The sequence below is a fragment of the Aulostomus chinensis genome, chromosome 13 (genome assembly GCF_037954235.1).
Source record: "Aulostomus chinensis isolate RoL2024-O1b breed Wild chromosome 13, RoL_Achi_v1.0, whole genome shotgun sequence".
In the NCBI taxonomy this organism is placed as follows: domain Eukaryota; kingdom Metazoa; phylum Chordata; class Actinopteri; order Syngnathiformes; family Aulostomidae; genus Aulostomus; species Aulostomus chinensis.
Window position 1 is genome coordinate 10,661,498 of NC_141332.1, and position 60,948 is coordinate 10,722,445.

The window sequence follows — 60,948 nt, forward strand, 5'->3', positions numbered from 1 at the left end:
GAGAGAGAGAGAGATCATCCAGGGTTTGCTTTGAAACATTAAACCAGGACAGTTTAACAACATCAACAAAGATGACATGGCAAAGAATAAAAATAAAACCATAGTGGAACTTGTGCTCTGAATAGATTCTAAAAAAAACCACCCAAAAACCTCAAATTGAAAGCCCAAACAAACAGCAAACAATATGGCTCCTAGGTCATGCAACCGTTGCTTCGCATGCGGCGAAGCGGGTCACAGAGCTGTAGAATGCTTCAGGTGGGGGAAAGCTAGGAACGCCAACTCACTTAGCAGCAGCAGCGGCAGCGGCGGCGGCAGCAGTGCTCCACACAGCCAGAGATGTATACAGAACAACTCACCCATGTAAAACCGAAATGTGTGACTGCAGCAAACAAAAACACAACTCTGCTCATGGGGAGGAAATGCTAAGCTACGCATTGGACTTCTTATTAGACACAGGTGGCCAAGTGGATCTCCTAAATCACCAAGACAACCTGAAAGACAACAGAGACCCAAACCTAGCAGTGTCCTTCCTGGTGAGTAATGTGTTCATGGACTGGCCCTGATTGGTTTCAATAAACTGAGCATACAAAGCTCCCACTGATCTTTCTGTGACTGGAGGTGACAGCAGCATGTGGTCAGTCCAGCTGGTGTGAAAAAGTATCCACACTTGAATTATCAAACTCACTCATGCTCTTAGAACCCAGTGAGAGCAACCCACATCTATGACGGATGAATTAGCAATCTGTGAGGCAAAAATACTCATCGCATAGCCATCACGGAGCACCATGTGACAGTGGTCTGCAGATCTGAGTCAACATCCAGACTTGACTGCTGTGATGAACGTGATTAAGCCAGATGTCGCTCTGGAAGTCCACAGGGATGAATAACAGCAGTCGTGTGACACAGAAATCGGACTGAATAGATGATGCTCGCCACTTGAGAGAAGGATCAGCTGGTGAACGTGGAGAAAACGCAAGAGTCAGAGGCATTAGCACAAGACACCAACGATATTGGGGGTACAGTGTACCCAAATGGGAATGGCCATCACTCTCAAGACCAGGTCTCCTTTTCAGAGATCACACACTCACAAAGGACTTGCCCTACATCTCTGGAAAGAAAATGAAGTCCCCTCCCAACTATCTTTCTACCAAATTTGATCAGAATCCATCCATCAGTTTTTTTGGGTTTTTTTAACACACGCTGGAGATCAAATGACCTCTGCAGAAATAAAACCCCTGGAGACTTATGTTCACACAGAGCTCTTTAATATACCACCACACATTTATCCTGTTATTATGAACTGTCGCACAATCTCTGCTCCTCATGGAACGGCCTGCAGCACAAGCCCCTGTCTCGTTTTTTTTTCCTGTAGAAAACAGGTCAGAAGCTATTGTACGTTGTCTCAAAACACCTTGATAAGGTCTTGCTGACACTGCAATCGTGTGACACACACGAGATACAACCTGGTTCACCCAAAACCTCCTCAAACTAAACAGCAATAAAACCGAGGTTCTCCCCAGTGGCACCAAATCCACTTTTTCCAAATCCGACAGTTTTTCTCTCAGTATTGACAACTCCACTGTCTCACCTTCCCCCCAAGTTAAGAGCCTCGGTGTCATCCCGGACAGCACACTATCCTATCAACAACGTTACCCGGTCTGCCTGTTCCCACCTACATACATCCGACCCTCCCTCACCCCCCACACTGCCACCACCCTTGTTCACAGCCTCATCACCTCCCGCCTGGACTACTGTAGCTCTCTCCGCTTCGGTCTCCCTCACAAATCCCTTCATAAACTCCAACTGGTCCAGAATTCTGCTCCTCGCATCATTACTCCAACCCCCTCCATCCACCATATCACTCCAGTCCTCCAAAAGCTCCACTGGCTCCCGGTTCAGGTCCGCATTCAATTCAAAATCCTCCTGCTTACATTCAAAGCCATTCACAACCTTGCCCCCCCCCCCCCCCCCATATCTGTCCGACCTCCTCCATCTTCCCAGTCCCTCCTGTGCCTAAGATCCTCTTACACACCTGTCTGTCCCCTCCGCCCGTCTCACCACCACGGGGAGCAGGGCATTCAGCCGCTCTGCTCCCCGCTTCTTGAATTCATTACCACCCCAACTCAGAAACATTGACTCACTCGCCCACTTCAAATCACAACTCAAAACTCATCTGTTCAAGTCTTTGTATCCAACTTAATGGAAATCTCTGTTCCTTTTTCTGTTACTTTTATCCTTTATTGTTGTTTTGATGTTTGTTTTGATGTTTTTAGATGTGTTTTTTTTCCTTTCAAAAAATGTGCTCTGTACGGCCCTTGAGAGCCAAGAAAGGCGCCTTTGAATAAAATGTATTATTATTCTTATTATTAGATACAAATGAGCATAGAGCTTCACTTTGCAAATTAAAATCTGTTGAGAACATATACAAAGGCATATGAGGTTTATGTTTGGGTACTATGCCAGTAATTTAAAAGTTTCCCTCGGTGTTTTGATTCCACAGGGTGCCATTAATAAATGAATCCAGTTCAATGACAATGTGTGTCTCCGTTCCTCTCTGTCTCCCTCTGTCTGATAAAGGATCAGTGGTCCTGGACTCAGGAGGGAGTAGCTTTATTGTGACATATCCTGTGAAGGCAGAGCTGATTTAGGGGATTATTATAATCTGTTCACAAACAGAGATATTGTTTAACCAAGAGATGAGGAAGCCTGTAACCCTGTTACAGTGCAGAAATAAGAATGCACTGATGTCAGGAGGAAAGAGAGATGAACAGATCATAGGAGACAGGCACCAAACTTGGATGTCCTGCCTTTATATACTCATCTCCACACAGGTTTACCCTTTATCCCTGCTGTCTGCTGGCTAAAAGGAAGTCTGTATGCCATATATAATGCATTAATTTTACATTCTACAACAAATCATTTTGGAAAAATCCACATTTCTGCTAGCATAAGCCACCCCCCACCCTGCAAATTATATGTTGTTCCAGAGCATTTTCTTCTTGTGAGTATATTGCAGTAAACATGGACTGACAGCCACCATTGTGCACAGTAACAATCCACAGACCAGCAAAAGTCTGACTCCAGAATTTCCTACTAACATGCTATTACAAACACTTAAATAGTATGTGAGATTTTTATTGTGTCCGAAATGTTAGTATGCGAGATGACATATTCCCAATGTGTAGAGTATGCAAGCACTGGAAACTCAACCAGTGGAAATATCCCACAATGCAACGCAGTAGTGCAGAGCTGACAGCAGAGGTGACAGGTAAAGCCAGCAGTGAACAGAAACTCGACCTTGGAGATTGTCTTTGTTTTTCTTGGGAAGACTCAGAGTAATGAGACGAACCAAAAATGCAGAAAGGTTTTTTTTTTTTTTTTCCTAATGAAAAGCATTCAGCCAACTCCATCTGCAGAGCGGCACAACTAATGCACCTAATGCTTTGCACATCATTACAAGGAGAATGTTTGGAATCTAACATACACATAACACATAAACAGACAGAGCTATATTTGTATATTCAGTGAATAACTGTGTCTCTGAAAAATGTAAATAATCCAAAAAGACAAACTAAATCTGCACAGGGGATATAAACCATGAGAAAGTAAGACAGTGAGGGGGTGGGGGTGGGGGGGTTGGACAATGAGGTATAATGATGGAAGATGGCCTCGGGCACAGAAACTGGTGAACACACCATGTGCACCACTATGTGTCCTGCATGCATGCCTTTACCACACACACACACACACACACACACACACACACACACACGGTACAAAGTGCATCCCATCCACCAACCCAGCAGGAGGAATGCGGGTCCAGTAAATATCTAGATGGGGAGAGTTGACAGATGGCAGTCCTGAACACAATAATTACCACATACTTCCTACCACTGTGCATGTCTGCTTCATCCTTAGCTCCTCAGGCCAATTAGTCCCTCTCACCCAACCCAACAGTGCACATGCAACCAGAGAGGAGCCCATGTAGCAACGTCACCTACCTCACGTGGCTCTCAGACTGACTTGGGGTCAGAGGTGAAATCTAATACACACCACACTCAAGACAGCTAGCTGTTAACCCAAGTCATTAGTCCACAGTCATATTGGTTTAAGATAACTTGAATTATGTGATATTGCAGCCTAGATCTGCTCCGACCACAGAGGCCCTTAACCACAGACTCACAGGGGGAGTCTGCCTCTCCCACCAAACCTACCGTGACAGGCTCCACTAAGACCACTTATAGCCCTTGGGCCGCCTCTCACACCAGAAACGCTCAACTTCAATCCACGAGCTGTCTGCAGTTCCCATCCAACCCACAGGTATGACTACAAATGCTGGAATGGCCAAGACAGTGCAATCATCAGATTGGAGGTTGGAATCCGCAACCATGAAGATGAGTGGCGCCCGCCATAGCAGTGCAATGTCATGAAAACTAAGCTGCACCTCCCTACACTGATCTTCTCTGGACCTTAAAAATGTCTTGCTCAGCCATGTGGTCTCGCTCGCTAGAGCCAAACATGAGGATCAGGCCAGAGGAAGACTACAACATTACAGCAGGTACTTATGGGTCCAGTTTATGTCAACTTGTTGCACAAGAGCCGCAGTGCTTTAAATGTTTACACAATAGTTCTCAACCTTGGGGTCGAGATGCTATTGGTGGTTGCTTATTATGCAAACAGGGTCAGAGGAGATTTGTCAAAATCATCCTTGATAGTTTGTGATAAAAATTACAAGCTTTACATAAAATAAGCTTGAGAATTTTCACTTACTCAAATACACTGTGGCAACTTGATAGCTCTCAAATTCATGTAGTTATTAACATTTGGGTCAGAGTGATTGAGAAACTCTGGTTTGAATATATTTGAGCCTCTTTTCCTGAAATTTAACCGGCCCCACAAAGATTTTATACATGACTCAATGAAAGTTACACGGGGGCGATTGGATAAGTACATCTTTAGGACATAGATAAGGGACTGTGAGCTGCATAAACGTGTGTGTTGTGCGTGGATAAATAACAGAAGTCAGTGTGTTCTCTGTGGCCTTTCAACACAAGGTAATGATGAAAGCCTTCCAGGGTTCACTGAGTTGGTCTACGAGCACTCTGGTGACCCCCCTCTGTGCACTCAGCTCGGATGCTTGGCCATGCTAGGAATGTTCACACATATACAGATACAAACACAAACACTGGCCTGAAAACTGGTAGCAGGTTATCTAACATTCCTGACCTGGAAGACATTGGCTAAAATTGGAACCAGGACTTGTTGTTTTTTTCAGATGCCTAAATGCTTATGATTTCCTGAAAGACCCCTGTTGTACATGTGAATTATAACTGTTGTCTGTTACAAGCATAGCTGGAAGCAGCATGATATTGTTAATGCCACAAAACGTCACAAGGGAAGAAGCCTGGGTGGAAGTTTGGGTAATTTTGATGCCAGAAACCACTGTTTGTATCCCTTTACTGCGTTGTTTTATTTTAACCACAGCCATAATCTTTCCAAAAGCTTTGCCAAGCTGTTTCTTTGGCCCAAACCAAAGACTTGTTCAACCGAAACCACGACGTTCTTAGCTATCTTAGTGACAGGGCTCTTAAGGCAATGTCAGTCCGTTGGTCAGTTGCTTCACCACTTTGGTCCAGGAATTGTCAACAAACACTGGATGAAATGTAAAAAATGTTGTACAGATATTTGCAGACACCAGAGGATGATTCTGACTTTGGTGATATATTAATGTTTTCAGTTATCTAAAGATGTAATCCAAAGAACCCAAGGCTACACTTTCCATTAGCATTCTTAGATTTTTATTATATCCTCTTACACAGAGAATACCATTTCAAGTACGATATTTGAGTCATTTATTATGGAAGACAAGTAACAGATGTGTTCATATGACTTTTTTGATGCCGTAATCTTGAGATAATGAAATAATTAGTACGTTACCACAAAAAAACTGATGATTTATTTTCTTTAAGGCTATTATTATAAAGCCTAGTGTTCATCAGAAATCAATAGTTCCATGTTAGCATACATAAATGGCAGCTGAAGAACAAATTAAATAAGAAAACATAATTGTCTCAGGTTAAATTCAGTTGCTATCTGAAAAAATATTGCATTTGCTTTTGTTTATTTGAAGTTAAACACAGCCATTCTCGTCTTCTGTAGATATTCATTTTTATTCTTTGTGTTTGGTCCTTTTTAACAAACGTGAAATAAGCTAATATGCTACATACAATAATGATCACGGTACTCACTGTCGCTGCTGAGTTCCAGCAGAATAAAACAATTTTTTGCAGAATTATTTGTTTGAACTAATAATTTCAAGATTATTTTTGATGGTAAACTGTTAAAAACAAAAAGAAACAAACCCCAAAGAACCTATAATAACAAAACAGTTAGTTAGTGTCCTGATTGCCTTAGAATTTCAAGTTGATGGAACTTGAGTAGAAAAGTTGAAGTAATTTTGTAGGAAAACTTTATTTGTTTGGAATCATGACAAAATGACCGCAACTTGTCTTCTCAAGTTCAATCAAGTGGAATCAGGGCATTGAACTAAGTTATAAGGTGTGTCGTTGTTGGTTTTTTTACAGTGTACATTGTCTTGACATACAGAATGGTGATTCTATTTTTCTCCTCTGTATGTCTCTGCATTATGAAACATGAGTTAAACTTTGCGCCAAACTCCTCCAATTTTGAAGTGTCTCTTTCAGGTAAAAGCTAACTCTTAATTTTCAGTAAAGAACCAAAAGTCATTTTACATCATGTCTTAGTTTTACGGTCAAGATCAGTTGTTTCACTTAAAATAATTAGACTTCTCTTCAAATCCCATATTTACGGACTTGAATACAGCAGCCTCCTGTATTTTATCGATTGAATCAGCAGAGGCCGCTCCTGCTCAGACAAAAAAACACATCATTGTGCTCATGCTAGCATGCCAACATTACCATTTAGCTCAAAGCCTTTTTTTTTTTTAAACCCAATCCATGATCTTTCCATAAGCGTATCCATGTAATTTTAGTTGTGCTGAAGCTTTTTCCAACCTTGACCACAGAAACAGATCAGAACGTTGCCATGGTTATATGTCTTTTGGAAGCAACTTATAAACAATATTGTTCATTTTAAAACACCAACAACTTATTTTGTCATTTTGTTTGTTGCACATAAGAGCTTTATATAACAAGGTGATAAAGACAGCCAACACCTTGGATGCTTACCAATATTGAAATATTAGTTTCTTTTTTAGCCGAAGCCTCCTCCTACTTTTACACAAAGTTCATGGTGTTTATCTAATTGCTTCTGTGTTTGGACCAGCATCACTACATTTTGCCTTCCTCTTTGGCTCTCCAGTTCTATATTTAATCCATTTCTTTCTCTCGCTCTGTCTTTTTCTTTCTCTCAGTTAAAGGGCAGTTGAGAGAGGAGAGAAAACGGGTGAGTCTTCCAATCCAAGACTGGACTCCATCACCCGCACAGCATCAGAGAAGGAACCACAAACATCGGTACCCACACTCACAAATGCTTATGTCAGATGTGCTCATGTGGACCTTATGAAGGACCCCTGTATGCCATCTCTAATAAAGGGCCCTTTTATCCCCCCGGGCTACTCCAAGAGTGGTCTGGCCATGGGCTTGATCCTAAAAATAAAGAAACATACATATGCATTTTAGGAATTGGTGTACTTGTGCCATAGAGAATCCATGCACACTCACTGATGCAACACTGAAGATTTATTTAGAAATGAAATGAAAGAAAAGAGAGAAGCCACCTTATGAGTTCTGATTAAAATGATTCATTACAGTTTGACAGTTTGACAGCGGCACTAAAAACAGCAGACTATGGACCCTTTTTTTCAGACAGCATTGGGATGAGGTTGGGAACATGTTGGTCAGCAATGCTGTTTACAGAACTGCCAAGCACATAAATTCATCTTCACTCTGTGTGAGTTGACGTATTTTCAAAATAGTAACACTTAATCAGTGAAATTTCCCCAAGGAATAAAATGTACATAGCAAACAGAAACACCCGCGCTTGGAGCCTCCCACAGCTTACACCAGAATTTGTGTCTCAAGTGTCTCTGGCACATGAAGTGAAGAGGCAGACAACACACTTACCCAGTCCTGCATCCTTATGCTTTCTTTCTTCCTTTTTTATTTTTTTTTGGAGGAATTTCGAATAGTTTAAGCTATAGAAATGTAATCAATGTAAAAAGGAATGCTCATGCGACTGATCCCACAGTGAATTAGCAATTTAGAGTGAGTACGCTCAAAATCCCCACTGTGCGATACCTGGCAGGCATCAAAAAGCAGAAAAAGAAGGCAACTAATATTGACAGAGGAACAAAACACCCATTATTGAGAAAGTTGAATACCATGACAGAGGAATCCCTAGTGGAGGTTGGTGCTCTCAGAATAGGACGACGTATACTGGTAAGAATGACCAAAATAAATGGTCGCTGTGACTCAACTTCTCATTCATTTCGCAGAAGTTGAATACCATATATCTGTGCATTTATACATGCATGTCTATGTATATGTACTGTATCTGTACATAAACCATACCTTAAAACCCTGCGTATTGGTGGAGATTTTGCGCTCTGAGTGTATTCTTGTCTTATAATGTAATGAACTGTTTACATCCATACTTACTGATGATCTAAAACAAGTGAATCATTCTTCTTTAAAAAGACAGAAGTGTTAAGGATATTTAAATATTTTTGAGAGTTTTTGGCACGTCCTCTCGTGCAGAGAAACAAAGTGGATGGAAACACAGCAATGGTGTCAAAGTAGGCAGCCAATCATGACAGCCATTCCACGTGCTGACATTATTTGCTGCGAGCAGTGGGTTTTGAGATGATCCCTAAAGCTGATGTGATGTTGTAGTTCTCAGCAGGTTTGAGTCCTATAAAGTTGACCACTGTTTTAGTTGAGTATAACATAGACTTGAAGCTGTAAACAGTTTTGTTACTTCGAACCATATCATTGAAGAGACCAGGCTACTCCCGGCTACATAAACGTAGGAATATAATTTTTGGTGGGCCAATGAAAATAGTGCGCTCAATTTGTTATTATTTTACTCCTCCCTCCTTGAATGTAGTTTACTGAAATATAGATTTTCATCACCTTAAGATAAAGCACATTAAATCATGATGAATGTCCACCCATCCATTTTCTTCCACTTATCATGTTAAGGGTCGCCGGGGGGCTGGAGCCGATCCCAGCACCCTTCAGGTACGAGGCGGGGTTCACCCTGGACAGGTCACCAGTCCATCACAGGACCAACACATAGAGACAGACACCATTCACACTCACAGACACACCTACGGTCAATTTAGACCAGGGGTGGGCAATCATGTGCCATGGAGGGCCATGTGAATGCAGGTTTTCCTTCCAACCAAACACAAGGTGATTCCACTGATAAACACACCTTCAGCCACAGAAGAGTGTTAAGTATCAATCAGCCTCGTCCCCTCTTGATGACTTTGAACTGTGGGAGGAAGCTGGAGTACCAGAGAGAACCCACACAGGAACAGGGAGAACATGCAGATTCCACACAGAAAGATCCTGTGTCTGAACTGGGGCTTGAACCCTGAACCTTCTTTCCGTGAGGCAACAGCGTGAACCACTGCACCACCGTGAAAGTATTGAACTCCCAAACATGCGTTTTTTACTTTGAAGGCAACCTATTAGTTGTGGCTACAGACATTTGGGATCAAGGTCAGCTGATGTACACTCGCCATCCTTACAAAATGCCTGCAGAGACAGAAAGGCAAATAGGAAGGCCTACTTGACATCCTTGTGTGGACTTCGTCTTCCTCCTTCTTTGCCCTCTTATCTTCCTCTCTTGTGTGCTCTATCCTTCCACCCTCCATTTTCCTGTCATTCTCCATCTGTGATGATAATAGTAGACGAGTGTGTTTGTGCTTGCATGCATTTGTTCACACGAGTGTGTGTTTGTAATCGGTGTTGGGTTTGGATGGTCTTGGAAGGCTTTTCATCTGCTGCAGCAGCCCAACCCCCCTCTCAGCCACTGGCGTTACGGAAAAATACAACTTGTTCCAACACACACCATCACAGCAATCAATTACCCCTAACTCTGGAACACACATCGTAAACAACAAATAACCCAAAACATCTTACAATTGTAACCTCATGGCACTGAGGTTCACAAGCATCTGTGACATGTTGGTTTGATCTGGACCCAACCACTAATTCATGAGCTGGCTAATTAACCACAACTATTCTAAATATATCTTGAGCTTTATTTATACCACTATCAGAAGATAACTGTTTCCTTGGCATTTTTTTTTTTTTGCTTCACTAAACAGAAGGAAATACATATGGTACCCCTCAACAGTACAATGAGATACTATATTCTTCACAGAAATGTAATCTTATATAAGACCGTTATATGAACGCCATAAGAGTACAGTGTTGCTTTCTGTAAACACACTGCCAGTACAGAAACAATGCTCTCCAATCAAGTCATGTCAAACAATACGTTGTGAATGAGCTACCTAACAGTGCTATTATCACTCACAACTACAGTCCAAGATGTCTGAGGAGCCCCAGCCTACCACAGACACTTACAAAAGAACATGACTGCTTGTTTCAAAATTACTCCAAACAGACACGAGACAAAGGTGGTGAGAAGGAAATTAATAGTTACTTTTATGTTTGGGTGCTAAACATCATTATTGAGTCTGTTTAGCCTTCTTTAGCTGGTTCAATTGATTGTATTGTGACTTTTATGTTTTTTCCTGGCAGCACGGTGGTGCAGTGGTCAGCACCATTGCCTCACAGCAAGAAGGTTCAGTGTTTGAGTCCCAGCTCCAGCACAGGATCTCTCTGTGTGGAGTCTCCATGTTCTCCCTGTTCCTGTGTGGGTTCTCTCTGGTTCTCCAGCTTCCTCCCACAGTCCAAAGACATCAAGAGGGGACGAGGCTGATTGATACTCTAAATTGACTGTAGGTGTGACTGTGAGTGTGAATGGTTGTCTGTCTCTATGTGTTGGCCCTGGGATGGACTGGTGACCTGTCCAGGGTGAACCCTGCCTCTCGCCCAAGGGATGCTGGGATAGGCACCAGCACCCCCCCCCCCCCCGCGACCCTTGACAGGATAAGCAGAAGAAATTGGATGGATGGATGGATGTTTTTTCCCTTAACATCCCAGTAGTGTCACATTTATCAGTATCAGATCAGTTTTGTCTGAGTAACATTTAGAAATATATGCTTAAATTATTTATTCATATTCAAATTAGCAACGCGCTACCTAGTAACAGCCGGTAGAGCATGAGCAGTATACATCCTCCAAACAGTACAGAGTATTTTGTATTCCCTTTGGTTTGGTTTGTTCATTTATATGAAAATATGATGTACGCTATGCATTAACAAAATGGCTAAACCGGGGTTCCCCAATAGGCGGCCCGCGAGAGGATGTGGACTGGCCCACACCAACTTGTGAGCAAAAAGGATTTTTTGGGGGGGGGGATTGTAAATCTGGCAACTTTCCAAGCAGACTGTAATAACCAAATGTTTATTTTGAGTAAATGGTTGGTTCTCAACTTTTGTCTCCAGAGTGCAATTTGTCTTTGTGTGACCCTCACAAACAGTATTCCTGAATCCCAGGGCACAACTAATAATAATGTTATAACTATAAGTGCAGATTCAACGTTGGTATCTGCACTGTCATTGGAGTGGGGGTGCGATGGCGCCCCCCTCCCTGCCGCCGCGTGCCCCACAGGTGCTGTGGCCCTCGGCTTGGTGCCCAGGTCAGAATTTGGCCCTTGGTGAAATCTAATTGGGGAACCCTGGGTTAAACCATTATAACTCCTACCTGACTGCCTCTATGCATTTCTTATGGTGGTCTACTCTAATATTTACATTTCCTCAAAGTGTTTCCAGTTCTTAAAATTTCCATTTTTTTTTCAATGCAGAAAGGCTACTACAGTATTAGCCGCAAGTTGATGACTCCTAATTAAATCAGATCTTGTGTTTGCACTGGCAGAACAGCATGGCTGCAACCTAAAATAAGTGTCACAATTGGCCACACTTGCTGCATTTTGGTGCCATCTGACCATCCAAACCTACAGTTAGTCAACAGTGTCATGTGACTGTTTGCGTTTTTTAACATTCAGTCCTTTGTGACACTTGTTTTCGGCTCCATTAGGGAAATTTACCTTTTGCTTTGAGAAGCTAAAGGGATGTGTCTGCTCCAAAATTTACTCAGAAAATCATCCTTTTTGTGGATCCCTTTAAACAAATGGATTCCTATTTAGTTCCACCTCCCAGTGCAATGTACGACAGAAATTTAAGGGCACCGCCATATTACATGTAGTTGGCCAGCTTTGAGATGGTGGCTGTTAGTTGTTCACATGCTGGTTTTTATGCATTAGTTTTTATTATGTGTGTTTATCCCAGTGATTATCTCAAAATAAACCCAATTACAACCAAAAAAACAATTTGCAAATTTAATACAAAAACCATAAAAACTTGGGGATTCAGCCAGAAAACTTTAGGATGACAACACACATTTTAACTAGGCTACTGCACTATATTTATTCAAGATGAAGCAGGTGTGTGTGTATGTGTGTGTGTGTGTGTGTGTGTGTGTGTGTGTGTGTGTGTGTGTTCAAGTGAGCGAGTCACTCACTTGTTCTGTCATGGTAGGAGGGCTGCCAGGACAAGTGGTACACTCACTTGGACAGGTAATACGGGTGGAGTTGAAGAACCACACTGTCCAAGAATGCTTGAGAAGCTATATTCAGTCAAAATGAGCTCACCTCGAAGACGTATACATTACACAGTCCATTTATTCGTTTATTTTCCATGCAACGAGTGAATAAATAAATGCATAAATGGATAAACCAGCCCCCCTCAAATACTCACCAGAGCCCACATTTTGGTCTTACAGTGGAAAGAGGTATTGTTCCACTGCAAGAATACTGTGAGCCAGCTTGTCTTCTAACACAGTAATGATGCAGGAACAAATGAGTATCCACTCTAACACTCTTTCTCTACGTGCACTTCTCTGAATATTGTCAATTATCCCCCATGTCTTGGCTGACCTGACTCTAAATGTGGGTCACAGGCTACACAATCACCTGGTAATTACCAGAGAGTAAACAAGCCATGCCAGCGAAGTTTTAATGATTGTCAGGCTGCCACAATGGACCCTTCATCTCTAATGAGGGGTAAGTGTGTCATATTATGTTGCACCATTGTTGGATCAGACCATCACGATAAATATAGCATCCCTAGATGCAATATTATGGGATCAAGGAAAATTTGAGGGATCACGTGTGATCAAATTGAAATGTAAACCAGAAATACCCTCTTTGCCTCGATGATGTTGTCTGCACTGACCTTACATAATAAGCCCTTTGCCCAGTTCTTGAATCAGATGATTAATTGCTCACCGGTCTTTTCAGCAGCTATGACACTATGTGCCACCCACGGAGTGCGCTCCGGCCTCATGTCTCACTCTCATTAAATGGGGCCTTTGTGTCCCGGCTGCTCTCCTTTGTCCCAATATGCCCACCTATCAGAGGGGTCGACCCCTGTGTCTCTAGCCATGATGACATCACCTCTGTCCTCATCGAGGCTGTAGCGGCCAAGGTGAGGGCTCTCATGGGCAGCCCATCTCTTTCCCCCTATCACTCAATCACTCCTTTGTGCTGGCGAGGCCTGTGGGCTTATATGGACAGTAATGAGATGGAGAACTTTGTAATCTGCCAGCACTGTAGCAATATAACCCATACAGAGTAAACTCTATAATAGCACATTGTTTGAGGCGAGTTAAATGAGGGTCTGGGATGTGGCGGAATCAGATCCCAGAGCTGGCGTGCTGAGCTGGACCAATAAAACTTCTCTTTTCACGAGTCAGGTGAGTTAACAGACCAAAGAGTGCACCAATGGGAGAGATTTTGCTGCCCCTAGGTATAAGCAGTGTTAACACTCCCAGTTTAAGATATCAGTTTGGCTTGTTTCATCAGGAATTTAGACCATCTTTTTCTTCACCCTGAAAAGTTTCTTTAAAAAGGGCAAATACACTGTCATCCTGCAAAACCAGCTAAAATTCAGCTGCCAACAACTGGGAGATATTAACCTGATAAAAAGCAGCGTGTGAGCACCCACACCCACCCACACACACACACACACACACACGCACACGCACATTTACACTATAGGACCCTACAATTATTGACGTAAAGAATTTCCAAAACAAATTCTAACTCCAACATATAAAAAAAAATTGGTACGTTTGTAACAAAGTGAGGATGGTCCACAGTTTCCCCCTCCCTCTCTAAGAGTGTGCTCAACCCAAGAGAAGTAAAAGCGCAACGCACGTGCACACAGTCAGAAACTGTGATGCCGCCACTGACCGTTTCCTTGAAGACTTTCTTGGCTTCCCAGCACTGCTGCCGTCACTCAGAGGGGATTTTAAAACGTATGTTTACACTGCAAACTGTAATGCTCAGTTTATATTTTTGTGCCCATATCCAATATCAGTTTGAACTGGTCATCCGTTTGAACTGACCCGCCAATGTGAATAAAATGACAAACTATATGGAAAAAAAAAAACCCTCTTGGCAGACTTAAGTAGAGGCAAAAATAGCAAGTAACAGCTAGATTTGTTGTAATTCCAAGAAGTCAGTGTAGAAATGGTGCATATTTGTGTTAAAGGAATAGTCTTGGGGAATATACTTTGCAGCTGGTGAAGAAGACAACTGGTAGCACTCTCCAAGCCAGCAGCTAATTCGCTTAGCTAAGCAATATCAGAAATACGAAAACTTTCCCTTTAATTTTTAGAGACACTGTTCGGCAGATTTTGTCAGTTGTGTTCCTCTAATTTTCTGTAAAAGAGAATTTTAAAGCTCTGTTGATTGGTCGTCTCTCTCTGACATGGAAATCTTTTTGCTTGGCTGTCTACTTCCATTTTCCTTGTGGCACTTGTGCAAAATTCCGAATAATTATACAGTCAAACACCTCCATTGTCTTCAAATGTTGAACAGGGACTGGCTGTTCATTGGGCCACCTTTTCACATATGAAGAAATAGTGAAATTTAGGTTGCTCCTGTCCTTTAGTCTGAACGATACAAGGATAGCCTACAGTATAAGGTTATATTTGGGCTTCCACTCATTCCCTGCATTATTACTATGTTTGATTGTGAAGGAAGTCGACGCTGTTGGTTTCTGAATAATGCCTCTGAGGAGTCACTCAAGAGTTATTGTCTGTCAGGGTGCTTTCCACAACAACCACAATTACACCCACATCCTTCCAGTAAAGTACTATAAGAAGTCTGTAAACTGGTAATATTAATTGCTGTTACAAAAGCCTCTATCCTATTGAAGAGACCCCCCCAATACACACACACACACATACACACCCGGCCTGGCCTCTCTGTTGTGGTTTCACTCGTTGATCACTTGCCAGGGCCCCAGGGGTCCCAACTCAGAACACATGTCTGCATTCTGTGTGTTTACAATGCAGCACTCTAAGTCAATGAGCGTTACTGCTGTCACAGCATACTTGCCTATCTTCTGGAGAGTGTCAGCAAAAGGAAGCGACGCTTTTCTGCATGAAATAGATTATTACTGCTGACAAAACACATATTTTAAAAATTCAGTCATTCAAGCAGCTGTAGCAACCAGACCTAACCTGTCGTCTCACTGAAGATACATGTTTGTCATCTTGGCCCGTGACGAATTTGTGTCTTTGTGCTTCATGGATGGAGCCAAGCTGTAAGTGAGGTTGAGGTGTTTATATGAAGGAAGGCAAAATTACCCTGACACTTTTACAACTCCATTCAAACTAACCCTGGCGTTTCCACCTACTTAGGGGAGCATATGACGTAAATTTTGTCCCTACTTTCTGTACCAAACCACTCCTTCTGTTCCTTTAAAAACAAGTACATGCCTTCCTATAGATGATGTTCTATTTGGAGTGAACAGAGGAATTACAAATCCTCGGTGCCGACAGCTTTGTGTGTATGTGAAAATATCAATTCTGGAGTGTAATTTGCCACTCTCTGCTCCAGTTGGGTCTCCATAATGACAGGTAAATGTCATTTTCAGTGAGTGCGTGCACATTTTATTGTGACTAGCCCCCGCACAAGGCCATCAACTGTGAAGGCCATGGAAAACCATCACGTCACTTTGTGGGGACACCTATCTAATACCTGTTTAACTCTCACTCCCTGTAATCTTAAACTGATGTTGGTGCCTAAAGCAAACCGGACCAAACCACAGCATTATCAGAACTATCTTGAATTTTTTTTTTTTTTCAAAATAAAGGAATGTCCAGCATTTTTTCTTTGAGGTTCTCACTGCAGGAGATCAACACGAGTTCTTTTAGAGTGTTATAAATTGTGGCTGCTAAAATTATCTCCAGGTTTATATGATCTTTGTTACCTGCCGTGAAAGCCTGGTGAACAAAGTACTCCTTTAGATTTCTGACCATGCAGTGAATCATGTCCTGTCATGCTGCCTGATCAGCAGAATTTCACAAAACCACCTACCAAAACAATGCTGTTGAAACTTTTGTTGCTTACTCTAAACTTTAGGAAGTATGTAACATTAAAAAGTAGCTTAAGAAATAAGAAGAAAAGAAGAGAAATAAGCTGTAATGATAATGGCCCAATTACAGCCATTCATGTACATTGCTGTTTTCTAATGTTAATTCTCAAGGTATATATGTATGGTATAAATTTAGCATATAATAGCAGCTGCAGGCTCCATTATGCCATTAGCTCCATCGTTGCCTGAAGTCTATTATAAATATGTGGACACAAATTGTGTGATAGCGTGCTCCAATTCAAAAATAGCAACACTGGTGTTCATAGTGTTCTTGTGCTGTTTATGTGACAGTAATAATAATTACAAATATCCAGTACATATTTATGCTGCAGTGTCACATCCAAATAGTTCAGCAGAGTCTGCCCTTTTCTACCAGACAGTCTGCAAATGCTATGTGAATGAGGAGACAAGCAAATATCTCATCAGCCAATCAGACGGTAGAAATTTGTGGCAAAGAGGTTCTGCTGAGTTCGAAACCAGGAAGAGAGGTGACATACCTGACTGGTGCCACACTGGATGAGTATTTTGGAACCTGTGGGTCTACTACAGAGACTGATCCAGAAAAACAAAAAACAAAAAAAAACATCCACTGGTTCAACCTGATAAAAATGCATCAGAAAGTCAAATAACTGCTGATTCCAACCAGGGAATGCCGAGGCGACCGTGAAGCAGGTGGACTAGAGCAGCAGGACACGTCACTGGGTGGCACACTTGAAGCTAAAGAAGGCACAGACCCACCATTTATTGAACAACTGGAAGGAAAATGTTGCCTGATCTGATTTCTGCTGCAACATACAAATAAGTGGCTCAGAATTTGGTGTAATCAGCCTGACAGCATGGATCCATTGCGCCATCTATGAAGAGTTCAGGCTGCTGCTGCTGCTGCTGCTGCTGGTGTCACCACGTCATCATTATCCCCATAGCCTACTTGATGACTGCTGCTGACCATGTCCATCCCTGTGTGATCACAGTGTTTCTATCTTCCTAAGGCAATGTGCCACTTAGTATATAATCTCACACAGGTTTCTTGAACATGCCCTGATTTCCCTGGACTCCATTGGCCTGCAGAGATCTCAATCCAGCAGCTTTGACATGTTCTGAAACTCAAGATTCTGCATACTAGATAGCGTTCACAGTCAATTTAATATATATTACATTTAATGGTATCTGTGGTGAGTCATTAAATTCACTGGGATCACTATCTAGTGTGTAGAATCTATTTCATATGTTTGAACTCTCTTGCTTCTCTCCTGCACCTAGCACTGACTTATTTGATGTGCATGCATTTCTACCCTTTTCTGGAACAGGAGATTCACATCATGAATCAAGTTCTACCCACAGAGCTGTGATGCTGTCATGTCAACGTGGACCAAAATTCCTGAGGAATGTTTCCAGCAACTTGTTGAATCTTGACGAATGGAAGCAGTTCTGAGGGCAGAAAGGGGTCCAACCAGGTACTTGCAAGGTGTACCTTGTAAAGTGGACAGTGAGTGGGAAATACAGTTATTTGTCATCCTTCCCAGAGCCAGACAAGACATTAGATACTCTTCTCTCCTCTGTGCTGCATTAAGGAGCTGGGACCCACAGAGACCTGCTGACCACTTGTTAGCTGAGAGCAATGAAAGGTAGCCAATGGGAAATGTTAGCACATCTCAGTTAAAGGTCATCAAATACTATTTTCTCCTAAACAGAGTTTTCCTGCATTAATGTAACTGGGGTTGTACATCATATTTTAAGTTTAAAAAAAAACAAAAACTCAGAATCAGACTCAAAGTCTGGACTATTTTCCTAACTGGGTGCAGTGATTTGGCGCAGCACCTCAAGCACTCCTTTGTAGCTGTGGCCAACAAAACAAAGCATTTGTTGACAACTCAGAGCAACTGATACTAATATGGTTTACTCTGTAAGAAACTCATTTCCATTCATTTTGCGAAGCTAACCTGCAGTCAGCTGATCTCTGAAGGTCTTCAGCCCCCTAACACACACACACACACACACACACACACACACACACACACACACCTTTAACCCTCCAGGCTTTGAGGATTAAATTCTTACTGAATCTGCTCCCAAATCCCCCAAAAGTGGTGTTTTTTGGTTCTAATCAAAGGCTTATTTATGTATCTATATTTATTAAAGTACACAGAAATAGTAATAGCAATATCATTCATGCCTCCAAATGACTATAATACTCAAAAACATCCATATCATTAGTTGGTTTGACCATCTCCTGCATTTTTTCCCATGTGTTGTGAAAGCTGAATCAGTAGGCAGAGGTGACGCTCATTATTAGTGGCCTGTGGTCCACTGCAGCGCACTGATTGGGTCAAATCGAGGGTGTGCTCACAGCGAGGGTAGTGTTTAACAGACATCAATTGAGAAGGAGATTCCAGTTTGTGGTGAGGGCTCTAGTGGAAATGCACCAACCCCATCTCCAGACCAGACGCGTGCCACGGTGCCCTCCTGTGTGAGTTCCTCAAATCCAGAGGAATTTTGCTGCATTGCAATTTCCACTCTGTGCTCGTCAACACTGTGCCAACTTGTGGTGCACAACTCTTTTTTTTTTTAATCTAGAAGTCTGTAGGATGCCATTAACGAACACCACTATGCAGATGACAGTGAGCCAAATGGTATATCACATCAACACTACCTAAGAATGAAATAGATAGAATGGACAAAGACAGGAGCAGGACCAGACACTATACATTCTTGGTAGAATTAGTCTACCACATCCACCGAAAGAATATAATGAGAATATTGAAATGTTGAGGTTTTCTACGCTGCATGAACTCTAATTTCTCAGCTGCGGTAACGTCTATCCGTTCCACAGACTAAAACCCAAATTAAAACAGTAGATACTGCAGTCTCAAGATAATAATTATCTATATTTAGAGCTATAAGGGATTGTCATTTTGGTCATGTTAGAGCTGGAGTCAAGTTCCTGCCATAAGCTCATTTTATGTAATTTCTAAATTTAGATTGTTTTTTTTAAAGTGTTCCTAGCAATCAGAGCTCATGATTTTTTTTTTTTTATGAAAATAAGCCGACATGAAATGTTATAACAGATTTCAAAATCACAGATCTGTCTTCTCATGTTCATTTAACGGGCGCCTGAGTATTATTTGTCTGTCTGCGTATTTGTGAGGTTCTTCCCACCCTATCACACAAACCACCACCTCCTCTGTGCATGTTATTCTGCTATTAAATGATGGTTTTAAATGTGTTGATTTACAAGAATGTTACAAAGAAAGGGCCTTTCAATCCAAAGACATCCAGGTGAAGTGTAATGAATGAAGGTGTGAAACCCTAAGATTGCTCGGTGGCATAGGAAACAGTTTATTAAAGGTTAATTAAAGAAAGGGGTGGACAATTAGTATCAGTGGGCCCTCTAGAGGCTTAGGATCCAAGTGCACTCACTCTCTTGGTCCATTCTTTCCTCATCTCCAGTCCTCAGTCCTGCATGATGCTTGCATCACAAACCTCACCTCCATAGAGGCCTTTACCTGAAGCTTTTAGGTCATTGGTAACATTTTAAAGACAGAGACTCCCTCTGCAGTCATTCCACATCCTCAAGTGTTGCTGCTGAAAAAGATTCCACCCAAACGTGCAGCTGTGCCAATGTTAGTCCTCTAAGCTTTGATCACTGCCTGTAGTAGTGGTTAGTAGACCTCATCTGCAATTACAGCTTTCTAGTCTGTCACAAACAAAAAGCTCAGTCATTGTTTACTGATTAACTATTACAGCATGATATTGTTCAATCTCAAACTGCAGCCTAGTATTAATAGACTCCATCAGGTTCAGATACCCCGATGTTTGTGTGTTACTAGAGCAGTGTAGTTTTATTTATTCTAGCAGACTTTTCACCTACTTTCTGGGAGATATTTATTAGAAGCCATGACTACAGACATTTTGGAATCTGCAAATTGAATTGACACATTGTATTAATGACTTAGTAAGTGGCAGAGCTACAGGCTAAGTCAATTTTATGTAGAGAACTTGAACTTCATGTGCTTCAATTTTCTCCAGTTTTTGGCAAGCATTGTGAGTCTCGATCCTCCCACTCAGTCCTTGCTGCCTAAATGAGTGCTCCACTTTTAGGGTAAAAACATTCTTTTCACTGTTGTAACGGCATTAACAAGCAGAAACTGGAGGATATTTTGCAATATTTGCAAGTCATAAAAGCTATCGAGAGATTATTATAATGCCTCTGTGGGTTATTGGAGGCTCACCTCTGTTCAACATGAAATGTTTGACTTTTGCGGCTTTAGTTTGTGAAATACGGCTTGATCATCCTCGAGCTGCCACAGTCAACTTACTCATGAATAATGCTTTATAGCTCCAGTTTTATGGCAAAAAGGGGAACTTTCACAGGACACTCCCCTAAAACCTTGGACGTGGATGTCTGCGTTTCTGATTGGTTGTGAAGCCCCGACCGACAACACCTGCTTAACTCCTTCATCCAAATTGACACCCGGGACTCTGAGAAATATAGGCAGCATCCCTTCCAGCTCATGCATTCAGTCCTACAGCTGCCTCATAAGACACTGAGTCGCAGCTGCGCTGATCACTGATCCAAAGTGAACCCTCACACACATACACACACTCACACTCAGTGGCGGATCTTTGCGGGGAATCGAAGCGCAATGTTGGTTAAACTGGCCGTGGCGCTGCTGGTTTTGTCAGTCCTGGAGCAAGTAGTGGGCTCGGATAATATCGATATTCATGACACCCCCCCGGAGAAGCCTGCCAGCCAGAAAGGACGCCTCTCCCTGCAGAACACAGGTAAGAAATAAGTGCTCATACTGAAGAATGGTTGGCTCAAATGCTCGCACATCTACGTGGGCTTTGCTCGGACACGTGTTTGTGTGGCTGCAGGAGACACGTCCGGCGATTCCACCAATCTGCTGTTTTAACTTAAATCCAGACGCTGCATGAGTTACCCTATTCGATTTCTAAGAAAGACGATATCTTGTAAATACTCTCAGACAGTAATTCAATATGTTAGTAAACTATTAATAGAAAGGCACAAGGTAAGTAAATGCTAATGTATACGACAGCGCAATTTTGTGCTTGCATGCTGCTGCTGCGTCTTCTTGGTGACAGTTTCTGTGTAGAATAAGAAAAAAATAAATAAAGGGGGGGGGGATGAATGTAAGGTGATAAGCAGTAGAAGTGAAGTAGAAGTTAACTTACGATCCAGCTCTTTAGGATGGGAAACGTTGGAAAATGTGTCATTCTTAAATAAATTGCTGTTCCTGCCCTGTAAATTCTGCTCCCTTCGCCTCAAGCCCAGCACGCCTTGCTATGTGAACATGTGTGAAAATGTTAGTGTTAATTGTCTTCTGTGACACGAAGAAATAGGCACAAACTCCAATGCAGGTTTCGCAGCAGAGCCCCTGATAACACCACTGTGAAATTCAATGCACGTTGCGGGCAGGCTCGTACGATCCAAGCACATTCCCGTGATGCCAAAACAAGCACTGCTGACAGCGGCTCACTTTTCCTGCGCACTTAAGTTCAACTTAGTGCCTACAAACCCCGCATCGGCTCTTGCCTTTACTACTAACAGCCCCCCCCCCCCCAACACCCACCCCCCTTTCCATCCAACCCCCCACCCACCCCAAACCCAACAGAGGCTCTTTGTTGTCAAGAATGATATGTAATAAGATTGAATCCGTCATTTGCTCTTGCTCAAGTCTCAAAGCGGCGTGTTCTTTCCTTTACTTCCGACTGAAATGTTCTCACGTCCATCACATATCAGCTCCCAGGACACGTCACGCGTGTAATAATGTTTTGGGGTTTTCATAGCCAAGCTGGCTCCTAACCTCTCATGCCATAACAACTTAGAATGTATAAATCACTCCAGTGTCACATAAGGTAAGCAGACTTGCGGGTTCAAAAGAGACATTTGTGCTCACATTTGCCCTGTTTTTGTTTATATATATTTTATGTCATGTGTTTAACAGTGCACTGCATTTTTTTTGCAAGTTTATGCATGTTTTCTTTTCCTAAACTACTCATCCACTCTGAATGTTTTGATTTTATCTCCTAAGAATGTCACTGGGAATGAGACTTGTTGATGTGCACTGACTGCATTTCCTCCAGAAGAAGTCAAGGCTGTATCTGCAATGCACCATCCCATCTCAAAGCAGTGCAGATGGGTTGTGGTGCAGAATGACACAGTAATATCTCTGTCACCAAGTGTTCCTCTGCAGGAACCCCTCAGCTTGAGAAATTAGACCTACCCCCCCCACCCAAACCCTCGCCCCAGACCCCCTTCCTCCTGCCCTGCATCCTTTTGTCTCTCCCAAAACAGACTCTATAGGTCATGAACACACAATTAACTGCCTGCGCCCGTGGAAATAGTTATACACCATACTGGCTTTGTGTGATTTGTGTGCAGCAATCAGCGAGAGTTATGCCTTCAAGCTGTGTGGCACTCATTACCAACACGAGTGTAACAATGTGCTGCCGTCTCTGCTGTGAACAGATGATAAGGTCCCTCTCCTAACCTGTTTTCTCTTTCCAGCTGAGATCCAGCATTGCCTAGTGAGTGCAGGGGATGTCGGCTGTGGTGTCTTTGAGTGTTTTGAGAATAACTCCTGCGAGATACGAGGGCTACAGGAAATCTGTATGACGTTCCTGCACAACGCTGGCAAATTTGACTCTCAGGTACTATACTTGTCTGTTTGCAAAAGTGGTTTAACCAGGGGCAACATTCCAGACTCATCCTCCTGGAACAGATTTGTTTGTTGTGCTTATTTCCTACATAGCATACAAACATAGCAGTTTTTCTAAATCAAACTTGGCGTTTCTCCTTTAATAATCTCTTGGGAAATTTGCTTCCTTCTCAGTGGACTGATGCATATATAGTGTGGAGCAAGGGTCATGAGCCAACTGGCCAAGAGTCCGTTTAGATCCTAGCATCGCCAAGTCAAATATGACCGCATTCTTAATATGTCTGGATGGTCATATTCTAATTTTCTGGTTTAAATGTCTAGTTTCACACTCCTACATGTCCACTGACTGCAAGGACAGGTACACACATCTCTGAAGTTCTAAAAATGTTAAGTTATATAGAAGTTTTAGGGAAAAATTCAGGCGTTTAAGGATTTGCTGATACACGAGTCCTATCGTTGCTACAGCATTAACATGAAGCTTTGCCTTGCTTAACAATGTGCATGTGCTTGTGGACACACAGGGGAAGTCCTTCATCAAAGATGCTCTGAAGTGTATGGCACATGGTCTCCGGCACAAGTTCAGCTGTATCAGCAGGAAGTGTGTGTCCATTAAAGAGATGGTGTTCCAGCTCCAGAGAGAGTGCTACATCAAACACAACCTGTGTTCTGCTGCGAAGGAGAATGTGGCTGTCATGGTGGAGATGATCCACTTCCAGGATCTCTTCCCTAAAGGGTGAGCTTCTGCTGTTGCTTGGCGATAATGGCATCCACTTGCCAAACCTTTAATTTAGTTTGGCTTCATATGATATCTCCGCTTCTCTCTGCTCAGCCCATATGTGGAGCTAGTGAATATTCTTCTCAGTTGCGGAGAGGAGGTGAAGGAGGCGCTGACACGAAGCGTCCGACTACAGTGTGAGCAGAACTGGGGAGCTTTGTGTGACAGCCTGAGCCTCTGCTCCTCCCTCACACCATCTGCCGCCGGCTCCACCGTCATTGAACACCGCCGTCCTTTGCCCTTCCAACCCGAGCCGGAGCCTCCTCGTCCACCGCGGCATGGTGACAAGGACAAACCTGGTAAGGCAAGCTTCAATGCCCACCCACGCAATCGCAATCAGGCGCTGCGTCGTCAGACTCCAGAGGCTGGAGTGGTGGCAGAGCAGGAAGACTCCAAGGTGACTGACATTCGGAGGTGAAAATGCAGGAGATTACCACACCGATGACCCCCTACAACATTTAAGAACCACACTTTCAGACTTATATCCACACAAATACACACCCTAACCTATCCACACACACACATACACACACGAACGCACACACATATTCCCATATAGACTGAGCAAAAGGAAATAAGCCCCAAACCTTTTCCTGCCCTTATTTCGCTCTCTCCAGTCATTCCAGCAGTCCCACATGGTAAACTTGCAGGGTAATTGTGGTGTAAGTTATACAGTTATGCCTAACTGTAGGCCACAATTTTTTAAAATTGAATAATGATTGTTATTATCATGATTATTTTAACTGTTAGAACTATTTTGGCTCTAATATAGCATTTCTCTAATCATACTTACTGTAATATTTGATTATATTTGTATTATTTATTTTATTCTTTATGCAATGTTGAAATATCAAAATGTACATAGAAATATACTTATCTATATTTATATAAACATGTATAAATATAGTTACAATATGCAATACTGATCATCTATGTATGAAATAGTATATGGCGTGCTGTCTGTTGTTCCCCTCTCAGTATTGCACCCATCACACATTGGTCTGTAGATATGTAACATACACCATTTGTTGTTTTCAAAGTGGGAATGCGTATTGTGTATGTGTATACTTGATGATTAAATACAAATTGTACAGGTTTCAAGTCCAGTTCTGGCACATAATGAATTGTAGTGCGTAATAATAGCCATGAAGCCAACAAACTTGTGCATTCTTGAAGTGAAAATCCACTCTAAAGAGGATGTAATTCTATGAATATGGATGGCAGGATTCTTAGTGCTACTGTCATGTCATTGGTCGAACAGCACATCAGAAACTGAATCCCTGTGACGTTACACCTTAATGTCATGTTTCTACATTCAGGATTGTTGTTCACAGATAACAATTGAACTGACAAATGTACATTTTCCATTAAACTATCAGTGAAGTGCAGCGTGGAGAGGATGTTCAGTCATAGTTTTGATGCTCTCTCTCGCGTGCGCACGCACACACACACACACACACACACACACATCTAGGTGCCTCAACTTGTTATTGTCCACAGCGACCGCTTCTCTGTGATTCAGGTGAATACATGATGCTGTGTCATGGGGGAGATTTTAAAGCTGTTCACTTGATCTGTTGAGCCAAGGAAGTCTTAACTATTGCACTTTTGTTTGATTGTCAGCGTTTGTTGGACTGCTGAAGGGTGAGAGATGAGACCAGGTGAGCAGCACAATTCTTCCTCGAAACACAATTAAGGCATTTGATTCGAGCTAGCCTGGGTTACCTAAAAGTCCTGCATCCCCCTTTGGTCCTTGCTTAGAGGCTTTTCTGGAGTCCCAGTGAGCAGGACAGAGCCCCTCCAGATCTCTGGCCCCACTAAATTAGCCTCTCTGGTCCCTTACCTAGGTCAGGAAAGACATGAAGGCCTGTTATTTTACCCGTCTGAGCTGCAGGCAACACAGCGAGGACCCAGGAACTGGGTTAAGTCCACACACAGGGGCTCTGGTGCTGTTATTCTAAATGTTATATTTACTGAGGCCACCAGAGAATTCCTCTGGGCCACGGCCAAGAGCCAGCAACGCCGAGAGGCAGAGGAGCGTAGCAAGAAGGAGAGAGACAGGCTCTACTTTTCTTTTTTATGTAATGATTCACTCTCTTTCCTTCTCCCTTCTTCTCGTCCTCCTTAAGATCACAAACAGGCTCTCGATGATTTCAGGCCAGTCACATGCTTTTGCTGTGGAAGTGAAGTCAAGGCAAAACAAAAGCCCACTTCGATTCTGTGGCTCCTTTTTAAAGGGTTTTTCACTTTAGTTCCTGATGTACAGTCGTCTTTCCTCCCAGTCATTTAGAAGCTATTACAAGCTCCATTGGGTGGAATCATCAGTGAGGCTTTTTGGCTTTTCTTTTCTTTTCTTTTTTTTTTTCTTTTTTTTTTTATTCTGTTGTGGAAGTTGGGATTCCTGTGACATCCCAGCACAAGACATAAGCTAATTCTCTTGAGAATGTACTGTATGTGTGTAAAGTGACATTCTGTTCAGCTTTCTATCATTATGTTCGATATGGCTTTTTGTAATACTGTAGTTGCTTGAACGGCTTATGTGTTCAGAGGAGAAGAAACTAACCTGTATTGTCAGTGCTTCATCACCACATCACACGTTTTCCTCTGTTGAGCAAAATGACTCTCCATTGAAAATACAGTTTTTAACTCACCTGTAATACATATGATCCTATGACTATCTTTTGACTCGTGATGCAGATGTATCTTGTTATCATTAAAAAATTTTGTCTGTATTTTGTACATTATGTGTCATTTTTTATGGGGGGGGGGGGAAGTCACGACATAAACACGATGAAGAGAAGATCACATGAAACGAATTCAAGCGGCTCTAAGCAGGTTAACAGAGACGACCTCACCGTCTCAGGTTTGCACACAGGTTATAAGACACCCTATTCTCGACAGTGACAGTGAAATGCAGGCGGTGTGTTAAGTTTCAAGGGCTGGAAATATCCTGCCTATTGAAAGGCCTAAACATTTACGTCAGCGGCCCTGGACTGTATGCTATTCTCGCGATGGGTTCAGGGTGTCAGTTTTTATGAGATGTCCCGACAGTGTACATTGCATCACCAAACATTTAGACAGTGTCCTAATTTGAAAGGAAGACTTTTGTTGGGGTCATTCTAGAGTCAGGTTAGATTTACTGAGGTACATTTGAATGCGGCGTGTATAGGAAATCCTCCTCCTCTTTAATGTGAAGACCGTATGTTACATCTTAATCTACACAAGGAAGTTCAGCACCTCTTCAGTTTGCCACAGTGTCACACCAACGAGTATGTAGTGATGCAAAATGACCACTGGGCGGTGACATCTCTCTGTTTATTGATTTAAAGGCAGATGGTGTTTGCAGGTGTTGTTGATTTATAATAAGCGATTTAAATGTGTTAAAGCTGTGGCTGCTTTTTAAAGTTGAAATGAATATAAATTATCGATAGGTCAGATTTTAATTTGAAATGCTGCTCTGTAATGTCTGCACTTCCTTTTACCCCTCTTTCCCTTGGATAACTTTAGAGACAAACAAAACCATTGTGCAATTTAGATAAATCTGATTCTGTCTTCAATAACGTAGAAGAGAATTAAGAACACAAAGAAAAATCAGCATAATAATGAATGTGCAGAGATTTTGTTTCTGAATCAGTATTAAACATACACTGTATAATGTGGAATAGAGTGGAAAATAAAGCTTTTGTTGAAGATTAATTGAAGTTTTTCATTTTTTAATGTACATTCTTGGATGGGATATAAAAGCTAGAACTGTCTCAGATAGAGCAGTTCCAGTGGTTGGCTGCCAAAAGCCAGACCCTGTGGAAAAAGAGCCTTGCCTGAAGATCTGGAGCAGCTACTCTGCAATATGAAAAGAAGTAAGCCCGTGAAACACTGTGCAGGGCACTGAAATCAATCTATACATTGTCTGGTTGATAAGTACAGCCACATAATGGTGGTGTGCTACAATCACTGGGATTCGAGTATACGGCAGAAATGATGCTGTGTCACACTGATCTCATGTATTGAGTCTGAGATGGATGACCTCTTGACTACTGGTTAGACCAAAATTAATCCAGGTGGCAAGTTGGTATGGCAACGGCGCTCTTATCAATATGGAGACGGCAGTGATCACATCTGAGAGGAGGTTGAGCAACAGAAAGAGTGAGCAGAGAAACCTGAGATGGCCAGTTTCGGATGCTTCGTGAACGTCTCCCTGCGCTCGTGTGTGAACTAATAAATTAATCACTTGGCGCCTAAATTCCACGGATGAATCATTTAAGAACCATCCAGGGTGAGAGGGTGCAATGCCTCTGGACCTTTAAAAATATATGGCACAACAATATGTGATATACAGTGCTGAAAAAGAATTATTGGAACTTAATATCAACTTGTTTAGCTACTTATACTTGTTCTGTTTCATTGAGGGATACAGAGAATGTTGCTGTAAGGGAAGAATGAGTTGACACAACTGGAGTTAATGTTTCCTTCAAAGGCTTCAGAGCAGGCAGAGAAAACATGGTGGGTCCAAACAGACAGTGGACACACACAAAGTATACAATAGGTTCACATGCAAAACAACATGTTGGCTGTGTTGGTATGTACCGAAACTATCAGTCCAGCAACACCTGGACCATCAGTCTGTTATTTCATAAAGGAAACCAGAAGCTCAGGGTAGACTGTTGTGTTGTTAAACCACTCAAAAGGCCCTGCAGTACATTGGAGTGTGTGTGTATGTGCGTGCGTGCGTGCGTGCGTGCGTGCGTGCGTGCGTGCGTGCACGCGCGTGTGTGCGTGTGTGTGTGTGTGTGTGTGTGTGTTGGGGCGGGGGAATTGACGAGTACAGCTACCACCACAGGATACAAATAAAGGGTGGGTCAGCCTTAGGGGGATTGGGACACTGTGTTAAGAAGACTAAAGCAGGCAAGTAAATAATACTGAGAGACTGGGAAAATGCATTCTGAGTGCGTTTGGCAGTCTTTCTTAGTGCATTTTAAACCTGCAAATGTAGGTTTACTCGTGTTGTTTGCAAATTTTGTATCAGTTTGCATAATGTGGGGCTTTACTATTTAATTTAAACCTGCTTCCTTTAGTAATGCAATCTTTGCTAAAGCTGTGACAAAATGAGCACCACCCATAACATCGTTCTTTTATTGCAGATGGATTTGATGTTGCAGATGTGCTCTGGATGCCATATGTGACTTTTACTTGAACTGGTCAGCAGAATCTCTTACTTGAATAGGTTCAATGCCAGTAATTTTACTCCACTTGAATAATGTATAAGTGCAGGTCCAGCAGGAGTCCCTTTGTCGAACAGGATATTCTTTCCTCTCCCCGTGAACAAATCAACTTGAGCAAAGGGAAATGCACATTGAATACCTAAATTCTGACTAGCAGGTAGCTAGCAGGATGGAAAAAAAACAGAGTAGCTTTCAGGAAAAAACATCTGAATCAAAGTTAAGGTATGATTTAATATAGGTTTGACCAAAATGAAATGAATCAAGCCCTGATTCGAGATCTTGGTGAAAATAGTCATCGTGTCCTGGGTGACTGCTGGATGAAAGGCTGAGGTGGAGAAAAAATATTTATTTAGTCGAATGACCTCATCTTAGTTTGATTAATTGACAATATTAAGCTATGAGTTTTAAATAGTCTTTTATTCCTCTGATTATCAGTATACCCTTATTTTAAAATGTGTATATTTTGCATTGGTTAAGTTTCCTTACAATAACTCCTCCCATCGATGTCGAGTCATCCTTATTTGGGAGGAGTACATGTGCCATTCATTGAAAAGCAGTACAGTGGGCGTGGTATCATCATAATAATCCAATCAAATAATGGATGTCTGTATGATTAGGCGGGGCTTTCGGGGAACTCCTGACAGGCATTGGCCCCTGGCTGATGATGAGGCGGGGCTTGTAGACGGAAGTGTCTCCCGACTGGCCCAGCTGTCATCTAGATGAGAGAGGAGACCATTTACACCGGCTGCTTGGGAAATGCAGAAAAAGGAAAAACGATAAACTATGGCAACATCAAACCGATAAGGTCATGTCGCCGAACTGAAGGTAGTTATGTCTCACACGTCATGAAATACACTCATTTACCGATGCGTTTGTAGAGCGGACGGAGCTGCGGTATTTGGAGATGTAGAAATGATGGCTGGGATTGGTAGGCTGTGTGACATTGAACATACAGGACACGAAACAGACGAGGTCGTTTAAAGAGCCATACTCCATTTCCAAGTTGTCATGTCCTGGAAATTTCCGCCGGGCTGTCGTTGATAACGGTTCCGTGTACGTTACTGGAATTTCGAGGGACGTCGTTACCGATGAATGTGTTTATTGTTCCCAGCTGCTTGGCAAATATGCTAACGCTACAGCGTCCCTGCGGTTGTCGGCTATTATCCTAGCCTAGCAGCTCTGAGAAGGGAACTACCCTAGATACAGAACAGACAGTAGACGTCATCAACATTCTCCTGTATTTAAATGGTTGCGTATGAGGAGGTCATTGCACAGAAAGGAAGATAGCTCGGTAGGTGACCACCTCGGTGCTTCACTGATGCAGTGTAATGCATAAACGCACTTTAAAATTGACTACCGGGTCTGCATGATTAATAGGGCACATGGAAGGTGGCGGAGCAGCTGTTAGCTCGCTGCTAGCTGCGTAACGACCTTTGGTGACATCAGCTTCTCTCACCCAGGCTGTTAGCTACCAGCGCTGGTTAGGTTGGTTCCTCCCCGTGGTTGCCTGCCTCTCAGTCGGCTGGTTTTATTTCACCCAGGCCTCCAGTCGCTGGGCGAATAAAGTATTTAATCTCATTGATTACATCACAATCCAGGCAGGGTGCAACCTTCACTGGCGAGGCTTGTTTTATTTATTTTTTTATAGGCCAGCCAGATCAACTTGAGGTGTAACAGCTCTGCTTTATGTCATCTCCATTTTTAACACTCATTTTAGGATAAAGAAGACGGTGAATGCCAAAAGTCAACTGAAGATTTCCTGGGTGTCCTAAATGGGGGACTACGGGTTTGGAGTTCTGGTGAAGAACAGCAGTGGTAACAAATCTGCTTTCCCTGTAAGGATCCCTCCTCACCTTCAACCCCAGCACCCTCACCACCCCTCCAATCCCCCCAGCCCCCCTTCCTTCGTAAACAACACCTGCTCCACCAATGGGGGCAGTGCTTGGCTGTTCCCTGCAGTAGCCCAACACAGTAACATGCAAGATGAGATTCTGGAGTCAGATAAGTCCAAGGCCTTGGACCTTCAGGACATGCAAGAGAAGTCTCAGGTCCAGGCCCAGCCTCAGGCCCTCTCCCCAGGCCAGCAGGAAGCCAGTGCAGCCATAGGAGAGCTTGAGGGAGCTCTACCTGATGACAGTTTACTGGAGAAAGGGTCTTTGGAGAGCAGTGGCGGGAAGGAGAAGCTGAGGATGGAGTCCCCAGTGATTAGTGGCTTCGACTACCAGGACAGCCTTGGAATGGGTACAAGCTGCGCACCATCCACCTCCTCCTCCTCCTCATTGACGAGCTTCAACAACTGGTCCACTGCTGTCCCATCCACCCAGTCTCCAGTGGTCGGGGATGACGTTGGAGGATTTTTTGGCCCTGCTGGCTCCAATGGTAACGGGCCTCCTATGCTGTTCCAGAACTTCTCACACCATGCAGGACCCGGCTTTGGAGCAGGAGGTAGTTTTTCCCCACAGATTGGACCAGTCTCCCAGCACCACCCTCCTACACCTCATCCCCAGCACTACCATCCTCATGGTCAGGGGGTCCCACAGCAGCACCGGCGCTCCCCAGCTAGCCCTCATCCAGCTCAACCCACCTTCCCTCCGCATGCTCATCGCACCGGAGCCTTCCCACAGCTGCCCCACCTCGCTCCTGCTCAGAGTAAACCCCCTTCACCCTGGGGAAGTTACCAGAGCCCCTCTACACCCACATCCACCTCCTGGAGCCCTGGAGCTTATGGTGGCTGGGGAGGCACTCATGGGGTTCGAGAGTACCGGCGGGGGGTAGGTGGAGGAATGACAGGCCTGAACTCCATCTCCCCGTTGAAGAAGTCCTTCCCAAACAACCAGGTAACAGAATAATGGTATTAAAATTCATCAAATAAATCTTTGCATTGTCTGGCATAATGTTATACAATATTTCTGAAGGTTTCTTCCCAGAAGTTTCCCCGAAATAGCTCCAGTTTTAATCACAAGGGCTGGGTGGAGGATAGTATGAGCCGCAGTGATAGCGTCTACCCTTTTCAGGTGAGCAAACTGCACCAGTCACACTGACTTATACTGATAAACAACCAGTCTTCAACTGTGGTCTTTGAAACAATAAATATAAACTGCGGCTTTTGTGACCTCCACAGGCAATTAACGTTAATCTCATTTAACACGCTCATCTGTATCAAATGTAACAAATAAGCCATTGAGCAAAGCAGGATACGTGACGGTTTAGCCGACCAAACGGATGAATTGGGACTTATTGTGTGTGCTTATGTTTGAGGTCTTATCTAGATCATCTGCTCTCATCACATGGTCATTCTCTTGCCCTGATTTGAGAAGTCTTGTGCTCTGCTTTGCATGCTCTCAACCCGTTTAGATACACAGTGAAGCCTCCTCATCCGTGTATTGCTCATCACAACGTCCCTTCTTTTGAATTGTTTTTGAAAAGCTGATTTTATCTAATCGACAGATCTCTCATTTTAGCATATTGTCTCATTTGATGTCATCAGAATGTGTGCAAACAGTCTTTTAATCCACAGAGAAATGCTGATGATTTTTGTGCAACATACTCTGGCCTCCATCTTTGTCTGCTGTGCTCACTGCTGAAAATCTCTGTTGTGATTTTCACTGCATTTTTAGTTTTTTTTTTTTTTTTTTTTAAAGAATCTGCTCTTAGCATCCTATCAAACTATGTCAGGGCTCTTGCAGATAGTGCTGCTTCAGATGGTGATGCGAGCGTCAAGGAGGCTAATTGTTGTCTTCCTCTCTTTCAGCAGGAGAGAACACGGTCCTTTGATGGTTTCAGTATGCATTCTCTGGAGAACTCTCTGATTGACATTATGAGGGCTGAGCAGGATTCCTTGAAAGGTTGGTTCCCACACTAACAATAGTAAGGAGTGGACAGCTTTTCTCTCTGCTGGCAGTGGGTAAATACAGCAAAACGTTCAGTTTCTTGACAGACTGTGATGGCTGTGTGTCTGCAGTGGGTGGACAAAAAAAAAACCCCAGACGTGTCATAAATACCAGTATCGTGATGCTGATATTGTTTCAGAAGACGTCTTCTGTTTTGTCATATTCTTAGTCAGTGTTTCATAATGATACTGGTATTTTGATAATAACACTCAAAGGCTGCTGTGGACACATTCCAGGTATATGACCCCTCGAGTTTTCTTTTTCCTTAATTTTTTTGGATACAGGGAAGATTCTAAATGCATGTCACACTTAGACAAACCTTTAATTTATGTCTAATTCTGCGATCGGACTCTCCCTGATCAGCTCTGCTCTCTCTTAAGAGGAGTCGAGGAAGAGTACAGGCTAGGAAATGACAGAAATTAATGGCAGTATGACCTTCTGTGTTATTTTCACATCGCAGGAATAATTGGTAAACACCACTCTTGTATCAAAATGGCATTTCAAATTAAATGTTGTGCAGCAGAGCATCCTGTGTTTCGTGCACATCACCACTAAAATCTAAACGTAAACATGTGAATCTCTTCTTTTCAAATGACAATGATGACGCAGAAATTGTTATCCCTCTAATATCACATATCATTTTGCAGTATATGTCACAGTATGATCTGAATTAGGTATTTTTCTACATCTTTCAGCCCTATTACAGGCACAAGCTCAGTTGTAGACATTAATGACAGGAAAGCGCAGTAGCAGCAACGCTTATTTATATTATTTATTAATTTCAGCTTAGTGTGAGTGTCACTTCATTTTGCTGTCATTTCCTGGGGATATTTTCTTTTCCTTAATGTACAAAACAAATGGAGCTACCTTCTGTGACCCCCCCCCCCCGCTACCCCCCCCCCCACCCACCAATGCAAATGGAACAATGGGCCTAGTGAATCTCTGCCTCTGAGGTGTCCCTTTCACAGAATTTGACCCGATGAAACCAGTCCAATATACTACAGTCTTAGTTTTCTGCCTGTTTAACACACATAAACAACTTGCCAAAAAAAAAAATAAGATGACTCGCAACAGGGGAATTAAACCGTGGCAAATGTTTTAATAATAATAAAAAAAAATTGTTCCTGGATACTTGCTAACGTCACAAGAGGACGTATTTAGTAATGTCGATAGTTTTTGTTTATTCATTTTCACATGCTTTTATTTAGACAGTATATCACCTTTGACAAGTCTGGCAGCTTCTGTCAGATGTGCTACATGGAAAATGATGTTTGCTGCTTTTATGGTATTATTTTGGCATCAGGCTCTTGTAGCAGAATTAGTGGTCATACAGGTTCCTTCAGCAGCCAGCCGCAGGTCACGTTTCTGTCTTACGTTACAACACGTTTAAACTCTCAAGCCTCTCAACTAAATAGTTAAACAAACGTTTTATTTTATTTTATTTTTTTAAGATTGTCTCTCTCTGTATGAATGAAGTTCCATTGGGGGACCTTTCTGCGATGCCAGTTTGAGAATTCTTATGACTATCTTGGTGTTTTATAAAGCCTTCCTGCCATTTTGTCTTGAGTGTTTTCTATCATTTACAAGTCAGCTTCCTCTAGGGATTCCAAATTTGCATAGTCAAATATAACACACTCCAGTAGTAGTGCGTGTGCATATATTAAGGGTGTACTTGTAAGAATAAACATTTGAAATACCTCTGCCAAGGAGGTAATGTTTTTGGGCTTGTTTGTCCGTCAGCAGGATTACACAAAAACCATGTGGCCAATGTCTACCAACCTTACTTGGAGGGGGGTTAGCATGAGCCAAGGAAGAATCAGTTCGATTTTTGGGGCGGATTTGTTTTAAAAAAAAATTGGCATTTTGTTCGGCTGCGGTGGCCTTGGTGGAGCTATGCCTGCTCGGAATGGCCTAGTTTCCATCTGCAATTATTGTACACAGCATCTCAAACTAATTATTAGGTTGGGCTGCTATTTATACTTCAAGAAAACACATTAATGTTATTGTTACTCCAGTTCAGAATCATGTCATGAGGCTTTGGTCTGTGGCCTTTCCTGTTTTTGTCCTGTAGGACGCTACAGCTTCTCTCACCAGGGTGGAGACGGGCCTCTACCTATGAATGGTATGTAAATTACATGCATACGAATGTGCAGAGCCAAAGCACTGGCCAGCGCTTGGAATTAACACTTGTTGATCTCAAACCTTAATTTCAAGCCCTGTTCAGTATTTTGTTTCCATATTTATTTCTGTCATAATGTTCCCTTTGTTTAAAAAAAAAAGCAATTTCAAGAGTGTTTTGTGTTGTTTTACATGCAGCGAGAAGTTTTGGCAGAAGACGAGGTAAAGTTTGTAAATGTGTCTTAAATGTGTTTCATTTAGAACGCAGCAATGATGATGTTTTGCCACTGAAGTTTTTAAATGTTTTGCATTGAGTGTTGTCATGGGTCCTTGTCGTTACCCTGTATATTTACATGCAGTTCAGACCCTCGCTCATTGTAATGTAAATACCAAATATGTTTTCAGAATTTGACAGTCGCGTTGAGCCACCATATGTAATCAAGATCATTTTCCCCGCTAGGTCATTCCTCTCTGTTCCCCATGGAGGATGAGCGTTCTTTTGGAGAGGATGAGTCAGGTGACCAGGGGCTCGCTGGCCTCGGCTCATCACACTGCTTCCCCCACCTGAATGGTGAGCGCGTGGAGCGTTACTCTCGCAAAGTGTTTGTCGGAGGGCTCCCCCCGGATATAGACGAAGGTAATGATATAGCGTTAACTAGTTGGAGCGCTAATTTAAAGTTTATTGCCACTTTTCAGCTTCACCAGACAAAACGGTCAGCACTCAACTGTCCAGAATACACAATTAACGCAATAGTGACACTGTTGATATTAAAAATAATGACGTTAAAATGGAAATACAAATGTGTGTGTGAGTATTACAAAATCTAGTTTCTAACCGACATGATTGTAGGGTCTAGGCTATATTCATTAGGATTCTTTTCATTTTTTTGGATTACTATGGCATTTTTGATAATTTATCAGATGTGACATCATCGAGGACTCTGTTCCTTGTTTCAGATGAAATCACTGCCAGTTTCCGTCGTTTTGGTCACCTGTTCGTAGACTGGCCTCACAAGGCAGAGAGCAAGTCCTATTTCCCCCCCAAAGGTGGGTCGAACTGCAGTATTATATTCGTGCCAGCATTGTGGTGATGATGCGTCACTCTGTGGTTTGTATTTCTTACCCTCCCAGGATACGCGTTCTTGCTGTTTCAAGACGAGAGCTCTGTTCAGGCTCTGATTGATGCCTGTATCCAAGAGGATGGCAAGCTTTACCTGTGTGTCTCCAGCCCCACCATCAAAGACAAGCCTGTGAGTGTGTTCGTCTGTGTGCCTGCAAACCTGCAGTTTGGAAAGTGTAAATTTTATTTTATCAAAACAAAAGGTGAATTCTGACAAGCAGCAGTGTGAAACATCGCTGCTTTGTTAACTGTCAACGTAAAGGCAAGAATGGAGCTCCAGTGTTTGTCTGGCAGCTGCCTTGAAGCTCCCGGTGTGTCGCCTCATTTTTAAAAAAAAAATTATTTTATGTTGCACATTATGCAAAGGCCAACCTCACTGTTTCACGCTATTTCCCTGTCACTCCAGGGGCATCCTGTGAAAAACGCCACAGGCAACCTAATCCCACAATTCTGACCCAATTGAATGGATGAAATTGGTTAATCCACATTACATAAGCAGCAAAAGCTGCTTTCATTTTCACACTCTGAAGTGAGCTGTCATCATTGTCACAAAGGAAGGAATAGAAGAGTAAAAGAGTCTCAACATCTCGTCTTTCAGGTCCAGATTCGACCTTGGAACCTTAACGACAGCGACTTTGTGATGGACGGCTCTCAACCGTTGGACCCAAGGAAGACCATCTTTGTAGGAGGTGTCCCTCGTCCCCTACGTGCAGGTATGTGTGTCGTGAGATCAAAATGTTTTGAATTCCAATAACAGGAGTCCTTTTGATCACATAAACTTGTCATTTCAGTGGAGCTGGCCATGATCATGGATCGTCTGTATGGGGGAGTGTGTTACGCCGGGATTGACACAGACCCTGAGCTGAAATATCCTAAAGGGGCGGGGCGAGTGGCCTTCTCTAATCAGCAAAGCTACATTGCAGCCATTAGTGCCCGATTTGTTCAACTGCAGCACGGGGAGATTGATAAACGGGTGAGTCACTCTGATGTTCATTACATATTCCTGCTGCTGCTGGTCATGCGTTCTAGTTTGTACCCTCCTGCATCGTGACCCACTTCCTGGCACAAATTCCCTCTCTCCTCTTAGGTGGAAGTGAAGCCATATGTTCTGGACGACCAGCTGTGTGATGAATGCCAGGGCACCCGCTGTGGGGGGAAGTTCGCTCCTTTCTTCTGCGCCAATGTGACCTGTCTGCAGTATTACTGTGAGTACTGCTGGGCAGCCATTCACTCCCGAGCTGGTCGTGAGTTCCACAAGCCCCTGGTGAAGGAGGGCGGTGACCGACCAAGGCACATCTCCTTCCGCTGGAACTAAGGAGGAAGGGCAAGGGAGGGAGAGAACACCGACTTGGGTGGGGAATTGATAGAAAGGGGTCGTTGGGGACGGGGTACGGGCTATGATATGAAAAATGAATGCACTTTTATTTTAAGTTAAAAAAAAAAACAACAACAACTTAATTTATTTTTTTTTAATTGGGCCCTCTAAAAGAAGTAAATGCTAAGAAGAGTGAAATCCCATTTATTTTTTGACTTTACGTGTGCATGAGCATATGGATGCATTATATTTGGATTTAGATGTTTTCTGACTTGACTGTAATTTCTTTTGGTGTTAGCTGGCAAAGCTGCTTACATTTGTTGTCAAGAGTAACATGAAATTTAAGTGAGGTTCACCATACCTAAATCAGTATACTAACTATGGAAGTTGCATTTAAAGGGTGCATTTTCTTACTTTTTGCTTGCAGGATTAGAGAACAACTGTACCATTTACCAAAGGTTGAGTGCAAATGTTTGGATTTAACAGAGACGGAATGCCGTTTTTCGACGGTCAGAGGTTTTTTTTTTAGTTTTTTTTTTTTTACCCCAAGCAGCTTAGTTTGTAGAATCTGGGCCACGTCACAAAACAAAACAAAATCTCCCCTCAGTCCGGCACATGTATTTAGATCGCTGGCAAATGCTGGTGTGTGTGTTTTAGGTCTTGGTTTAAAGTGGACACTTTGTAACCAGAAAGGGCAAACCAAAGATTGGCCTAAAACACATCATCAAAAACAGATGTTGATCTGGGGGTTGTCAGGATAACGGTGTGTCCTCTTGTCACACGGCAGAGGAAGGCTGAAGTTGTTCGGAGTCTCGCTTTGTGGGTTCAAGCTAATAAAGGCACAGCCCTCAGGGCTCAGGTATTGGCAGTAGTATTTGCTCACTTTATATTGTCAGGGATATTAGCACTGGAAGCTAACATGCTAATGTAGTACAAACTAATGGGAATGCACAGTCCAGTCTCCCTGAGCTGTCCTCATGGTGTACCACTGCACGCTCTACCGTGATTGGAGCTTCTATCACAATTGTTGTGGTTGGATATGGTAGTAGCTAGAATTTGCTGTCACAGAGATAAAGATATTATTTTATACATGGCCTGCTGATTTTTGTACAGTGTTTTATAGCTGATTATTTTGTCATGAACATATATACATTTATTATGCACTACTTTTCTAAATATTTTTTTCAATAGTCATTTTAGGCACATTTTTCACAGATGGGAGAACTCCTTTTGCAATACCTCATTTTTTTCACTTGGTGAAAAATAATTTTGTACCTTTGTTACTAAGAGATCTGCATTTATGGTAAACTTAATTTAAAAAAAGAAAATGAATGATATTAATATAATTTTCAATTAGCTTTTATATATTTAAGTGCTGGTAAATCTGAAAATTGTCTGGTGCATTGGTGTGATTCCGTAGATGAAAAAAAAAAAAAAAAAGTTCAGCTAGCATTAGCCACTCATATATGGATTCTCCTGTCCTGATTTAACGTACTTACAGGATCTTAAGGCATGTCAAGACCTTTCTAAAATGATTTTGATAGTCTTGAAAATATATTCTGATATCTCACTCCTAGGTGTAGTCTATATGATTATCAATAAGGTAAATGTTTTGGCTTTGGTGGACGTGAAATCTTCCCTTGTATCACCGGAGTGGATATCAGCTGTTTGAGTATTTAGATCCTCTTTGTAGAACTGCCCGTCAGTTCTGCTTCTTCTCGGCATGCATAATGTAATACAGAAATAACATGGCTAGTGTCAATGCAGGACCTATTGTAATGCACTAGATCTCCTTTTTCCTTTTTAACCTTCTTTTCCTTCTATCTTTGAGATCACCTCTCTTGTAGCCTCTCTTTACATGATGGAGTCTGCCTTCCTCACACAGACATGATGTTTATGCAATCTACACAGTGACAACACTTTGGATGCGTTTTGTAATGTAGAGGACACTCAGTAGGACATAGGTGAGGAGACTTGATCACTTGATTCCCCCCTTTTGTGATGTGGCATGCTTTGGGACATAACCTGAATGTGATTTAATGTTGCAAGTAAACTTTGAGCCATTATGTGCAATACTTATTCTTTCCAGAAACAAGTCTCCGCAGTATAAGTCATTTAATCCATATAAACCATGCAGTCATTTACACATTATTTGTTTCCTATTGTTCATGCTGATGTCTGCAAAAAAAAAAAAAGTAATTTATACCTGAATTTATTTTTAAACATTAGTTTTGTGCTTATTGACTTATTTTGCTACTACCATGCTACTGTGATTGAAAACATTGTATATACTAGGTCGATACTGTATTTAGCATTTGCTATATTTTCAATTGAAATGTATAACTATCATTTTGATGAGATTTTTGTTATATTTTTGGGGTGATGTGTTAAACTCATTAATGTGTCTAGTTTTTCTAATTGCTGTATTGTGCTCCACATTTTCAGATGAAAAGAATATTGATTATGTCTCTTAGTATTACTTGATTGCGAAATTTCAATAGTTTTTAATTGTATGCTGGGAAGGTTATATTTATTAACTTTTTTTTTTTTTTTTTACCTGATATCATTTTGATTTTTTTTTTTAAAGTCATTTCACATTTATATGTAAGTTCAAATTTTTATATTTTCTTCCTGATTAATTTCTGCTACAATACAGACATCAGTTTTTATAGCTGGTTGGTAGTACTGAAGTCAAGCAAAGATCTAACGTCATATTCATTTGCTGCCAACTGTTTGTAACTGTATGCATAACATTTGAAGTATTTGTAATGTGAGATGTTGAACGAATAAAACAGCTGTGAGGAAGAATCATCAGCCTGATTCTGATTCACAAGATTTATTAATTTTCCTTTTTAAGGGCCTGATGGCATTGTTGTGTGACGTACTTCTTTTGAAAAATCAGGTCGGAGCTTTTCAGGTCTTGCCAGCAGCTGTGACAAAAACCTCATGGCTTATGCATTACAAACTCCTTCCTTTTTTTCTTCAAAAACTATATTGCTAAACAAGCAGCAGTAATTTGGACAGATTTTATGTTTAATATACACTCATAAAAAGAAATTTGAAAAAAGAGTGGCTATGTAAGTAGGGAATCATTAACATGTTTCCTACAGGGATTTGCAATTAAGTTTCTTCCATCACAGTTACAATTAAACATTCCATCCATCCATGTTCTTCCGCTTATTCCTGTTAAGGGTCGCAGGAGGCTGGAGCCTATCCCAGTGTCTACAGGCGAGAGGCAGGGTTCACCCTGGACAGGTCACCAGTCCATCTCAGGACCAACACATAGAGACAGACAACCATTCACACTCACAGCCACACCTACGGTCAATTTAGTATCTGGAGAGAACCCATGCATGCACGGGGAGAACATGCTGGCACAACATAGAAAGATCCCGTGCCGGGACTCAAACCTGGAACTTTCTTGCTGTGAGGCAACAGTGCTAACCGCTGCACCACCGTGCCGCCAATTAGGAAATCACAAATTGCAGTTTCATTGAGGCAGGGTTTGAACTATTTTTTTCTTTTTTTTTTAGGCATCAGAACTGTCTGATAGATAAAAAGGTGGTACACAAATTTCTCTTCAGTATTTGGACTTTTCCCTAAAATGTTTGTTTCTGGGGTCATAAATAATTTGTCCATTTCTTTAAAAAATGTGAAGTTTAGAGGGAAAATCCCTTTGTTTGCGCTGTAAAAATTCTTCATTTATCTGAAATATGACACACTGCTTTTCATCAGAGTATTAAAGCTTAATATGTAATTATATTCATATATATTGCCTCATCTTGACTCATATCACTCTTTTTGTGATGAGTTTTTATTCAACCATCATGTTAATCAGCCATCACCAAGTTATATGTATAAATATTTTTTATACAACAGAAGCTGAGGATCTGACCAGCAGAGATTCAAATAGAAATACTCTCGTTTTTCTTCTTTTGAACCTGAAAACTTCTGTCAATGCAATCATGAGGTAGGCTTTTATTCGTGCATTATTAAATTTGACCACTAGGGGGCAGGGCTCACTCTCTTCTGACATATTTGCCCTTTTGCGATGTCCTGCGCTTTTCATGTGGCTATGAATCTAAACCCGAGGGGTGTTTGATTTTTACTTTTTTTTCTCTCCCACAGATTGTTCCTCTTTCCTTGACATATAGATGTGTTGATTAGGCAAAGGATTTTCCGGAGAAAAACAAAAATCAAGGCTTTGAGGCTCATGACATGATCAGATATCAGGGCATGACATGATCACATGACATGAGCTTGGAAAATGGAAAAGACGTTGAGATATTGGGGAAGTGAGAGCAAAGCTGAGTTAGCAGTGACTGTTTCAAATGACTGTGAGAATGGCAAAGGCTTTTAGTTTTATGTTGACTTCTCTGCATGATCCCCACAGGGCAGGCCAGGGTGATGATGCATCACCGGGTCCACAGGTTTTACCTCAGGAGGACAACCTTGACTATACTCGGACATACTTCCCTGATGGTATGACTCCAAGTGACAGATTCTTCTATCTAAAGTCAAGAGGTGGCCAGCTTGGACTATGAGATTGTAAAGTTCTGTCTGACACAGCAAGAGGCAGGAGTGCACCTCAATGCAGACTGGACATTTATATGTAGAATTAGTGATAACAATAAAAAGGGAAGGTAAAATGATCAACTCTTTTTTCTTCTTCAAACAAACCCATTCAGTTTAAGGAAAGACTTTTTATTTTTAAAAACAAAAAAGAAAGGAAAACAATATTCCATCTCAAATAACTGTACTTTAGAAATGTGACTCGTGTGCACCTATGAATTAACTTAAATGAAACCTGTCTGGCTGTCCTGAGGTCAATCAGAGAACCATCAGTTCGCAAATAGGACATAAATATCACCACTAGGTAACTATTTTCCTCTCTTGGGGCACTTTTAATATATCGAAGCATTGATGAATAATAGTCAAGATTCAAGAGATTTATTCATCACGTGCATAATTGTACATGTACAACAGCAGTGAAATGAAAACTGCAACACTCCGGCAACTGTGCAAGTAGCAAACAGCTTATTAAAATTATTAAAATTATTTAAAACTAAAATATACATCTGGCAGCCCCTGACGTCCGGAACTGGGATGTCAAGAGCTGACAAACCTCAAAAATATAATAATAAAAAAGACAATATACAAGGGAAAAAAGAAATGCCGACATATTCACGAAAAATCTATATGTACATAATAAAAAAGGTTAAGAGAGAGACAATAATAGTATAATAATAAGAAGAATTGTTCATATATAATGAGTTTTGAGGGAAAAGACCATGTATTTCATGAAGGGGACATGTGTTGTATTTGAATCGTGAGATTTCAGTCAGGGCTTTGACAGTTACTAGATAGACTGGGTGATACCTACCGCCACCTACTGGCTGACAACAACATAGTAATTGCACAAACAGGACTGCAATGGGAAGAGCATCTAAGGTTTCCTCCAATCGTAGCGCCATTCATTTTGAATTTGGAAAGCACAAAATGCCCCTAAAGACCATCTATGTGCCCGGATTTGGCTCACAGAGCTCAAGTCAAAGAGATAAGCAGGAACAGACCCACCTTTCCCGTTCCAATGCCAGCCTGGGTCATAGGGACAAGCGCGGGAAGAAGCGGGCTAAAGGTGAACAGACTCCGGCCCTGTTGAAAGTCAAATTACCTAAAGTTGGCAAGTCCACACTGAACAAGGAGGGGACAAATGAGAACAGGATGGCCAGAAGATGGATACTTGAGCCCACTACAAATAAAGCCGAGACCAGCCGAGGAGAGCAAGTACACTGTAGGCTAATTTTACAGTATAAATACCTAGCTTAAAGCGTTAGCTAGTGACAAGAATGCTAGCTGGTGTTAGCTAGCAGTTAATATAGCCTTGTTCTTCTTTATCTTTGATGAAAATATAAGTCTTTGCACGTAATGTAACATAGGTACACATATGTAGATGATTTACTTATTACATATTTATTTTGTAAAAGTCAAACACAAACCTTGTTTAATTTTTTTCTGCACAAAGTTTCATTATATGTAGCCTCTACTAATTTATACAGTGTAACAATATCGTGAAATTCAAGCTGGAGATATTCCACTGAGACTACACTCGCTACAGACCTCTTGGGAGAAGTTATGTAGATTGTTGAGGTGACAAGTTACTTTTGCGCTGATGTTGCATCTCTGTAACCATAACAAACTGTTTTCATCAAACTGTTCTGGTGTCCTACAGCTACAGTTGCTCACAGGTATTTCACCCTGCATTTTAAACTGTATTACCCCCCCCCCAGTTTGGCTTCCCGAGGTAATAAAGTGTGAGCAAAACTGTTAACATTACCACAAAGAGCCAAAGATACAAAAACCAAGCATGATTTTGTTTGGTCCTCTTTGTTGCTATGAAACTGTAATTAGCTAGTATGAAAAAAACAAAAACAAAACTTATTCAGTATTTTTTGACAGGTGCGGGAACTGAGTCAGACTCTGTTGGAGGGGATGCTTTCATTTTCTCCCAGAGACCCCAAAGCAAAGAGATGAATGAGAAGGACAAGGTAGGCTCTTTGGAAAGTACTGTATAGTGTGTGTGCTGATCACTACGAAGAGATGACACTGAACAACAACAACAACAACAAAAACTAATTTTGTAATTTAGTTGAACTTTTTAAATTTTGGATTCATGACTCACCCACAAAAATAAAAAAGAGATTTAACCCGAAAACACGGGTAATGATTCCATTAGCCTCACTTTATATTAAAAATATCCCAGAACTCAACCACAGCACAGCTTTGATGACTGTATCCCTCCAGCTGTCTGCAAAAGTAATGTGGAAAGTGCAGCCACGATAAAAGGATACACTTGTTCTTTGTATCAACGTAATCACCAAAACCATAACAAATATGACACCTCCAGCATTAAAGGGCATTATAGTTCAGTTTTAGTTTTACTGTGATTACATTGTTTTGTTTACTTAAATTAGTTTTTATACGCAAGGAGCTAGAGGCCAGGGGAGTAGAGGTCAAAACTACAAGGTGAGGTTCTGTGGCCCAAAATAAAAGGGATACCAAAGATAATTTCATGGTTTCTAAAGACAGACTGCGTCCCATGCTCAGTTGATTCTATAGACATGACAAAGGGAGAACATTACTTGCACATAAACTTGCTGATACAGTTCCTATTGTTTAATTACTGTGGAAGTTCTACAAGGGTTACAAGATAGGTACCGTGTTACAGATGGATTGCACCGTCTGGCCCTGTGAACCAGACCTCATTACTGCTTCTCTCTTTTCCTGGGGATGTGTCCTCTGTCCCGGACAGGCCAGGCTCACTGTTCTTAGGACCATCTCCAGGATGCTGGGGGAGAACCGACTTATCAGACAGAGACTGACCTCCCTCCGCCAGGCCAACTAACATAATACTGTCACTGAATTTACCCTCATATGCAGCAAGTCTACATTTTCAGTGCTTCCCTGCCTCAGTGTTCCAACAAAGGGTGCATTTGGTTCCTTAAGCATGGGTCTAGTTCTGTTTTACAGCCTGATGGCTAATTTTATATCAGCTAACTTGAAGTTCATACAAACATTTATAATTGTTAAAATGTTCATTATTTATTTCACTGAAAGGGTCCATGCCAAAATATTTTATATACTTCTTTCCCAAGCTGTTGTCAATGTACGTTGAGTCAGAGAGGTGCAAAACTTATTTGATATAACAATATTTTGTACCCCTTTTTGTAACACTACAAAGAACTTCCACCAAGATTAACAATACTTAAATGACTCCGCAGGCATTGTGTAGCAGTGTACCATCACCATTCCTTTGAGAAAACGCTCAGCTGTCCATCGGAGGGTGCCAAACCCTCTGAAATCAATGTGGCTGTTGCATGTTATTTGTCACAACATGCTGCTGCACCACAAGCGCAGTACTGCCTCAAGAAATTGTGATGATGATATGACATTTAGATGCTTCACTATTGTATCAATTCAGCATTCAAACCTTTCACAATTAAAATATAAAAGCAGCACCTTGAAAAATTTGCATTTCAAGTAGTGGATTGCACTGTGTTTCTTTCAGGGCATTTTCTTTGATTTAAAAGCTACTCTAACTTGGCAGCATGCACTGATACAAAGTACTCCATGTTACAGTATTAAAAGTGAATAATGTGTGATCATTTACAAAACTAACACACCATGAACAGAGAAACTATTGTTGAAACTAAAATATTTGACCTTACCTTACTGTCGATTGTGGGAGTCAAAGATGTCAGAGGAGATTTGATGTTTACTCCCTTTATCAGCATTTATATTTGTATATCAACGTAGGAGCAGCATATGGAGATGGTTATTGTAACTGTTAAATAATTGCTGTTAAACTGTGGACAATTTACTTCAAATTGTTCTGCAGTTGGTTGATGCTTTGATTGATGGGCCTCATTGCCTCTGTGTTTGGACACCGTTGTTTTACTCTTTTCGGCTTTGAACCCAGTGTGGCTGCCTTCACACAGGCTGTTGTGAGCAGTGTGTTGAAGTCAGGGCGCAACCTACTTTTTACTATACCTGCTATATACTATATAGATAAAGTGTCTCTGGGCTTTAAGAGTGTTTACAGACAAAAGAGAGACGTTACTGGCACTTCGCTCTATTGTGCTGTATTAAAGTCCCTGATGTGTGTGTGCACACCTAAATTTGGTAATGTGAATATATGTCATGTCTAAATCCTCACCATTCATTTTTCGGATTGCTTCACTTTAACATCTCGCCTGCCACCTCAAACCAGACTCGGTGAAACTTGTTGTATGGCTTGATGCATGGTCAACTGGCCAAATTGTGTATAAGGTGGGCAATAATAGAGCAGTATTGGTGATGAAATGCCACTCAGTTGGCAGAGCCAGTGAGACTTTTGCCTCAAGGGCTGGGCTGGAGGCGATGATGGCACTGGTCCGAACCAGGAGGTGATGGCGGCTGCCCACTAACAGCTAGTTCCCTGCCTCACCACCAGGAGGAGGAGGATACAACAGGCTTCCCCTCTTCACACTGGAATCAGCTCCCATACCTTTTTCTCTTTACCGCTGGCTACACTAACCATCTCGAATGACACCCGCCCCCAGGAAGGTGAGAGCACAGCCAGTCGTCTTCTGGAGTCTGATTAATGAAATCAGTGATATTTCAGTAGAGTCCACCAGATGGTACTGTAAATGTCAACAGAAAAAGAACTACAATATTCCATGGTTAGGGGCCTCTGTAGCATGAGAAAGATGCAAATAAGCAACTCTATTCTTCTTGTGAACTATACTGCAGATGTAGGAGAAGCATTTCAACTTGTCCACTCAGTCATTCAGGAGTTGTCAGGCTTGCCACCTTAGCGTCAAACCAGCAGTAGAATCACTGTACTGTTGTGTGCCTCTATCAAGTGTGCTTGTCATAGCAAACTTGACATTCTTAAACCAAATTCTTCTCAATTAATTCTCAAGTCCCGGTAGATATTTTTGCAAATTTAAAGAAATTGCTTCATTATGTTCTTGAAATATCGTGGTCATGGGCGGTGAGAGTGACCTTGACATATTAAGGTTAAGGTTTATTGTCATTGAACATTTCTGTACAATGAAATGTATTTGGACACAGTCTGTCACACAGCAGCATAAATAGATAAATAAAAACAGAAAATATGTAACAGAATAGGAAAGAATAAAGGACAGTGCAGTGAGTCCAGTGATGTTACAGGGTTGTGAATTGAATGTCCATCACAAGTAAAGTGCAGGATGGAAGGTGCAACAACAGTCCAGTTCAGGCTGTCATCAGAGCTTTCACAGCCCTGGGGAAGAAGCTGTTTCTCAGTCTTTCTGTCCGTGCCCTCATGACCCTGAGCCTGCCAGAGGGAAGGGGGTCAAAAAGACCTTGTCCAGGGTGTGTCCTGTCCAGTCAGACCTGATTTTGATGCGACATTTAACCACCAAAATCTTTTCGGTGTATCCTTGGGTTGTGGGGGGCGTTTGTGCCAATTTTTTCAGAAATTCGCTTTTAGGGGAATGATCTGTATGCACATACAACCTAAAATGATAATGCTTATGGCTGATACAGTAGTGCAAAAAGTTTGATGACAAGGTGCACACTCAAAATGATGATGTAAAAATTGTACATAAAACTTATGTAGTACAGCTGCAAGTTGCCTGGATGTGCTGCGTACTGTTAATAGTACCATGCACGATTGAGCCTTTGTGAGAACACAGAATACTTCCTTTAACTTCATCTTCGTTTGAAACTGCCAAGTTGACAGTTTAGGATAAGATAACACTTTATTCGTCCCACAGTGGGGAAATTGTTTGATGCTGCAGCAGATACTTTTGGGTATTTTGGACCAGTAAACAAGCAGTTTATCGACAGTCTTTTGCAACAATATCGTTGTTGTGATGCCCCATAGTTTGTTTGGTCTTTAACTCTTTGCTGCGCTCTGCTGAGAGACTGTGGCCGATGTACCAACACCGACCATGTCACCCACTGTTGACCAGCTGCATTTCTTATGAAGATGAAGGTCGTAGGTTGTTATGCATTTTGTAACAAGCGTCTTTGTTGTACAGTAACTTGCTAAGTGGAAACCATTTACTGCCCTAAAAAAGTGAAGGATGGGTCATTGTTTGGCCCAGTTGTTCACAGGAAGTTACCCGCTGAGAAGTGACTTTCTTTGGTGGAAGTGTGTGTTGTGTGTAAGCTGATGTTGGAATCTGAAACATAGATGTCAGTGTGATTGTGCTGTAACTTGCGATGGCAATTAACATTACATCCTGACTGAAATGGCTCAGTGCTAGGACAGAACCCTGCAGTGTCCTCAGTTTTGACAGCTTTCCTATTGTGAGGATGAAATCACAACAAAACTGGAATTACAAAAGTAATCTCTATTCTTGTTCTTTTTTGTAGCAGTTAGTGAATGAAGAACCAGGAGGGACATAGTAGGCCTAACGGATATGTCGGGCTGCTACTAAAGACGATTTTCACGATAAACCAATGACTTTTTCTGTCAATACAACGGAAAGAAAATTATAAAAATGCTCTTCACAATTCCCCAGAACCTAAAGTGACATCTTCCGATTGCTTCTTTTGTACATCAAACAGCACAAAACCCAAAGATTCTTCTTTGTCATAAATCAGAGAAAACCAGCCCAAATTCTGATGTGTAAGAGTCTGCGAATATTTGACATACATGCTTGAAAAAAGACTGAAACAATGAATGGATTTTCGCCAATGTACTTGGCCATTCATTTTCTTTTGATTGCCAAATAGACTTTCAGTTATTGCTGGGTTTGTTGTTGCCGCTCTGTCTTCAGGAATAACATTTCAGACATTGACATGAAATGTTTTTGATTTCGTTTGATGATTAATAGTTCAAGTATTTTAAGGGAAAACATTGCAGTCAGTGCTAAATGAGGGAAGAGAATGACCTGATATTATGGATTTCAACAGTACGAAAATGTTTACCATACTGTGTAGGATACTGAAATTGAATGAAACCAGCTACAGGAGTAATTGGATGTATTTGGAAGTGGTGGTTGCCCCTGGACTGGAACTTTGTTACCTCCAGACAGCTCAGCCAAGCGCAAAGTCATGTCAAAAGTAAGTGATGAAAGTAGAGGTCTGCCAAATTATTTGTTTTTGGAAACATCCAACATCGAAGTAGCAGCCAAGGGGACCTGTCATCAACTACTTATTTATCCTCCTAGAAGCCTCGTCCGTCGGAAAAAAAGTAAACTGATAAAAAAAAGCATAGCATAAATCTCACTATTGCTTGTATTGTCAATAATGTTTTCCTCCCCTCCTCCACTAAAGGAGGCAGGTACTGGCCACCGAACCACTGATTCGCATGTCTTTTTTGCGGCTTGGTCAGCGTATTCAGACAGTGTGTCAAATTGGGAGTCAGTTGTTGCCCGGCAATATTCCTCCTCCGAGGGTACACTTATTGCCACCTCCACTGCTATGTGAACCCAAGCCGTTAATGTGCCAGCTCGGTTTGGGGTTGGCAGAGGTGTTGATGGTGACGCGAACTCATAAACATAACGCTCACCGGTTCTCCCGCATCAAACACTTCTGAGCATGTCAACCCCGGCGCTGCTGGCTTAGCTGTAATACACTACAATAAACTGGAACTGTGTTATTTTGAATGCTTTGCATTTAAATGTTAAACCCCCTTCACTATGACAATACTTCTCATGTTGCGACCACCCACCCAAACCAAACTGAGCTCATCTCAGCGATACAACTCACAACATGCAGTACAACACTGGCAAATGCTATAATTCTTCGAGGTATGAATATCCATTTCGATACCCCTCATGCCATTCTGCAGCTGAGTTTTTATAACTACTGGACCGTCTCAATCTCAAATGTTGATGTCCCCACACACAGGTCACCAAAATCATAAACCTCCCTTCCTCTATACTGAAAACGGATGTTTCGAGACCCCTTCTCAAAAACTCTCCCCAGAGCTAGAAGATCCTGAAAGATAAACACAGACCTTTCTTTATTTTTCTCTTGCAATCATTACTTTCCTCTCTTTCTTTAAGCTATAATACTCAATTCCTCTTTTGTCTTTTTTTAATTCTTTCCAGGAAGTATTGTGAAAATATTGAACATTAGTCAGTCTGTGGTTTTAATGTCCTTTGAAACAGAACAATGTTTATCGTATTAGCAACCCAACTGATAATTTTTTTTGGCTTGTTTGTATTTCTTTGGTAAACAAGTCAGAGTGTCTCAGAATGTATTAGTTGAATTAAATGTAGGTTAATTCAAAGTATGTCTTTAAAGCAGTTTTTTATCTAATGAGCTAGAGTTAAAAGTTTCTTAGCATAGTTAGGCCATAAATTAATTTAATTTAAAATATCTAATAGATCTATGATAAATAAATAAGTAATTAAGTAATAAATTAAGTTTCCAGTAACCTAGAATACTTGTGCATATTCACGCCAAAATTCCTTTTTCAAATTAGTGAACTCACTGATTTCATCATTTATTACTGCATTGAGGAAATATGTGTTGGCCCTGTGATGGACTGGCGGCCTGTCCAGGGTGAACCCCGCCTCTCGCCTGAAAGCTGCTGGGATAGGCTCCAGCCCCCTGAGACCCTTGACAGGATAAGCGGAAGAAAATGAATGGATGGATGGAAGAAATTACTGCACATACTTTATCCATGTAAAGAGGGAGACCTCAACCTTCCCAATTTGGAATTATATTACAGTGCAACACAGGTGTTTTGTATTGACAGCATAATTAACAATACGTTATCATTGCAGCCAAACATTCAATCAGCCTACTATCAGTTTGTGGGGGTACGATGACACAGACAAATGGTCCCTTGCAGCTGGTTTGTGGTAGCTGAGCCAGATATAATGTTTTTGCTCAGTACTGGAGTGCTTCCAAAAATATCACGTTCAAAGTAATCAACTAAACCCACAAAGAGTGGAAAATAGGGCCCAGGTTGAAGAATACCAAAATTATCCTATCCCTAAGAAGGTACATTTTAAGTATGTGGTTTGACAGCATAATAGCACTCCTCCTCTTTTTCTGTTGGTGTAAGGATGGAAAATGAAAAATTATCACCATGACAGTAGGATTATGGTGCCTGGTGTTTAATATTTATGGCAAACCCCTGGAGATCATTTCACTGCCAGACACAGTCAGGAATGTTGAAATTTGCAGAACACAAATGCTGTCATTGAGTTTCATCAGCCCTTATTAAGAGGCAGCATCCATTTGCAAGATCAAACTGTTGTGAATTTTTAAACTAATACAGAGAAACAAAACCACATCAACCCATTAGTCTTGTTTTTCTAAAAACTAACACTGACCAACTGTATACTAAATGCAACCTGTGTCTTTAAAGGACATTCAGTTACTTGTGTTTGGTCAAAAAAAAAAAAAAGTTTTCAGTCCAGCACTTTCGTTCAGACTGAAATATGGATTATTATTGGATGGATTGCCGGGAAGTGTCCGGAAGATTAATCTTGATGACTTTGTTATTCCCTAGACTGCCATCTAATGCCACCATCAGGTGATTGTTTTCACTCATCCAGACATTTATGCTCCTCAGAGGATAATTCCCAGTGACATTAGTTGAAACACTCATTCTCATAGGCCCATCTCAAAGTTTTCATCTGCTTTTGGGTGAAATATCTCTGAAGCATCTGGATAGATTGTACCAATTTTGTATACTTTTCTCCAAGGTTGAAATAATTTCTTCCAGCGAGACCAAGGAAAATCTTACAGTTTGTTTTGTTTCGGCCTCTGCTGGAGAAACAAAGTGCTTTTCAAGATACAATGTACATTATATACACAAAGAAAAGCTAGAATTATTTACCTCCACATGACACTAATGTTTGTTTTCAGTTGAGTTTTCCTGACTCTCAGCAGGATTATGCAAAATCTACTTGGCAGAGTTTCATCAAAGTGGGTGGAGGAATGTAACATGGACCAAGGAAGAACCAATTACATTTTGGGTCAGGTCTGTTCATAGTTCAACATTATTATTATTTTTTGCATTTTTGGGGGTTTGGCAGGTTATGGCCTTGGCGGAAGTATGCGTTCTCCAATTGCCTTCTAGTTACCTCTGCCAAAGACCTCGTGTTTTCAGTGGCGTTTTTTTTTTGTCAGCAGGATTAACTATGGAACTGATTCTCACCAAACTTGGAATTTTGAGGGAGATTAATCACGGCGACACCTGGTGGCAATAAGAAGTGACATGTTATACACTTTGGCGTACTCATTCGAGGGGGCAGACCAAATCTACTCAGACATACCTAAATAAATTGGTGATATGTTACCATGAGGTGAGGTGGTCAGCTTTGATATGTCACAACACACAAAACCTTTGTAACTGGACTCCACATGGTAAGATCTTTTGATAACTTAACACATTTGATGTGAGTGCCAGCCTGAAGACGACAACCATTTACAACAAACCTGCACGAAGATGTCTTCACCTGATTTACAGCAATATGATATTTAGTAGGCATGTGCCCTCTTGTGTCATGTAGTGGATGCAAAAAGTGACATTTGGGCTTCTTTGCTTTACTCTGCTCCTTCACGCGTAATAATTTGCGACCTTATATACTTTGACTAAAAAGCATTTTACTGCACAGAAAAGTTTAAACAATGATGTGCAGTATATTCTGAAAAGATTTTCAAATGTTTTTATTAGTAGGCTTGTTAATACTCCTGTAATTATTGTTAGTCTAGTTGTTGTTGTTGTCTTGTCCCATTAGGGGCTATGAGTACAGGAAACTGTTTCCCAACCTACAGTGATGAGACGCCTCTGTCTGGTCCAACTGACCAAGACCAATCACAGCAGGCACCACACACCTCAGGAAGGTAGCAATTTCTCATCATCACATTAAATCCTGTTTGAAAGAGCTATATACCACAGCTTTATTTACTAGATCGTCCTCGTCGTCATCCTCCGCTTATACGGTTGGTCCGGGTTGCTGGGGCAGCAGCCTCAGCAAGGAAGCCCAGACTGTCCTCTCCCCAGCCACTTCAATCAGCTCTTCCGGGGGAATCCTGAGGAGTTCCTAGGCCTGCCGAGAGATAAAATCCCTCCAGTGTGTCCTGGGTCGGCCCCGAGGCCTCCTCCCGGTCAGACATGCCTGGAAAACCTCCTGAGGGAGGCGTCCAGGAGGCATCCTCACCAGATGCCCGAACCACCTCAACTGACTCCTCTCAACATGGAGGAGCAGCGGTTCTACTCTGAGTCCCTCTAGAATGACTGAGCTTCTCACCCTATCTCTAAGGGAGAGCCCAGTCACCCTGTGGAGGAAACTCACTTCGGCCGCTTGTATTCGCGATCTTGTTCTTTTGGTCATCACCCAAAGCTCATGACCATAGGTGAGGGCTGGAACGTAGATTGACCGGTAAATCGAGAGCCTCGCCTTCTGGCTAAGCTCCCTCTTCACCACAACAGACTGGTTTAGCACTTGCATCACTGTGGATGCCGCCCCAATCTGCCTGTCAATCTCCCACTCCATCCTACCCTCACTCGTGAACAAGACACTGAGATACTTAAACTCCTCCACCTGAGTGTGTATTTACTATTTGTTTTCGTCATTATACAATGAGAGTCAGTTTAAAGACGACCCAAAACCTAATACTAACTCACACTGAAGTGCGTGTTTAGGCATCTCATGCTTGTAATTGATTATCGTTGTGATTAGCTCCATAACTGGAGTACGAGCCTGGTCCGTCAGCTTAGGTTCAGTGCTTGTCACGTGTCAAAGATGCATTCAGCATTCCATCCTGATGCTGCTGATGTTCACAGTCAGGCAAAAATACAAAACTCAACAAAGAGAATCGTAGAGACAGTAGAGAGACTGTAGTCTCAAATTAATTTTTAGAATATAGTTGTTTAATCTTATAAGCACACCTGGTTGGTGTCGATGTCTGATAAAAGAAAATAATGTCTTCATGTTTTATTGTCACACTATGTTCAAATAGAAGTTCATTCAAGGTCACACTGTTATCATCATGAGAGCGCACCTGCCTTGATATGAGCACCCATCCACACTCCCATGTATCTGTATTATCAGTATAATAAAGAAGCAAGGAACTGTCTCGGCGGACTCTCTCTCGGGAAGCCACTGAGACAGGGTGCCCTTTGTACAAAGCTGAATTAGTTCGTGTTGTGTCTTTCCTAATAACGGGAATTTAGGTTTCGACCTGTTTTCCCTTAACAATGTCATTCACTGTTTAAATAAACTCCATCATGTGTGTGTGTGTGTATAGGAACTGCATTGATGCAGAGAGGAGAGACACTGCAGCTGTGTGATAATAAATTTTATCAAAACTTCAACTTAAATTTATTAATACTTTGGTCTTAAATAATTCAGCCATTTTATACCACATTTCCCAACCCTACATGCAAAATAAAGTACAGTTCAGATTTAAACGAAGCCTCGAGGAATTTTAGTAAACAAATTACTTGAGTTACTTGAGGGATCATTTCAGCCCTGGATATAAGCTTTTGTAGGAAATATAAATATTTGGACTTCTTCTCCTTTCCTCATATAGTTAAGCCTTTTATTGTGTTCTCGTTTTGCACAAAGCCATCGTCAAGTTTATGTTCCCTTGCTGATCATGATTGAACGTCAGCTTGTTGTGTTTCTGATCTTTAATGGATTATAGATATAATACGGATAAAATTTAGATTAAAAAAAGAAATTAAGAAACCGTGTTCAGCACTTTTTTTTCTAGGTTGTGTTTTTCTTTCTATGTATTTCGAATTTAGGTCCAGATGTTTATATTGTAATATTTGTCCCTTTCAATCAATTCTTTAAAGAAGGTTATCTTCTGATTACAGAAGGATGGTAAGGAACTGCAATCTTAACTTTATAAATAAATACTTAAAGATTGCTGAAATGTGAGAAGGTAATATTATACATGATGAGACTAAACAGCACGATACAGCATGACAGTCAGGTGCATCAATATCATAGATTATTATAACAATCCTAACACCTAACATATGTTTGTATGTTATACCTGCTAATTAATTTGGTACATTCCAGATAAACCCACTGCAGGATTATACAACTGCCTTGCATTGCATTGTCAAGTGCACAAGTCCAAACTTGGGGGAATTTGTGTGAAGAAATGGCTGCTATTAATTTGAACGCCTTCCTGCATCATTGTCACTTTCACAAAGTTTTTCCTTCTTTTTTTTAAAGTTATGAATTTAAAGGTGAAAATTAGTTGAGTTGAGACTAAAATTAAGATACATAATTTCAGTACAGGTATTTTGAGTGCTTGAAATTCCATAACTTTTAATTTACAAATCTGATGGAACAGATTTACTTCCATTCTTTTTGTTCAGTCCCCATGTTTTCTGCGTAAAGAGCTGATGTCATCAAATAAAAGCGACAAAACAGGATTACGAGTTTTGGTTTCGCAAAGCAGCGGTTAGGCTCCAATTGCACGTTGTAGTTGAGTCTGCTTTCGTTAGACTCGGACTGGCAGATGTCAAGGTACACCAGAAGCACCATAGTCGTGATAGTGATCATGTTGCTCCTCACAACTTTGATGTTGTGGGAATAAAACACTCATCATCGAAAAATCGTAATCACACAATAGTGACCTGATCGATGCGGAGCCGACCTTTTGTCAACACGGATATTGATATTTGTCTAAGTTTACTGTGGAATCAGCCAATTCCAAAAGGGGATATCACATCAGGAATAACAGTCGGGTGCCAATACTGGTGTTATTCCAAGATCTGATGTTGGAATGATGACCAGCCAGGTACGGATCCACTTACCAACATTTCAAATCAATTGCTTCAGAATTTATTAAATGCTTCTTTGTATTTTTGTTGTTGTTGTTGCTCTTTTAAAAAGAAGTGCTGGTTGGCTTACAACAGCTTTATCATGTAAACAACAACAACAACAGTGAAGACAACCTTGAGCCTTCTGTTCCAGTAACAGCTGACATCAAAACGCGAGTGAATCAAATCAGTCACCTTGACTGACTACTTCACTACAAGTAAAGCTGCTAACGCCACTTTCATTGCCATAATGGTGTGACTGCCTGAACAGTGCCTTATTTCCCCTGTGTAACATTTGTCCCTAAGGTGCAGAGTGGCTTTTTTTTTTTTTTTTTAACTCTCCTGACCCGGGCAAGGGGTTGTGCTTAGAAGTGGGTCATGGACTTAAAATCACTGTTTGGTCTTTGTTTCACCCTGTTGACGATGTCACCAACCGTGATAATGATGTCGCCCTGGTTCCTCAAGGTCAGCATTGCCAGCAAAATCTGGCTGTCAAACTGAAGGAAATAGAGGAGAGGCTGGCACATGCCGGTAGAGGGCACGAGCAGCTGCTGGCTCGTATTAAGGAGCAGCCGGAGATCATCACTGGGATGAAAAAGAAACTGAGACGGGAGGGGATTGTTATTAATCAGAACAAATCTGAAGTTGAAATCCCAACACAAGAGATGAACAATCTCAACAAGGTTATTCTTTTTGGACAACATGGCTGAAGCTAGAAAAGCAGGCTTGTTTTAAATGCTGCACCGATCTCCCAAAACTTTATCTGAATGATGTTAAAAAAACAACCTTTTTCATTGTCCTTGTGGTACACGGAGCAGGAGCAGCAGTGGAAGGTCAATGACCTGCTGAGGGAACTGCACGATTTGAAGGCCCAGAGGATGGAATTGAGAGAAACAATCCACTATCTGGAAGACTGGCAGAAGATCCAGGTCAATTTAAAAACGAGAAGATGTTACAGAACAAGTTATTTCGAAAATATGACGTGCTGAAAATATCCTTCTCTAGGCCAAACTAGAAGAATCACGGCTGCTGCGGTTAAAGTTTTGTCACAAGTTAGAAAAGAGTCAGGTATGTTTCAATACCGTGTTAATCATCTTGTCATATGTTTTCTAAGGGAAGTATCCCGTCGAATAATGTATCCTCCTCTTGTTGTCGTACAGCTGCTGGACGAGCTGAGCATTCTGAGGTGGGCTCTAACGGAGCAGCAGGACAAGAACCAGCAGCTGCGGCTTGAAATGGAGCAGCACCTGGAGGAAAAGGATTCCACCATCCAGGATTTGAGAATGCAGGTTTATACTGCTTGACACGCCTCACCCACTCTGTGAAATCATCTTAGTGTCCTAGTGGGATTATACAGAGATTCAAGGTAGATCATAGCCAAAAACTCTTTGAGATCAAAGGTTTTAGAGTAACCAGCTGAAAGCCACTGTCACAGTTTGAGACCAGAATCTTCAGCATATTCACACTTGTGCATGTTCATCTTGTATAGTGGTTGTGTTTTTGCCAACACACAGATTAGGACAATGCTCGCCGAGTCAGTCAAGAGGCCCAAACAGGTTACAGATGAAGACAAGGAGGCTCCGAGAGGCCTGAGAAGGTTCCTCTCCATCTTCAAGGTGCGTTCAATGCAGAGGAAGATGACGAAGAGCGGGGACCGTGGAGCCCAAGCTGGGACATCAGAGGAGTGTGGTCCTCCAGAGACCCTTGGACAGCTCCATAGTTGCAACTTGAATAACAGTGCATAATCAAAAATATGACAACATTCTGTTTTGTATTTGCACCTTTCATCCAAAAGAGCTAGTCTTCCAAGAGTCCGAATATTAGAGTTTTATTTCAGATTCTTTACATAAGTAATCATTCCTGCTGCAACATGTCTTCATCGCACAGCTGCGGCATTGAAACGTGTGAGTGTACACACACACACACACGTATATATGTGTGTGTGTGTGTGTATATATAACTTTAGAAATATAACTTTGGCTTCATTGGCCATATTTGGTCATGATGATGTGGGAGACGTGTTTACACTGTTACTGAGCACATGACTACATAACAATCTGTTAAACTGAAATAAAATGAAGTTGAAAAAAGTGTCAGTACGGCGACGGTCATAAAGTCCATCTTTGATTTTCTGTCATTGCACTAATTTCGTAATTAAATAGCTGTCAACCACTAATTAAGTTGTCTAGATTTACGTGGTTCAGCGTTTCTCTGTCCGCTGGCCTCCCCTTTGAGGAACGCAAAACCAACTGCAAGCCTCTCACTCCATTCGCCACCACGCAGTTCCTGGCCCTGGAGAGAAAGTTTCGTCAAGAGCAGAACCTTTCCATCGCTGAGTGGGCAGAGCTCTCCTCTTTGCCGCTCTCCGAGACCCAGGTCAAGATCTGGTTCCAAAACTGATGAGCCAAAGCCAAAAGGGTTCAGGAGGCTAAGGCTGCAAATCTCAAAATAGCAGCTGGCATCTGGCCCAAAGCTGTATTTCAGCCAAGCGTCTCATCCTTAGGTTTGCCCTTCAGCATTAACCTTCTGGCTGGGCTGCTGGGTTCGTACTGCTCCTACAGCTGCAGCCCCATCATTCCCGCCGCACATCTGGCCATGTATGCCTCCCCGGTCAGCTGCAGCGGGTTCCAGCTCTCCTGAGAGCTGCACAGACTGAGATTAGTGATGTTAAAAAAGATGGACTAAAAGGAATCATATAGGCTTGTGCTTTATCAGCCGAATAAGAACCTGAAGGGGTGCTGAATATTAACAGTGTTTCCCATTCTTGAATGACAAAACACAAAACAAATGTCCCTTAGCGGCTTGAAGGACAAGTGTGTACTCAGTATTCCAAAGATCCATCTACACTGTTTGCCAACACTGGTTCAGCAGAAGGTCACTGATAATGGATGGAATCTTGATCAGAACCTGCACATCCTCAAGAAAGCATTTGTTCTGCTGAATATTTGTACTTTTTATCATACTAATAATGGAAGAATGGATTATAAACATCGACTAAGGGGAACTGCATGCTTACTTTAGAACCAAATTCACTGGATAATTATCTAACCATCCCAAATGACATCTTAATTTATGATAGAATTCTAGGTTTCATGCTGCTGTACATTTTATATAGAAACAACAGTCAATGTTTTCTGCGTTTGACGTGAAATTGAAGCTTGTTAATAAGCACTCATTAATGTGCCTGACCTGTTCTGTGAGCTAGCTGCTCTGCTAAGTTACAGATGTGGTTTAGAGACACACAACCTTTAACGGCTGTTTCTGCTCTCCAGTTGAGTGTAGCGGACGGCAGCTGCCTCCAGTGAGGGGCTCCTCTGTCTCATCTGTCTACAGATGACTAGAGCGAGTGAGTGATTGCCATGCTGATCATGCCAAGAAGCCTCTTTATTCATACTCGGAGAATATTTAGCTCTAATTCAGTGCTATTCATTGGAGACGCATCGTCTAACAACATTAATTCCCCATAATTTTTTCAAATTGAAAAGCAATTTGAATACAAACTCCCATTTGGATAAATGTGACTTGCCGCCACTGCAGATATTATGTCTTCCTTCTTCAGTTTAGATTTATTGCTTCTTGAAAAGACAAAACTTTTTTTTTAATTTAGACGTTGTTGACTCTCTAGTTTCTGGAAAAAAAGGAAACATTGGCAGAATAATCCTGAGAGTGGCGTAGCCTACAGTCAGCCTCGTACACTTTAAGCTGGCTTCGATGATACGAAGATGTCTTTTAGGAGGTTAAAGTTTCTCTAGCTGGGATGCTGCTGGTGTTAAATAACTCCTGAAACACTTCAGTTTCAACCCCAGCGTTGGTGTTTCACTCTTTGGTGAATGTTTCTCCAGCCACATGCACTGTAAAGATGCAGAATTATTGCGAAATCAGTCACTGTCTGCAAATCTCACGTTGGCGTAATTGCAAGTGCATGTTCATACACGTTGATGTTCACTTGACGTCAGCAGTACGTTAAATGGACTCTGTGTCTCAGTTTGTGCTGCTTCGTATTTTTTGCAGGCTGTTTCTTCATGGTCTCCAGTTTCATTTGTCCTTGTCACTGAATTCCGACTCCAAAGCTGTGAAGTGACGTGTAGACAGAGCGATGACAGAACAGGGCGTCATACGTTCTCTGCCACTCTTAAACTTGGAGGACGCTTATTACTATTAGCACATATTCCAGTCCATTTGCTTCTCTCCATTTTAAAATCAAATCTGGCATTAAGCCGATAGTGAGGCCTTCAGTGGTTTTTAATGCAGCAGATGGCCAATGATAAAGATGGCAAAGAGCAGAACAGACACAGCTGACCCAACTTTGTCTAATTAAAAAAAAAATTGGTTTCTCTGGCAGCTTAATCAACAAAGTCATTCATTTTATATGTTGCAATAATTCTCATCAGTTATTGTTAACAACCAAAGTGTCACTGGTCGATTATACCGTGGAATACTTCATCTTATTATAGTGTGGATTTTGTTGACAGAAAAAAACAATTGGCTTGATTTGTATATTGTATTTCCACCTTTACCATGGTCATTAGGGGCCTGACAAGCGTGTATATCAACTGCTTTTTCTGATTTCCTGGATTTAAACTAGACTAAGACTCACTATAACCTAGACCTGCAACAATTAATCGATCATCTTTTTTGATAATAGAGAAACATTTCAGTCTTGTTCCAAGCAAAAATGTAGTAATGTCAGACTTAAATATAAAGGCTTGCTGTTTGGTTACCTGTGATGAAAAATGAAATGTTTTTGGATTTTGAACTGTTTGATGGATGTTGTGATGAACATATTCCAAAGGTTCTTACAGAACATTTTATAGATTAAAGGATTAATCATGAAAACAAATGGCAAGTTATTTGTTAATGAAAATAATTGTTAGTTGTACGAAATTAGACTAAAATATCTGGAGATTGGCCCTGTGATGGACTGGTGACCTGTCCAGGGTGAACCCCGCCTCTCGCCTGTTGATGCTGGGATAGACTC

The 60,948-nt window shown here is 41.6% G+C and overlaps 3 protein-coding genes across 7 annotated transcripts; all 3 read left to right on the top strand.

Annotated features, from left to right (window-relative positions):
* The first annotated feature begins 21,072 nt into the window (after positions 1-21,072).
* On the top strand, positions 21,073-26,745 carry stc2a (stanniocalcin 2a). The gene is made up of 4 exons (XM_086222560.1): positions 21,073-21,349; positions 23,097-23,239; positions 23,769-23,980; positions 24,077-26,745. Exons 1-4 carry the CDS (start codon positions 21,211-21,213, stop codon positions 24,438-24,440), a joined length of 858 nt encoding a protein of 285 aa, XP_086078686.1. The 5' UTR covers positions 21,073-21,210; the 3' UTR covers positions 24,441-26,745.
* A 3,178-nt stretch (positions 26,746-29,923) lies between these two features.
* On the top strand, positions 29,924-37,721 carry LOC147250831 (cytoplasmic polyadenylation element-binding protein 4-like). 4 transcript variants are annotated; one of them, XM_086223126.1, is made up of 12 exons: positions 29,924-30,066; positions 30,959-32,078; positions 32,157-32,255; positions 32,993-33,086; positions 35,203-35,253; positions 35,448-35,471; positions 35,710-35,886; positions 36,207-36,296; positions 36,381-36,499; positions 36,968-37,082; positions 37,161-37,342; positions 37,457-37,721. In XM_086223126.1, exons 2-12 carry the CDS (start codon positions 31,014-31,016, stop codon positions 37,682-37,684), a joined length of 2,244 nt encoding a protein of 747 aa, XP_086079252.1. In that variant the 5' UTR covers positions 29,924-30,066; positions 30,959-31,013; the 3' UTR covers positions 37,685-37,721. The 4 variants fall into 4 exon arrangements, with proteins under 4 accessions (XP_086079252.1, XP_086079253.1, XP_086079255.1 ...); XM_086223127.1 differs by having other exon boundaries at positions 32,996-33,086; XM_086223129.1 differs by lacking the exon at positions 35,448-35,471.
* A 5,361-nt stretch (positions 37,722-43,082) lies between these two features.
* On the top strand, positions 43,083-60,668 carry LOC147250832 (uncharacterized). Of its 2 annotated transcripts, none has more exons than XM_086223131.1 (6): positions 43,083-43,478; positions 44,144-44,232; positions 56,789-56,899; positions 56,976-57,038; positions 57,131-57,259; positions 57,485-60,668. In XM_086223131.1, the coding sequence occupies exons 1-6, from the start codon at positions 43,118-43,120 to the stop codon at positions 57,713-57,715; spliced, it is 984 nt and encodes a 327-aa protein (XP_086079257.1). In that variant the 5' UTR covers positions 43,083-43,117; the 3' UTR covers positions 57,716-60,668. The 2 variants fall into 2 exon arrangements, with proteins under 2 accessions (XP_086079257.1, XP_086079258.1); XM_086223132.1 differs by having other exon boundaries at positions 57,131-57,255; positions 57,485-57,622.
* Positions 60,669-60,948: the final 280 nt, after the last annotated feature.

What these genes read in the sequence shown, in the direction of transcription:
- stc2a (XM_086222560.1), top strand. Translation starts at nt 21,211, where the DNA reads ATGTTGGTTAAACTGGCCGTGGCGCTGCTGGTTTTGTCAGTCCTGGAG. An exon ending in CCTCTCCCTGCAGAACACAG is followed by an intron (nt 21,350 to 23,096) that starts GTAAGAAATAAG and finishes TTCTCTTTCCAG; the next exon opens with CTGAGATCCAGCATTGCCTA. An exon ending in CAGGATCTCTTCCCTAAAGG is followed by an intron (nt 23,981 to 24,076) that starts GTGAGCTTCTGC and finishes CTCTCTGCTCAG; the next exon opens with CCCATATGTGGAGCTAGTGA.
- LOC147250832 (XM_086223131.1), top strand. Translation starts at nt 43,118, where the DNA reads ATGGGAAGAGCATCTAAGGTTTCCTCCAATCGTAGCGCCATTCATTTT. An exon ending in CCGAGGAGAGCAAGTACACT is followed by an intron (nt 43,479 to 44,143) that starts GTAGGCTAATTT and finishes ATTTTTTGACAG; the next exon opens with GTGCGGGAACTGAGTCAGAC. An exon ending in AGATGAATGAGAAGGACAAG is followed by an intron (nt 44,233 to 56,788) that starts GTAGGCTCTTTG and finishes TACACGGAGCAG; the next exon opens with GAGCAGCAGTGGAAGGTCAA.
- LOC147250831 (XM_086223126.1), top strand. Translation starts at nt 31,014, where the DNA reads ATGGGGGACTACGGGTTTGGAGTTCTGGTGAAGAACAGCAGTGGTAAC. An exon ending in TGAGCAGGATTCCTTGAAAG is followed by an intron (nt 33,087 to 35,202) that starts GTTGGTTCCCAC and finishes TTTGTCCTGTAG; the next exon opens with GACGCTACAGCTTCTCTCAC. An exon ending in ACGGGGAGATTGATAAACGG is followed by an intron (nt 37,343 to 37,456) that starts GTGAGTCACTCT and finishes CTCTCCTCTTAG; the next exon opens with GTGGAAGTGAAGCCATATGT.